General features: G+C 45.6%; 3 protein-coding genes across 5 annotated transcripts; 1 reads left to right on the top strand and 2 right to left on the bottom strand.

The window, feature by feature from the left end:
* Window positions 1-1,632: 1,632 nt before the first annotated feature.
* Window positions 1,633-35,462, bottom strand: LOC108937989 (protein crumbs homolog 2-like). The gene is made up of 14 exons (XM_018758254.2): window positions 35,322-35,462; window positions 32,285-32,625; window positions 21,068-21,523; window positions 16,328-16,523; window positions 15,743-15,882; window positions 13,931-14,101; window positions 13,169-13,282; window positions 9,836-10,753; window positions 9,162-9,748; window positions 8,227-8,392; window positions 7,226-8,084; window positions 5,886-6,002; window positions 4,550-4,676; window positions 1,633-3,157 (listed from the first exon to the last, which is right to left on the bottom strand). Exons 2-14 carry the CDS (start codon window positions 32,394-32,396, stop codon window positions 2,936-2,938), a joined length of 4,185 nt encoding a protein of 1,394 aa, XP_018613770.2. The 5' UTR covers window positions 32,397-32,625; window positions 35,322-35,462; the 3' UTR covers window positions 1,633-2,935.
* A 5,444-nt stretch (window positions 35,463-40,906) lies between these two features.
* On the bottom strand, window positions 40,907-50,858 carry LOC108938037 (folylpolyglutamate synthase, mitochondrial-like). The gene is made up of 15 exons (XM_018758312.2): window positions 50,618-50,858; window positions 49,584-49,712; window positions 48,710-48,763; window positions 48,301-48,365; window positions 47,811-47,925; window positions 46,599-46,676; window positions 45,730-45,791; window positions 45,218-45,320; window positions 45,060-45,137; window positions 44,191-44,338; window positions 43,626-43,715; window positions 43,064-43,214; window positions 42,896-42,971; window positions 42,345-42,411; window positions 40,907-41,398 (listed from the first exon to the last, which is right to left on the bottom strand). Exons 1-15 carry the CDS (start codon window positions 50,747-50,749, stop codon window positions 41,019-41,021), a joined length of 1,728 nt encoding a protein of 575 aa, XP_018613828.1. The 5' UTR covers window positions 50,750-50,858; the 3' UTR covers window positions 40,907-41,018.
* Window positions 50,859-51,980: 1,122 nt separating this feature from the next.
* LOC108937961 (Golgi-associated plant pathogenesis-related protein 1-like) lies at window positions 51,981-64,305 on the top strand. 3 transcript variants are annotated; one of them, XM_018758205.2, is made up of 6 exons: window positions 51,981-52,388; window positions 56,555-56,693; window positions 62,178-62,387; window positions 62,869-62,946; window positions 63,572-63,721; window positions 64,039-64,305. In XM_018758205.2, the coding sequence occupies exons 1-6, from the start codon at window positions 52,287-52,289 to the stop codon at window positions 64,044-64,046; spliced, it is 687 nt and encodes a 228-aa protein (XP_018613721.1). In that variant the 5' UTR covers window positions 51,981-52,286; the 3' UTR covers window positions 64,047-64,305. The 3 variants fall into 3 exon arrangements, with proteins under 3 accessions (XP_018613721.1, XP_018613722.1, XP_018613723.1); XM_018758206.2 differs by having other exon boundaries at window positions 51,982-52,388; window positions 64,042-64,305; XM_018758207.2 differs by lacking the exons at window positions 51,981-52,388; window positions 56,555-56,693 and adding exons at window positions 59,730-60,129; window positions 61,074-61,117.
* Window positions 64,306-71,743: the final 7,438 nt, after the last annotated feature.

Raw genomic sequence — 71,743 nt, 5'->3', positions numbered from 1 at the left:
AAAGGCAGTAGACATGCTTTCCTGGTTGAGATTTACCATCAAACCAGCATCAGATGCCTTACTGAACAGTGCTTTTATCCTGACACGACCCTCGAACCCATAGCTCTGCTGTTTGGTCACAACTGAAGATCTTGGTTATACTGACCTCAGCGAAGGCAATTTTGGACTTTTTTTGTTGTCTCTCAATACCAGAACAACACTTGACTGCAGGGTAATTAAAGTTAGTTTCAAACTGATGATGGGATACAAAGAGGTCAAGGGTCCTGGTCAGGGATTGCGGTCAAGGGGTCGCCATCAAAGGTCAGCTAAGAATGAGCAATAACACGTACGTGTTTCTCAGTGGCTCAGCACGTAACATCACTTTCTGAGGTTCGGCAACTAGAAGAGACTTTCTGCTGTTTTCATTGTGTATTTACCAGTCAGTTCTGCTACTCTGAGACCACTTTTTAACATCTACGTCCTTATTTTTACATTATAGCCATCTTTTTATGACCTCCAGGAGCCCTTTGGCCACCAGGACACCGCTTCACACCTCTTTACCATGTCTAACTGCAGTGCAGAAGATCAAAATTAAACATGAATGCGAGTTTCAGTTTTCAGAATGGGACATTTCCAAAATCACACTGAATAATCGTGTCCCTCTAATGATTGCGTTGTATCCAAACGCGGGAAAATTTGGCCTTATGAAAACACACAGAATGGATTCATTTCTAAGAAAGTACCTTCCTGCCTTTGAGCTCTGACTTCATCCAACAGAGCCATTTCCACACTTAAAAAGAAATTATTTGATACTTTTCTCCAAAGTGACATAATGTAAAGCTAGTTACATCTATATACCTTTATACAGCAAACCAATATGTTGCCAGCTGCCTCATTACCATAGTATCATTAGGCGTCTTTATGAACTATATATCTTTTCATAGTTACTTCTTGCTCTTGTTCTTTTTTTTTTTTTTAATTAAATTTGCTGACACTTCCCTCTACAGTAACTAAAGTGACGCAGCAAAAAGTATGCAGTTATTTAATGAATATATAACTACACAACTTGGTGTATAACCGTAACACTTGAAGTCACCTCAAAAAAAAAGTGTCCGATTAATAATTACAGTATTTATAACGTGAGAACTATCATTATGTGATTCTGCACATGCTGTGCAATGGGTTGAAGGGTGTTTAATGCTGGTCCTGGAGAACCATTCGAACCAGCAGACAACTTGCCAGTTCCAAACTAGATGCATTTGCATGTTTTTCACTGAATGCATCAGTAAAGTTCAGCATAATGGATATTCAATAGCAAGACAGAATAAACAAAAAATCCAACTCTGGACACAAAACTAAACATATCCTTTGCTCAAACTGCAGTATCATTTGAAAGGCACAGACACAGAGTTACAAAATTAATTTTGCCTTTTATTTTTCCTGTTAAAAAAAACAACAATAATAAAAAAGCTACTTTTTAAATTCTATGTTTATTTATAGCTTGCATAGACTTGCTATAAATCGGTTTTAAAAATTTGCCTTTACCTGTATCTAAAAGCATTCTCTCTCTAAATCCAAGTGTGTAAAAACACAGTCTATAGCACAATCAGATATTTTACATTTGTACACAAAACAAAAAAAAAACTGCCCTGTTTGGTGCCTAAACAGTGTTGTCACGACACACACTGGCTGCACACTGTAGCTTTGTTTGCTTTGGAAGCTGCATTACAGAGTCACCAGTATGCATGAATTAACAAGAGGTTTACATGGTTTAATAAAAAACACTCCAGTGTCAGTACCTTCAAAGTTATCGTGTGCAGTAGACAGCTAAAAAATAAGGATAATTCACAACTTTTTATAAAAACTAAGACAAAAACAAGCAATGTTTATGAAACAGTTACAATAAAGCTGACGTGATTGTCTCTCCACAGCGTTCTGATCAACCGTAGCCAGGACTCTCGTGTCCACTGCCCCCGAGCAGCAATGCTAATGAGCTGGGTGGGCATGGCTTGTGATTGGCTGCCTGGCCAGAGCTATGCTCTCAGTCTCCTGAGAGGAGGTTTTTATTTATTTATTCATTTATTTACTCATGAACTGGTCAGAAATGGGTGTGGAGTTAGGTGGTGGCTAGCCAAGACTGGAAGGTGGACCAATTGTGAAAACTGCACAAAGGGATGTTTCGTTAATAACAGCACCCCCAAATGGAGAAATGGGGTGTCCCTGAAAGATGACCACTTTCAACCCTGTCAGATGATTGGACACTGGATGGCAAATCAGATAGGAGCGGCTATACAGTGATATGGTCAACAGCAGACGGAGACCAGGGCGCACATCCTCGACCGGGCGAAGGACGAGTCACAGCCAAACCCAAGCGTTAGAAAATCTGAGGAAATGTCGAGAAGTGATGCAGGCGGTGTTTTTTTTTTTTTTGCTTTTCGACAGCTACGCCGTTCCGTTTCGCTTCACAGATGGAGAGATGAAACAGAGACCCCCACCATGGGAGTCGTGTTCACCAGGCAAAGGGAACGAGCGGCCAATCAGCGAAGCGAGCGCTAAGCTAATGGTTAGCCGGTTAGCGTGTCAACTATAGTTCTGCTGGAGACGGCTGTTTCCTAGAGCCACGGGGTCAAACGGGACGCAGTGCTCGCCTGTGCCAGGGAACCAGGCTGACGCGGACTTCCTGCGAAGATGCCAGTTTGGGGGAGGCCTGGGATTCGCCAGTCACTCGCTTACCCTCCCCCGTGCACCTCTGTTCCCAGCAACTCCGGGGGGGTAGGGGGGGGCCGATGCCACAGCTGACAAGTCTCACGTTTGTGCCTCCCTGTAACTCCTCAGGTGTTTCTCCAGCCATATGAACACCTAGGAGGAAGATCCTGCCAACCACTTCAGTGGAGTCCTTTTAGTTCCTCAGACACTCCTCCCCCCTATGCACCCACCCTCACGGAGGGGGCGGAGCTCAGATGAGCCGCTCCTCTGGGGGGACTTTGAGCACACTGTCCATCTCCAAGCGTGCTCCTGCCACCTCCTGCTGACTCGGACTGTAGGTGCCCTCCGACTGACGCTTCCTCCGTGCCGTCAGCGCCATCACGGCCAGGCCGACGGCAGCCAGCAGTATACAGCAGCAGGCCACCGGGACGGCGACGACCAGCAGGGGGAGCCCTTCTTTCTGCTCTTGTTTCTGTATGGTGGTGCCCCAATAGGAAGCATAGGGGAGATTGGGGGTGGGTTTACATGTCAGCACATCACATTAAATTACACAGAATAAAACTACAGCTCTTTATATCACTGGAATAACCACATAACCGCATTACTTCACATCACACCAGGTTACGTCACGGTCGCTTGGCAGGCTTAGCTTTTTGCTTTCATATAAAACTATTTCCTCAGCGTTGCCCATTTTTATGGATGTATTTCTTGAAGTACCACACAAAAATAAGGTAGAAAACCTGTTGGAATTTGAGCTGGCAGCATCATGGTAACAAGTACAGGTCCCTAACTTTACCGTAGTGTTCGGTTCTGTTAACTTCACTGTAAGCCCAAAATACCTTCATACTGCACTATGTACAAGGTGCTGTATTGTATAACAGGGCTTTGTTGTACCATTTCACTAATTTCACATATTTTTCATGTTAAAATAATGCATAAATAGAAAAATAATACAAAACAGTACAGTATTATAATTATATTTTCCTTCCATTACTGTCATATTGGGGGCGTGGTGGCGCAGCGGGTTGGACCGGGTCCTCCTCTCCGGTGGGTCTGGGGTTCGAGTCCCGCTTGGGGTGCCTTGCGACGGACTGGCGTCCCCTCCTGGGTGTGTCCCCTCCCCCTCCAGCCTTATGCCCTGTGTTGCCGGGTTAGGCTCCGGTTCCCCGCGACCCCGTATGGGACAAGGGGGTCAGAAAGTGTGTGTGTGTACTTTCACATTCTTTATCTGTTTCTTTTGCTTTTAATTTTCCACACAACCAGAACATTAATGTTTTCGCTTGCTGCTCATTGTAAATAAACAGTAACTTGAATGTAATCACAAGGGATACATTCTGTAAATAAACCAGCATTTTTGAAAATAAAGTGCAGTTGCTGCTAGACACACCAGCTGAGTCAATATGGTGCCGTGCAGCAGCGCAGCCAATCAGTATTACTGTACAGCAGATGGAGCGTCGTCCTTAGACGTTATGGCCAAACACACACACACACACACACGCTTTCAGAACCGCTTGTCCCATACGAGGTCGCGGGGAACCGGAGCCAACCCGGTAACACAGGGCGTAAGGCCGGAGGGAGAGGGGACACACCCGGGACGGGACGCCAGTCCGTCGCAAGGCACCTCAAGCGGGACTCGAACCCCAGACCCACCGGAGAGCAGGACTGTGGTCCAACCCACTGCGCCACCGTACCCCCTTATGGCCAAACATCAAGACTCAAATTAATATATCCTGTCAGGGTCATCATAAGAGCCACAAATGTTGTCACTCAAGGAACGCCTGTATTACTTCCACAACGGCCACTGGACCAGTTGTCTTGCTAAGGTGTAGAGATAAGAGGATGAGCGATGGACGGGGTCACTCACGCTGTTCTCACAGTGGCTGCCGGCAAATCCCGGCATGCACACACACTGGAACCCGTCGAGTCGGTCGACGCAGGAGCCGCCATGCTGGCAGGGGTTCGACTCGCACTCGTCCACCTCCACTTCACACCTGGGGGACAGTAGTAAAGGGCCTGTCATTAACCATGATCACCACCATCATTAACATCATCATCATCATCATTCTTACCATGATTGCCACTGGTACCATCATGTACACCATTCTTCTCATCATCAAGACCACTGTGCCCTTACCATGGTCATCATCACCATTGTTACTATCTTTAGTACTGACACCATCATTGTTTTTATTGTGGCCATCATCGCCACATTAAATTTATGCTTTTCACTAGCACAACTTACAATTACTTACCCATTTACACAGTGGGGTAATTTTACTACAGCATTTTAGGTTAAGTATCTTGCTCAAGGGTATTACAGCAGAAAGTGGGATACAAGCCTGCAACCTTTGGCTCTTAAGGCAGCATCTCTAACCACCACACCACCAGCTGTCCTGATTACACACACACACACACACACACACACACACACACACACACACACAGAGTCTGAAACCGCTTGTCCCAAGCAGGGTTGCTGTGAACCAGAGCCTAACCCGGCACCACAGGGCACAAGGCTGGAGGGGGAGGGGACACACCCAGGATGGGACACCAGTCCATCGCAAAGCACCCCAAGCAAGACTCAAACCCCAGACCTGCCAGACAGCACAACCTAACCAAACCCGCTGCACCATTGTCCTGGTTACCCCTGCACTTTTTTGTTACTGTCATCACTATGGTCATCATAATCATCATTACCATGGTTATCATCATTATCCTCAATCCCAACTGAGGACCACAATGCTCTTGCTTCACAAAGTTCACAGTGCTTGAGCATTAACACTTCATGGGTTCCTGGGGAAATAAAAATAACTCGATAATCCATGGGGGGCACAGTGACGCAGTGGGTTGGACTGGGTCCTGCTCTCCGGTGGGTCTGGGGTTTGAATCCCGCTTGGGGTGCCTTGCGACGGACTGGCATCCCATCCTGGGTGTGTCCCCTCCCCCTTTAGCCTTGCACCCTGTGTTGCCGGGTTGGACTCCAGCTCATCACAACCCTGTATGGGACAAGTGGTTCAGACAGTGTGTGTGTGTGTGTGTATATATATTTGATCCACATTTTCAGAAGACATCTGATGAAGATGCTCTGGCCTCTCTTTAAACGTGACCCCAGCAACCCCAGCATAGGAGTGAGCACCACCGAGATGTCCTTCCTTTGTCTTCTGTCTGTGACACGAGGTGTACAGACTAGGGGGTCTCACCTGTCACCCGTGAATCCAGGTGCGCAGGTGCAGTTGGCTCCCCAGATGGCTTCTGTGCAGGTGGCACCATTCTCACACTGCACGTCATGCTCACAGCGCGGTGACGGGAAGATCCACCTGCGGAGAGTCGGAATCTGATACCGTACCAGGTTCTTCTACAAACATTTAAACGCACCTGGCTCGCACATTATATGGTCAACGTGTGCTGTCACACACAGCTACTTGTGAAATACCCGCAAATGTCAAGAATGTTATTCTACTAAATATTCACCGTGCAAAAATAAAATTACCCACTCACCGAAAAAAATGTAAAATTAAAAAACTTAATCATTATTTTTAAAAATTTAAATTGCACACTCACTTTCCTTAACCACTTATCCAAGTCAGGGTCACAGTTAAGGCATACACAAAAAATTTATACTTTTAATATAAAACACCAGCCTTCTACCCACTGCTAATTTAGGAATGTCATACTTCCTTACTGGGGCCGGTTTTATAATTAGGTGAATCTAGAAAATTGTCTGTTGGGAACTTCAAATTTTCCTACTAAAATCTCTAAATAAATTGTAATCTTGGAAAAAGTCATTTAAAAACCGTAATTAATAATAAAGTTGCTGCCTTCTATATCATGTAGTCATCATACGACACATCTCACCCCTTGTATTTGAAATGTTGTAGCTCTGTAGGAAACTATTTCGATGACATAAACTATCAGTCTGTGCAGGGAATATTATAAATTTATGTATCTATTTGTTCCCTTAAAAATTTCAGCCTTGATAAGAAGTTTTTGGTCTGTTTTCAGTTCTTAAATAATGAATTTCTGTCCTCTGCACATCTAATATTCACATTAAGTAATTGCTTAAAATATAACTTATTTATAAAGTCAAATTTTATTATTTCACCATGATTTGTATGTATCTGTATCAATAACACAAGTAATTTTTGTCACGTATATGTATGTCCAGATGGAAGAAATAGGAGATAGAAGTCTAAGGGGTGCCTGATTTATTCTTGCCCTGGGGAGTACTGACCCCATTCCCTACTGCTGTACTTGTGACCAAGGTATTTACCTTGAATTGTGCTACTAAAACTATTTGACTTCATAAATGGGTCAGACACTGCAGGTCTGAAATTAATAATAATAATAAAACTGATGTCACTCATCTGCAATGCACTAGTATCCAACACTGGGTGTCCTTTGCCTAGCTGAGTGCCCTTTGTTTTCGGGATAGGCTCTGGACCTCCAGAACCCAGCGCTGGGCAGGTGGTTGCAAATAATAAATCGATGAATGAAAAAACGTTACTCGCGAAATGTGGGTCTCTGGGTTCACGGCACTCACTGGCAGAGCAGTCCTGTGAAGTTGGGAGGACAGGCACAGGTGTAGCTGTCCACTCCGTCCACACAGCTTCCCCCGTTCATGCAACTGTGCCCCCGGCAGTCATCCAGGTCATCTTCGCAGGCCTTTCCCCCGTAACCACGGGGACACTTGCACTCAAAGTCCGCCAAGAGGTCTGTGCAGGTCCCACGGACGCAGGGTGCGGAGGCACATTCGTCCACGTCATCCTGGCATCGCGGACCCTCCCAGCCGGGGGCGCAGACGCAGCCAAAGAGGTCGAAGAGGTCCTCACACGTGCCGTTGTTGAGGCATGGGTTCGGGCGGCACACAGGGGAACCCGTGCATCCCAGACGGACCTCCTCCGCGCCCTGCCGGACGAACCGGGCCGACTGCGGGGCGCCGTCGCTCAAGAAGGGCAGGTAGACCTCACCCACCCTCACCTCTCCCAGGCAGCCCGTGAAGTTCTCCGCCAGGTACACCGTTGACTCGTTGAGGAAGCTGAGGTCCCCGGCGGCGGCCAGGCTAATGCCGCTCCGCTCCCCGTCCACCGCCATCATCCAGCGGGAGGAGCCCTGCTGCGGGTCGGCCATGGCGACCCGTACTTGATGCCAGTCACCGTCCGACAGCGGCTGCATGCTGGTGAAGGCCAGGGCCTCCACGTTGTTCCCAGTGCGGATCTTCACCAACAAGGAAGAGTTGAGGAGGCCCACGCAGAAGAATTCCGCCCCGCTGAAGGCACGCAGTATCACTCCGTTCTCCTCCCGGGTTCGAAGCTCCATGCTGATCCTGGTCACTGGGTCAACCAGGGAGCCGTTGGCTTTGTACTGTAGGCCATCATTCTCGAAAGTTGCGTTGCTGAGGCCTGCGAAATGTATGCAGAGCGTGACTAGTACCATGGTACTCCAAAAACACCAGTAAAATTTAAACTGTTCTTGAGCTGAGTATCAGCGTCCAATGAAATTGCGAGTAATCGCAGCTGCCAGCAGTCAAACCCATGAACTTACACTCGTATCCATCAGGGAGGTCCTTGCAGCGGCTTCCTGCAGCACAAGGGTCGCTCGCGCACCACACGCGTCTCTCGCACCTGCGGCCCGTGAAGTTGGAGGGACAGTCGCAGGTGAAGTCGTTCCAGGTCACTCGGCACCTGCCTCCATTCTTGCACAGCTCCACCTTGAGGGAAACAGTCACTTCGGGTCACGTGATCCCACCATCCACCAATCAGGGATTGAATTTAAGGCGCATCACTGAAGACGGCGTAAGCAAAATCATGATCAGCTGATCAATTTAACCCTTAACAAACCCTTTAGTCTTGAGTTTTTTAATTCCATTGCCACAGATTGTCTTTACTCGTCCTTCTGTTACCCACCGTAAACTGTTTGGTGCATTGTGTTACCGTTATTCCTCTTATACCATAATTTCACTTATTTTTTGGGATGATACTACTATTTTTTTGCTACGCTTTACCATCAGTGGGGGTTCCTGCAGAAGCCTCTGGAATCAAGGAGGTCATAAAGGGAAAATTTGCTCAAATTAGGTGACAGAGGGGTGCGGCTCTTTGTCCTAAGTGTGATCAAGGTGTAGAAAATATCAGCTGGTAGTGCTGTGGATAGAGCACTCCTGGGCTCCCAAGGTTGCTGGTTTGAACCCCACCTACTGCTACAGCACCATTAAAGAAGGTACTTAACATAAATTGCTCCAGTAAAATTACCCAGCTGTATAAATAGGCAAATAATTGTAAAGTAGCTTAACATCGCAAGTTGCTTTGGAGAACGGTGTCAGCTAAATGAAGTGAAGTTGAAATAATGTGTTTTTTGGACTTGATGATTCAGAGCAAAAGTTTGATATCAGGAACCAGGAGTCGGGTATTGAACAAATTCTCCATCCAACTAGTATAAAGTAAGATACACTACTAAACCAAGGTAAAGGAAGGATTAAGTACCCCATTGGTCTGTGGCCGGCAGGAGTCGTCGCTGTTGCAGCCCAACTGCACGTTGCGCGCTTCTTTGAGAGAGCAGACCTGGTCCGCACTTTCGAGGTCACGCGCTCCCGCTGTGATGTTCAGCACCTTCAGATGTTCGCCGAACAGACGCAAGTCCTGCAGGCAGCCCTTGAAGTGACCCCCCCAGGGCTCCGTGTCCTCTCCCTCCGGCAGGCCGCCAACAAACGCCACATCTCCTGCCTCCGCCGCCACTCCCAGGAACGTGAACGACCTTTCCGACCTCTCCCCTTCCCGGAATGCTATGGAGCCATTGCGAGCTTCCATGATCAGCAGACACCACTCTCCGGTTGCGACTAATATTGAGGCCAGGGTTTGATCATGAGAGGGGCCCCGAATGTGCACCTCACTGGCCTGCAGGTAGATGGTGAAGTACGGCGCCCCCTTTCGCCTCAGCTGAAGCAGCAAGCCGTCCCTCTTCCGCGAGCGCAGGAGGAACGAGACCGCGAAGCGCGCTCCCGGAATCCCGCCAATGTCGTAGGACGCGTAGCTCACCGTGTCCTCGTGACCAAACGTCCAGGATGGGTGCTCTGCCAGGAAGGAAGAGGGAGTCGTGAAAAATCCCGAAGACTTCACCGGGACCAGTTTCTGAGCTGAAGAATGAGCGGTGGTTTTACCTTTCTCACAGCGGTCACCGTAGAAGGGCCTCCGGCAGTCGCAGTAGAAGCTGGTCCACCGGTCGACGCAGCGACCACGGTTGGAGCACGGCTCCGAATGGCACCAGTCGGTCTTGCTGCAGCCCATTTGAACCCCGGACCCCTCAGGGAAGTACTGCGGGAGTACCGGCACGGAGTCGATAGCCAGGTCCTGCACGCAGCCCACAAACCCCACCTGACTCGCCGTGTTGCCCAGGTATCCCAGCTCTGTGCCCCCCACGAAGGCTTCTGAGAAGGAGGCGGGAACACGGAGGTGGTGGAGCGTGGCACTACCGTTCTCCGCCCAGCAGCTGGTGACACCGCAGCCTGGTGATCTCAGTTCCAGCCGGAGGCTTCCGTTCAGCACCAGGTGAACGTCACGCCACCCGCTGTCGTGCACCAGGCCAGGGAGCGACAGGTAAATCTCTGCGTTACCAATGGCAACCGCAGCACGGAGACGCCCCCCTGTGACCTCCAGGGTCAGGTAGCTGTCCCCGTCTCCTCTGTAGAACAGGACCCCGTCGGGCAGCGTGGTGCGAAAGCGCAGATGGACCTCTGGCAGCCTGTCGGGTCTGAGTGCCGGAAGGGGGACGAAGCTCTGGCGGGAGAATGAGAACGTTGTGGCATGGCTGCAGTGGCTGCCGTGGAAACCCGGCGAACAGTGGCAGATGTAACTGTGTTGGCCCTCCACCAGCAAGGGCGCACAGGTGGCGCCGTTCTCACACAGGTGGTCACGGCAGCCTATCAGGGGAACTTCACAGTGGTCGCCGCCCCATGGCACCTCCCCGGGTCCAGCCTCAGGGCAGCGGCACTTGTACCCAGAGACGGAATCCTCGCACCGGGCGCCGTTTTGGCAAGGCTCGCTCTGGCATTCGTCGATATTCACCTCGCAGTCCACACCTGCAAATGCACACGCCATCAGATACAGTCGTCGCCTTGGAGATTTACTCAGTTTACATTTACATATTTACGAAGCTTTATTCTTAACGGTGTCTCCAGCGTAACTGTGGAAAACAGAAATGTACAAAATTATGGTAAAACAAAAAGCAAAAACACCAGTTTAGAGTGAAAAGGGGTACATGAGAGCACAGACATGACAAGACAGGGGGACATGCCCCCCCTCCAGGGTTCAAGGAAGCATAATGAGTCGTCCAGAATTTGTGCACAACTCCTTCAAATGTTCACCAAGTCAACTTCATTAACAGCTTGTCCTTGTCAGGGTTGCGGTGGTCCGGAGCCTATCCCAGGATCACTGAGCATTAGGCTACCAGCGATACACATTGGACAGGATGCCAGTCCACTGCAGGGTAGCTACACACACATGCATTCAATAACACACTGTGGATAATTTACAGTCAGCAACTAAGCAGAAAACACACCTGTGGACTGTGGGAGGAAACCAGAGAACCCTGAGGAAAGCTACACAAACATGCAAATCCACACAGGCTGAGCTGGATTCATACCTTTGTCCAAAAAGCCCAGGTGCTGAGAGTCCTGTACACACGATACATGTCCTCCCAAACCAGCACGCTGTTCCACTAAGAATCAACGTGTGCACACACACACACACACACACACACACACACACACACACACACACACACACACACACAGAACCAGACAGACTCCGGGGTGTGCATTATGTCACCAGATGGACGCATTCAAGTCCTGAAGCTAATAAACCATCCAGTTAACAGGCTTTGGAGGATTTCACACAGTGCGTTAGTGAACGCATGTGTACGTCCATCACTGCTCCACATCAGGACACAGGTTACAGTTATTCAGTATTATAGGAACATAATTATTATTCAAAAAGCAGCAAAACCTCAGGCTTGCAGCAAAATAATTGGATTTCCAAAAGTGTGTATCGTAATCTGTGTAATCCAAGGAGAAGATATGTTATCATAACCAGTAACACACACACACACACACACACACACACACACACACACACACACGCTGGGTATGTTCATACCTCCTACTTGCTTTTCTCCGGGGCTTTTTAAGCGGTGCCGTTGCCTGCATATTTCAGTTGGGCAGTTGGAATGCCCCTCCCCACCCCCACCCCCACCCCCACCTCCCACCTTGGGCCTCAGCCCCTGATCGCCACTCCTGGGGGGTAGGAAAGGGGTGCAGTTACCTGTCAGTGCTGTGAGTCCCAGCAAGACGAGCTCCAGAACCAGAATCCCCATGGCCCTTCGGCTCCGAGTCGTGCGGTCAGGGTACAAGGGGAAGTGTGGGGGGCTCTCTCTGGAGCACGCCCCACCCCTCTTCCTCGGTGCCAGTCGCATTAGAGAGGAGTCCGGCCCACCCTGCGCTGCTGCCCCCCCCCACACCCCTGACTGAGCTGTAATCCTCCCACACCCCCCCACACCCCCACCTCCCAGCTGGCCTCCGTCAGCGCTGACAGCAGGAATGTTCACCCGTGGTCCCACACAACGGACGGCTAGCGGTGCCAGCCTCCCGCAGGCCACTCCGTGTTTACTTCAGACACGGTTCGTGGGGATTCAGTGGGATGGGGTGGGGTGGGGTGAGGGGGGTGTGAAGGGTGGGGCCTCTAAAATGGGGGGGTGGGTTTCATCTGCTTGTAAGCCCAAGAGTGCCAATGATATTGCGCTTCTGCTTCACATCACCCACGCATGTACACACACACACACACACACACACACACACACACGTGTGCAGAAGAAACGCAGATATCGCCCACCGTTTTTCTTCCACGAAATGCCCACGCGCAGCCCTTCCAGCGAACGACACGGCAGCAAGCCAGGATGACCGGTTAATTAAAAAAAAGCCCTGACTCTGTGTTTACTCTAGTTAAACGCGGTAAGGAGCTTGTTGCCTAATCTGCGACTCCACAGGCAAACCTGATCGCGGCCCCTGACTGCAGCTCGCCGAGACAGGCAGCATATGGCAGGTGAAGGAGCTTAGCTGTTCCTCTGACTGCGTCTCCTCCTCCCTGTGCCTTCGCCCGGGGGCCCCCAACGCCCCCCCCCACCGAATGGTCCAGCCAAACCGCTTGGATCGTCACACAGGCGAAAGAAACACACTCATTTCATCTTTAATTTCCATTGGCAGTTTTTTTATTAACCAAAGAAACCCGCCCCCACCATTTTCCCCCTGACTTCCCCTGTGAGATTAATTTCCCATAATGAGATGTTTACTATATTTACACACGTTTTACCCAGTGGGCAAGGAAGGACACCTGAACGATTAGGATCAGGTGTTAATTCATTGCTTTTGAACACTGAGGAAACAGACTAATCTGTGTCAAGCAGTTTCCTTCCACACGCACAGATACACACTAGCTCTCACCTGTGAAGCCAGGTAGGCACAGGCACTGGTACGCATTGGTCTGGTCCTTGCAGGTGCCCCCATTCCGACAGGGCAGGTACTTGCAGTCGTCCACATCCTCCGAACACGTTTCCCCTGGCAACAGGTAACCATTACTTTTACACCGCTATTTTAATCTCTTATTTTCTACTCTATCCATACATCCATCAATCATCAATAACTGCTTGTCCAGTGTCTGTCTTGGAAACACAGGGTGTGAGGCAGGGTGTATCCTGGATGGGGCACCAGTTCACCAGCGGGCGTTCTCACACATATATACACACACCCGGCAGTTTAGAGTCATCAGTTCACCTTTGGACTGTGGGAAGAAACCAGAGCACCTGGCAGAAACACCCAGAAACGCTGGTAGAACGTGCAAACTACAAACAGACTGAGCGGGGTTCAAACCCACAGTCCAGGAGGTGGTAGGCAGATGCACTACCTGCCGTGCTGTCCGGCAACACAGCCAGTTTCACGTGACCTGCTGTTTACCCAGTTCGCACAGCAAAACATAAGTGCCACTTTCAAGGGTACAACAGCAGGCTTCCTCCAGGGATTCAAAACAGCAACCTTCAGGTCGCAGCTCAATGTCTCAGCAACGTTACCTGATGTCCTGCTCCCACAAAAGCTCATATAACTGGAGCTCAATATCATGCAGATGATGTTCGGCGTACAATGAGAGGTTCGGGGGAACAGGGAATCGTGGGATAGATGTATGAGAAGAGAGCGGCTCTCGGGTCTCACCTGTGAATCCAGGTGGGCAGACGCACAGGTAACCGGCCGCGTTCGCATAGTTGAAATCCGTGGGGTCTCCGTAGGCGGAGACGTCCGACTTCTGCAGGCACCTGCCGCCGTTCCTGCAGGGCCGCGCCGCGCACTCGTCCACGTCGACCTCGCAGTGCTCGCCCTCGAACCCTGAGGCACACGCAGAGTTGTCAGAACCCCCGGAGCAACAACACCTACTTGTCTCTCTGGAAAAGAGCACCTGGGCCACAGCAAATGATAAAACCTCCCACACACACACATATACAGACACACACTCTCCCAACCTGCGAAACACATTGGTACCACGTAGGACAGTACAGCATGGTTTGCCTGGAGATGTTTTCGAATTATTTCAAATTATTTCAAACTATTTCATTACCATTAGTGGACCACATGTTGTCATGGGAACAGAATTAACGGTCTATACTGGTCAATATTCTGGTCTCATGTGAACATTTCTAGTACAATGTTTCTTGTTGCTAAAGTTATTAAAGTTTATTTGCCAAGGGGAAGAGTCCAGAGTATCTGCTCCTACCCTCATAACAATCCGCCCCCCACCCCAGTCAAACGTACCAGTCTGAACCAAAAACAATGTGCAGGATGCATGTGACGTTGTTAAAGGGTTGAAAGGCATCTAGACCTGCTCTTTTTTTTCTTATTTCTGCAGGGGAATCTCATCTTTGGTCCATTTTTAAAAATTTTTTAGATGAACGAATGGAGGAAATATAAAAGGAATAGAGTTGTGTCCTATAAATCCACAGTGACACGAGTAACAAGGTGAAGCGATGCCCTGCGGACGTGGACAGCATGGGTGAACCGCTTCATCAAGTACATTTTATATTTCTCTACTATCTAATAATTGCTATGTTTATTTAATTTAGCCCATTCTTTTTTGTTAGTTATATTACTGATGTAACAGTAAGTGTCATTTACTGTATTTGTGTGTTTCTTCTACCTGGAGGAAAAAACACAAAACACAGAGTACTGCACTGTAGAAAACATTGTATGAACTTGTAATCGCCATCAAGTGTTCCTAAAAACTGAGTGCTCTACAGTATTTTAAGGAGTTCCTTTTTTTTCTAATTATAATTCAAATTAAGGGTTTACTGTCACTTTAAGAGGATCAGTCTATCTCACTTATTGGGCTGGAACCTCGGCTACTAGACTGTACAAGAGCACAGTATTTTCTTCCAAGACACCTTTTACAAACATAAATGCAAAAAATGTAAAGAAAAATATGCAAGAGTAAGTGGACAGGTATCCACAATAAATATATATTTATAAAAAATACTGTACATTTTTGTGGATACTTTTTGACGTACCCTAGTGAAAATAGCTTTTTTTACAGGAACTGCTTTTTTTGTAACGTTCAGTTTAAGATTGAAATGCATGCCCCTGCAGCTCGACCAGTGTGTCTGTGGGGTAAAAATGTCTTACAGTGCAGCCTGGCCTAATAAGCGGCTCAACGGTATGTGAAGCACGTATATCATATTGTGGCTACATGTTCTTCCCTCCCTCTGCCACTAGAAGGCAGCACTAACACTCCGAGTTCTGACCTTCATTGCCCAGCTCAGAGTTCCAGTTTTAATTCATGCAATGTCTATAAAAACACATTATCCTAAAAATGCGATCCTCAGCAGGAACGAAATAAACTTCCAAGCTCCACTTTTTTATTTCACGCAGGCGTGGGAAAGGTCGGTACCCATGCTGTCCACGAGACGATCCCTCGCCATCAGAACTGCAACGAAAAATGACAAAAAACTGTGCAATGCGAGGAAGGGTCGGGAGTACCGTTCCAGCAAATGCAGGTGTAGCGGTTGATCTCCTCCTGACAGGTGGCGTTATTCTGGCAGGGGTTCGAATTGCACTCCAGGATTTCCTCCCCGCAGGTCAGGCCGGTGAATCCAGTGTCCCTGCAGTTGCAGTCGTAGCTGCACAACATCCAGGATGTGTTAGTCCTCCCTCATTATCCTTGTTAACACTACATGTATTTTCTTCTTCAGTTGGTTTTTTCACTCGACCTTGTTTTCCCTCTGGGAGGGAAACATATTTCCTGGTAATTCGTGAATAAGTATTAGTATAATTTAAATGTAAGTATTAACACAGTAAATCGAGCTAAGCATCACTAAATGCTATTATCTGGTGACATTTAGCAGTTGATTACAAACAAAGAAATCCTTAAGCACTTCCAGCACAACTGAAATCCCGGTTGCATATTACAGTAAAGACGGATTTTATGTTGGATTTGACCTTTGACCTGCGTTGGCTTAGCACACGCCCTCCGTGACGCCTTCAGCCTTTGCTAAGGGCCACCAGCCGCTCAGGCTCCTATGGTGAACTCATTCTCCTGTTCGACGTCAGCCCTGGAGCTCCCACCTGTCCACCAAGTCGTTGCAGGTGCCCCCGTTGAGGCAGGGCTGGCTGGCGCACTCGTCAATGTTCACCTCGCAGCCGAGACCCTCGAACCCCGGGAGGCAGTCGCAGGTGTGCCGGCCCACCAGGTCGTGGCAGGTGGCCCCGTTCTGGCAGGGCTGGGATTCGCACTCATCTATTTCCACCTCGCAGTTTTCCCCTTAAACAAGCGTAAAAACATCTTTCAGTCCTGATGGGTTCCAACTGAAATTTACCTCTTTTACTGACATTTTACTCCAAAGAGACTTACAATTATGAATCCAGCAGGAAAATTTCACTAGAGTAAATTTACTTTTATTCATTTAGCTGATGCTTTATTCCAAAAGCAACTGATAATGTTAAGCTACTTACAATTATAATTATTTACACATACACAGAAGTGGCTAAATTGTAATGGAGTAACTGAAGATAACGTCCCTGCGCCAGGGTACTACAGGGAAGGGTGGGATTGGAACCTATAACCTCTCGAGTCAAATGCAGCAGCCCTAACCACTACCCTTTCATCTGCTGCCAGTGACCTTTATAATAAATAAGGGTAAGTCCTTAAATCAAACAGGTACTGGCACAAGAGGTGGGATGTGACACTAATGCTATGACACTAATGCGTTATACTGGTCACAGTCGTATATATCTATGTGACACAGTGAAATGCAGAGAAGCAGAATAAAGGGGTGTCAGACCAAAGAAACCGAGGAGCTGTAACAAAACTGCTGAGCCCAAAAGACCAAAGGAGACTCATGTTCCACATTTTGGGGAATGTCGCACATCGATTTGGGGCCCTTGTGTCCCGCAGACCCCTTCAGGACCCCGACCCCCCCGGGACCACTGGAGCGCTGTGATTTATTAAGCTGAAAAGTGGAGCAAGAGCAGATCCGCATATCAGTCGGTCTTTCCTTCAAGGGAACGTTTCTGAACCGCATGTTTGGAATCTGTGATGAAGGGCGGTGAGGACTGTCAGCGTGTGTGTTCCTCGCAGAGATGACTCAACGTGGGCCTCATCGCTCATCACGCACTATATAAAGGTCTCCTTCAGCAGCAGAGGGCTGAATCCCAGATAACACTGCGCTTGAGTCATCAGAAAAGGGGTCATTCAAGTTTTTACACTGAAACCTCCCCTGGGAGTGAACTTCATGTTTATACCTCCCTTCCTTCCCCAAACTGACCAGTGAACCCATTGCAACACCTCGCCTGTATCCCCCAAAACAAAACTACTAACAGTATTAATGCTTCTTCATCTAACAAAAAAACCACATCACACATCATCTGAAACCGCTTGTCCCAGACGGAGTTGCGGGGAGCCGGAGCCTAACCCGGCAACACAGGGCGTAAGGCCGAGGGGAAGGGGACACACCCGGGACGGGACTCCAGTCCGTCACAAGGCACCCCAAGCGGGACTCGAACCCCAGACCCACCGGAGAGCAGGACTCGGTCAAACCCACTGTGCCATCACGCCCCCCAACACAAAAAAACTATTCTTAATTTAAAAAAAAAAATTAAAACGCTATATAAATATATACACATACATATATGTACCAAACCAAAGAATATGCCCTGTGTATGTGTGTGAGTTTGGATGTTCTCCCTGTGTCTGCGTGGGTTTCCTCCGGGTGCTCTGGTTTCCTCTCACAGTCTAAAGACATGCTGTTTGGGTTCCCCATAGTGTGTAAGTGACAGAGGGAGTGTGTTCCACTAATGTGGATGAGTGACCCAGTGTCAGTAGTGTATCTAGCAGTGTAAGTCACCTTGGTGAATAAGGTGTGTGGGCTGATAACACCACATAGAGTTCATTGGAAGTTGCTTTGGAGAAGGGTGTCTGCTAAATAAGTAAATATAATGTAATATATTCTTTAGTTTCTCCAAATGGGCGGTGTGGTGATTAAAGGTATGTTGCTCCTGCTGTAATGCCATTGATCAAGGTACTTACTCTGAACTGCCACAGTAAAAATTACCCTGCTGTAGAAATGAGTAAATCATCTTAAGTAACTTAGTAAACCAATCCCCCTCGACTTGGGAAAAGGTCAATGCAGTAAATGTGACATCATGCATCTCAGAACCACATGTTGTCTCTTGTCTCTGGACCCCACACAGATGTGCACAGCTGGGCAGTGATATTAACCTTTATAAGCAGTAGTGCAGTCACTGTGATCATTGAAAGGGGGGGTAAACATTTTTTTTTACACCTCCTCCCACTGGCCGCCAATAGCCCAATGAAAACAATGACTTTAAACTACTTATCACTGGTTTAAATACAATGGATGGTGTTGCATTATGGGAAGAAGGACTGCAGCAGTAACCTCGGCTGGGGGGGTAAAGAGTCACCTGCAAACAGAGGCGTAGCAAGAAATTCCGGGACCTTTAACAGAATAGTTTGAACCCCCAATATTAAATAAATCTGCGTGGTCGATGAATAAAAGCATATAAGGGTCCCCGATGAATGAAATCGATGGGAGATACAGTGATGACTGACAGTGTGTGACCCCTGTAGGGATGACCATTATTACTGAATGAAATATTAAAATAAACTCATAAAATGAATGAAAAATCATGGTTTACACACCTGACTCAACCTGCTTGGTTTCAGCTCGGGGTTCACTTTTTTTGCACCTGATGAACGCTACATGAATAAATGATTTTCACAATTTTCTCAACTTGATTTGACATTTTGGACAAAATTTGAAAAGAAAAGAAAAGAAAATCACTGACATGTAAATAGTAATTTGCTTGGGGGCCCCATGTGAAATACACTTACAATAAGTACACTGACCTTACACTTATGTGAGGCTTTTATCCAAAAAGACTTACAATTTACTCACTCAGGTAATTTCGGGATAAGTACCTTGTTCAAGTGCACAAGCAACACAGGTGAGAATAGAACCTACAACCTTTGGGCTGAAAGGAAGCAGCTTGAATCACTTCACGACCAGCTGGCCCAGTACAGCACTGAACAGGTGGCCACACACTCTTTGGGGTTTGTTATAGATTCATCCAGCTGACAGCTTTCCCCCAGTAAAAACAAGTTTGTATAGTAAAATAAAAACACTAAAGCTTCCAGACAGCAGGGTAATTTTTACCAGGCCAAGTATACTGCTTAATGAGGAACACCATGGAGGAGAAAGGACTTGAACCTATAACAGTCAGTCTGAAAACAACAGCTTTAACCACAACACTACCTACATGTATCAAGCAAAGAATGAAACTACAGTGACATTATTACAAGTTATGATTTATTTACAGTCCCCACATGTTTATTCCAATTACTCAACTGTTTCACACTGATTCCTTTCACACACATTAAATCACAGTAGCTGCACACACACATTGCAGCTGTAATCACTGTAATTGTACTCACTAACTACTGCACGACTTTTGAGAGTATAGATGTGGGATATGCGGTAAAAATAACCCACAGCTGTATGGGAAATCATTGTAAGTCGCTTTGGAGAAGTGTCAGGTTGATTAATAAATGTAAAAGCGCACGTAATGTAGGCGACTTGATGAGCCGAGTCGATGGATGAAACTTCTGATTAGCGAAAACAGCAGACAGATAATCCTGATCGGAAATTAATAAATAGGAGCATACGGGACCCACAAAGAGCTTAATATTGTTTGCTTGGCAATGAAGACGTGCTACAAGGCTGTACTATGGTATGTCTGACCGAGGCGCCTATGGAGTGTAAAACACCTTGCACTGAAGTGCCCTTAATCCCCTGAGTAGAATCTCTCAGGGCTCAGTGGTCATTACTGGGCTCTCGAGATACACTGATCCAGGAATGTTTCCCTGGCGAATTCCTCCGCTCTACAGATAAGAACCGAAGCGCTTGAGATACCGCAGACATCGTAAGTGACAGGAAAAAACACTGGAGCTCAAGTGTTACGTTCCTCATCGTTCCATTTTTTATCACCTGGAGGTTTTACTGTGTTAAGACAACGGGAATTGGTCTAGTGCCAGTAAGGGTGCTGCTTGGTGGTCCAACTCACCAGTAGTCCATAATCAAAAGTTCTCAGTTTTGGCCCCGATGTTGCAGAATGAGCTCCCTCTGTTCCTCGGAGCTGCTGAATCCCTTTCAAGAAGGGTCTCTAACCCATCTCTTTTAGACCCGTTTCTCTCCTGATCTCCCAACAGCTACATACATGAGTCGAACATCATCTGCTATGATTATCTATGTATCTGATGTTTGAACCTCTATAGGCAGCTTCTTGAGGGATGTGAACCAGCAACATGGTGGCATCAGACACACAAAAATCCTTTGTCTGTGTTTAAGGTTCCTCATCTGTTGTTGATGCACTTATGCTTACTTTGAAATATACATCTTTTTGGTAAAATGTGTCAATGTAAATTAAATGGAAAAATTTTTGGATGCACATTCATCATTGGGGTGATGGATGGATGGATGGATGGATGGATGGACAGATGGATGGATGGATGGATCATCGATCAATCAATTGAACAATCAATGACTAAATAAATGGATGGGTGGATGAATTGATCAATTGATCAATCAATTGATGGCTTGATGGATGAATTAATGGATCAATCAATAGACTGATCAATGAATTAATAGACTGATGAATCAATGAATAAATAGATGGATGGATGGATGGATGGATGGATGGATGGATCAATCAATCAATTAATCAATGGATCAATAAATGAATGGATGTGACTTGGTTATGACAGTTCAGGGGGGAGCGGCAGCCACTCACCGGTATATCCCAGCATGCATTCGCACACATAGCGGTCCTTCCCGTTGACGCAGGTGCCGTTGTTCTCACAGGGCCGCGACGCACACTCGTCAATATCGATTTCGCAGTTGTAGCCCTGGAAGCCCGGCACGCAGAAGCAGCGGTAGGCGCCCGCGTCATCCACACAGATGGCACCGTTGCGACACGGCTGTGACACACACTCGTCCAGGTCCTCCTCGCACCGGGGCCCCTGGAAGCCCGGGAGGCACGCACAGGAGTAGCCGCCTCCGTTGGCGTAGCAGGTGCCGTTATTGAGGCAGGGCTCGTCCACGCAGTAGGGGTTCGGGGTCCCGCAGTCCCTCCCCTGGTAACCAGAGGGACAGTGGCAGACATAGTCCAACCCCTGGCTCTCGCACGTTCCTCCGTTCCGGCACGGGGAAGAATGGCACTTTCCCTGCATCTCCGCGAAAGCAGTTCCTAAAGACAAACATAGGCAGGAATGAGTGGAAAAGAAGACTCGTCACCTGAAGGTTGCCGGTTCAAGGTACATGTTACATTTACTTATTTAGCTGACACTTTTCCCCAAAGCAACTTAGAATTATTTACCCATTTATGCAGGTGGGTAATTTTACTACAGTAACTGAGGGTAAGCCCCTCACTTAAGGGTACCACAGGTGGGATTTGAACCTGCAACCTTTGGGTTGAAAACTAGCAACTCTAATCAATATGCAACCAGGTGCCCCTATAGCACACACTTTGAGAAACAGCATGGCCACAACTTGAGCTGCAAAGCACATCTTGAAGACCAACAGCAATAATCAGATTCAAAATTTTACACACGCACGCACGCACACACACACAATCTGAACCTCTTGTCCCATATGGGGTCACGGCAAGCCAGAGCTGAACCCAGCAACACAGGGCACAAGGCTGGAGGGGGAGGGGACACACCCAGGACAGAACACCAGTCCATTGCAAGGCACCTTAAGCGGGACTCAAACCTGAGACCTGCCAGAGAGCAGGCCCTGGCCAAACCTGCTGCACCACCACATCCCCTTAATTACATACTTTTCGCCATCAATTTTCTGTATTCATGTAATTATAATAATGCCATATTCCTTTTAGAATCAGAATCAGAACGAGCTTCATTGCCAAGTATGTTCACACATACAAGGAATTTGTCTTGATGACAGAAACTTCCAGAGCGCACAGACAGAATGACAGTGACAAGACACAGATGAGAAGATAGAATATGTGAATAAAGGATAAAAAAAAATATAAAAACATAAGGTACACAATATACAAAAAATAGTCACTAGACATTATATGTATGTACAGGTATGTTCTATATGTGCTAAAAGCATTCTCACACTGCTTGAAAATTACCAACAAAATCGAGATCATGTTCGGGCTGCACGTTCGGGCATGGGCTCGAATCAGGTTCCGTCTGTGTGAGGTTTGTACGCAAGGGTTTTCTCTGGGTGCTCTGGTTTCCTCCCACAGTCTAAAAATGTGTGTTTCGGGTCACTCTAAATTGGCTCAAAATAAACTCAGAGCGTTCATCAGTGAACGAGCCTGCGTGTGTGCGTGAGCGAATGAGTGTGAGTGTCACTGCCTTGCACCCTGTGTTTCCAGGCTAGACTCTGAGCCACTGTGACCACCGGACAAGCAGTTGCTACAATGGATGGGTGGATGAATGATCACATGAATTCTATATATTTAATTTACACAACACAAAAAAGGGGGGCGTTGGCATCACGGGTTTGGCTGGGGCCTGCTCTGTGGTGGGTCCGGGTTCGAGTCCTGACTGGGGCGTCTTGTGGCAGACTGGCCTCCCATCCAGGGTGTGTCCCCTTCAGCCTTGCACTCTGTGTTGCTGGGTTAGGCTCCAGCTTGCTGCAACTGCTCTTGGGACAAGCAGTTGTAGACTGTGTGTGTGTGTGTATAATATGAAACATCTAGTTTCTGAGATTAAATCAATAAAGAATAGGAAACTACCGCAGTATCTGTGGACTTTTTACTTACATTTTCCCAAAGGGAGGGAAAAAGAGAGCAGAAACAACCGTGACGCAGGGTGTGTAATTCTGCAGCGACTCTCGGTAATGAGGGGCCATTCGGGGGCAAGCGGTGACGTCCCGCCTGGCAGCTCTTTGTGTCGCTCAGACAATGTGGTCTTTGGACAATGGGGATTACGGTCCATCAGACTGCTTGGACACAAACCCTGGTGTCGCTGAAGACTTAAATACGCATCACCCCTCAGGAGGTGTTTACCATCCCGCGGGGGGTCCATCTCCCCTCCGTGGTGATAAACGTTTATTGGGGGGTTCAGCGGACCCTCCACAGCACCTGATACAGCGAGGTCGTTCCCGCTGCGGACCACTGGGACAGCAGCAATTGGCAGTCGTTTGCTCGCTCAGCCCTGCTTCCCCAGCGGAGTCGCCGCGGTTCGAGAGCACTGAGCATGCTCGGTGGAGGTTCGTGTCACACTGGACTTGCCCGCGACACGGTCGCGAACCCAGCCTGATTCGGTATCCACTTCCCTAGCTAGAAACACAAGCCGCAGCTGTGCATGCACCCGGAGCAGGTGAGCACCGCCGGCACACGCTGGTGGTTGGGTTCCAACCTTCCTGCCCGTGACCTCCGCTGAAACCCAAAACCACCCGAACAGCTGACAAAGCTCATGGATCGCCAGCATAAATCAGCTTTACAGGACACGGCGGGGTATGGACACCATCACAGGACCTCCTGCGGGCAAGTGGAGGACACAGGTTTCTGGAAGCACTTCATTGCACCTCATACCAATAACCTCAAGTAGGGTGTTACCTCCAACCCCCTCACATTCAACCGGAGATGAGTCAGCCGACCATATCGTTCCTTCCTTTTTTATCTGCGCCGCTTGTGTATGGAAACGCACTCTGGAAAGGGGAGGAAAATTGGTCCATTGTGACGCAGCCCTCAGCCCTTCAGCCCTTGACCGCGTCCACCCAAGCAGAGACAAATAGGATTCGTGGGACGGAGGGGGGTCCTTCCACCGCTTGACCGTGGTTGTACTTTGTTTTCAGCTGACGCTCTAATCGCAGGCAGTGATTTCACTGTGAGGGAGTATTATTATAACTCAGCATTTTGCCAGTTTGACACGTGTGTGACTACTGAGACAAACGGTCCTTGAAGATGGTAACGATCCGCTCCAGCGGTCAGTGTCGGTTCTGCCCCAGCTCTGCAGTTTAATTGAGGTCATCATTTGGGCAGCGCTTCACCTCATCTGACCTTCTAGGAGTAAATCGAGCAGCAATTTCGAAGTAACCCGAGGACCTTCGACGGGGAGGACCACGGTAACCGTGGAATACGGCGGATGTTTCACTCCAGCCCAGTTCACATCGTCTGTCATGAATACCTGTGGCTGGCATCTCGAGCTCTCTTCCCTTCCCAGTGCATTCTGGGAAAAAAAGGTTTTAGAAATCATCAACTACACCATGTTCTAGTCCAAAACTCTTATTATTTTAGGGGATACTTTACTCCAAAGCGACTTACAATGTTAAGGTATCTACAACCTTTTGTGAATTTATAAAGCTTGGAAATTTTACATGAGTAATTTACCTTGTTAATGGGTGGAACAGCAGTAGAGGGACTTGAACCTGCAACCTTCTGCTCCAAAGTGAGCAGCACTATCCAACACACTTCCAGTTGCTGAGGAACTGCTTGGAAACACACACACACACTTTCTGAACCGCTTGTCCCATCCGGAGTTGCGGGGAACCGGAGCCTACCCGGCAACACAGGGCGTAAGGCCGGAGGGGGAGGGGACACACCCAGGACAGGACGCCACTCCGTTGCAAGGCACCCCAAGCGGGACTCGAACTCCAGACCCACCCAAGAGCAAGGCCGTGGTCTAACCCACTGCGCCACCGCACCCCCCTGCTTGGAAACAGTTTATTTATTTTTATTTATCAGAATTTACAAAATAAGTCCCATCATTTATAAAATGTCAGCATTTACTGGCAAGAAAATTTTAAAGCAAGAACCAAGAAAGCCAGCAAAAAATTAATACAATAACAAAACATAATACTCTGATATACATATCTCTATAATTTTATACACATATATATATATAAACACTGTATGTAAACAAATGGCCCTGCAGCATAAACATATATATACACAGCAAGGCCATTTTTACCATGTCATTTTAAGGTAAGTACCTTGATCAAGCATGCTGCTTGCCCACAGATCTAACCACTGTGCCACCTGCTGGCCAACTTGTACCAATTATCCAAAGTCATTAACAAAGAGCAGCACCAGGTGTTCTGGAACATTCTTTGAGGTCTGGGACGTGACTGACGTGTTGATCGTTTCCCGGCAGCCGAGCGACTCTTGTGAGGAAGGGGGTTTTTGGCCCTCTGTTGTGTGCTGCTGTTCCAGCCAATCGGGTGGCAGCATGTGGAGTGGCCGCATTCCACCGTCCTGCAGTCTGATCACGGTATTGTTCCAAAATTTCCTACTCAGGCAGAACATATTAATGACCCATGAGGGACTGGGGAGAGGGGAGCAAGGAACGGGGGGCCCAATAATTCTGTGACACGGGGGTGAGGCGTCCCATGGACCACGGTCACATTAACCCTGCTGCTTTTGCTCGCTGCTCATGGCTCCAGCAGTTCGAGCTTCTGACTTACGGCACCTCTGACCTCAACTGCTATCACCTGACCGGGCTTAGCGCAGCCAATGGAGGCCGTGTTCCTGGCAACCTTAGCCTATGTGGTGTATTTACCTCCTTAGCGGTACTGTGAGCTCTGCCCCTACTGGAGGTGGCGCACACATGGTCCTTCTGTTCTCAGTTCTGGTCCCGATTTGGTGAGATGAGTTCCCTCAGCCCCTCAGAGCTGCTGAATCCTTTCAACATTCAACAAGTATCTCAAAAGGAATCTCTTCCAGACCTGTTTCTCACCAGATCTCCGAAGAGCTACGTAAATTGTGGAGTTGGTCACCACTGCCTTTGTATTTCTTATCCGTTCTGTACAGCGACTGGTGTCAACAATGGTGCTACTGGGCAAACTGAGAGTCACATGTCTGTGTCTAAAGCGCTTTGTCTGTTGGTGAAAAGCACTTTTGGTTATTATGAGTGGTGCATCGCTTTGGAGAAACGGATTAATAGTACACAGGAACAGTGGTCCTGTAAGGGTGACCCAATGCAGGCCCAACTGACCCGCCGCATCCTGAGTCGGTACCACATGCCCTCGCCTAGGGACCCCCTCGCAGACGGTGATCTCTCTCGGGAAACATGAGCAGGTCTCCATCGTCAGTCCTCGGTGGTTTGTTCAGCTGCTCCAGTGGTGGAGTTTTACACCGCTCGTTACGGTAAATCAGCCTTTGAGGAGCGAGAGCTGGGCACCGGGTGCGACTCCCTCAATTTTCACAGCAAAGCTTGCGTGCCGCCACACGGCCCTTTCGAGTCACGTGAAGGAAGTCCGGTCTGATTTTCAACTGCCCGGTCAATTATGTGATTTTTTTCCTTTTTTCCGTGGTCATCCACCCAAGAGGTCACGGGGCCAAGACAGCGGGCTAATGTGGAACGGGGGGTGGGGTTGGACAAAATCCGCCCTCTGCTCTGCTCTGTTCTCCTGCTCCGATGCTCCTTTCTGTGTCTGACAGGCAACACTGGCACCCTCCCCCATCGCGGCACATTCGCCCCCGCCACCTCCTGAGGGAGGAGCGCAGGCAGGAGAGTTGGTTCCATTCCCGGAGCACGTGGCCCTGGCAACAGCTCGACCCCGTGCCAGGCGGCCCTTGGTTTCCATGGCAGCCCGATAAGGTATGCGTGGGGATTAGCAAAAACCCCTGACTAACTCTTTCACTAACCCCTGACCTCTGACCCGTGACTCCTCTGCCTGTCAGCGGGAGGCAGGGGGCGACGACAGCGGTGCGTGGAATCACTTCCCAGGATCCTGGAAACTACCTAAAAGTCTACCAGAGCTCACAATTCGGGCTTTGAACAATTCATCATGAGTGCGCATGTAATACCTACAAACATGTGGGAACACACAAGGGCTCCAAAATCAAAAGCCCAAAGCTTCTTGGTTTTGGCTCTAATGTGGTTGAATGAGAACCCTCTGTCCCTCAGAGCTACTGAATCCCTCTCAACATTCAGAGTCTCAGAATGCCTCTTTTTTGGACCCACTTCTCTCCTGATTGCCATCCATTCCATATACAGCTATGTTTAATGTAATAATAATAATAATAATAATAATAATAATAATAAAATTAAACCTCTGAAATGTAGATTTCTGTGCACTGTCCAGAATAAAATAAAATACACTGCATTGCAATGGCTGATGAAAATTTATCCAACAGGCTTTTTACTCTCTTTTACAATGGCATTCAAACCCACAAGGTTATTGCCCCTCACAGGTGTCAGTATGGTCAAATCTAGGGTATTACACTCTGTACTGGTAGGGTCAGCAGGTGTCCTGGTGGCTAGAGCTGTTAATGGACACAGGTTCAGCTCCCTTTCAGGATACTGATACTGAACTGATACAGTAGAAACTTCCCAGCTGTATAACTGGGTAAATCAGTGTAAGTAGTGCAATGCTGTGAGTCACCTTGAAGAAAAGTTTTAGATAAATTAATAAATAATTAAATTGTCCTCAAAAAATTCCTCAGTGAAAAACAGAGCTTTTATGTCATGATGAAATGTAGATCATAAAACATTTATTAATAATGCCATGTGGAGCCTCTAACGGTGTAATATTTGTTTTGTAAAGTGAAAGGAGTATGGAGTGATTTTACTACCCTAATATCATAAATATTTACAGTAATTAATTCATCTGACACCTTTCTCCAAAACACACTACAATGTTGAGGTACTTGCAGTTATTTACCCAAACTGGAGTAATTTAGGGTAAGTACTTTGCTCAATGGTACTGCAGATGGTATTTAAACCTACAACCTTCAGGTCGACAGAAAGCAACTCTAACCACTACACTATCAGCTGTCCCACAAACATCCTTAAACATAGAAGAGCTTAGTGATTAGAATGTCTCCTAAAAAAGTTGAAAAGAAAGTACGAAAGGCTGCAAAGGAAGAGCAAGATGAATCGGAACCAAAAAAATATGGCAGTAAAATGTAAATTAGGAATCATACTTTTCCTGGGAACCAATTTTTTTTTTCCAATCGGAAAGAATGGTAATTCGGCTCCCAGACTACAGGAAATTGCCGAAGGTGGTGATTTCATGGACTGAACGAACCGCGTTACGTGTGGGACGGGTTCAGGAAAGAGAAGGACACTTGCGTCCAGATGAAAATGGGACGGACGGCCCAGGTACAGTCGCTGTCTCTCAAACACGTCTTACACCGATTAGCATTTCAATGGCAAAATTAACGGGTGGGCGACGACCCCACAAACAGAAGGCGGTTAAAGCCCGTTCCTGGTGTCTTTGTTTGGCAGCTCTTCACTGTCCAAAAAGGGTGTGATGTCACCTCATTGACCACTGCGTGGACGCAAACAGCTTCCAGGCCAAGCGGCCCTCCCTCACTCCCCCCACAGACAGGCTGTATTGTGTCTCCAAAGAACAGTGGTAGTGTGTGTCATCGCAGCTCTGCCATGCCAGTGTCAGTCCAACACTGTCCCCTCGCTGTCCTTTTCCACTACATCCCAACACTGTCTTCTTGCTGTCTATGGAAGCCCAACTCTGTCCAGTACTCCCTAACACTGTCCTCTCTCCATCCATTTCATTCCAACCCAATCCTCTCACCGTCCAGTCCACCAGAACTGTATTCTCTTTGTCCACTGCGCCCCATCTCTGTCCTTTCACTACTATCTACCCCAAAATTCTGTCAACTTGCTGTCCAGCACATCCCAGTTGCATCCCAACTGAATCTTTTTTTCTGTCCACCGCATCCCAACACTGTCCTCTCGCTGTCCATAAACCCCCAACTCTGTCCACTACATGCCAACCCTAACCCTTTTTCTACTACACTTCAACATTGTCCTCTCTGTCCACTACACCACAATTCTGCTGACTTGCTGTCCCCTACATCTGCACTGCATCTTGTTTCTGTCCATTACATCCCAACACTGTCCTCTCACTGTCTACAAAACCCCAACTCTGTCCACTGCATCGCATTCCTGCCCTTTTTCTACTACATTTCAACATTGTCCTCACTTTCCACTACACCCCGACTTTATTGACTTGCTGTCCACTTCATCTCAACCCTGTCTTTTCTCTGCCAACAACTTCTGTCCCAAATTCTGTCGACCTGCTGTCCACTACATCCCAACCGCATCTTTTTTCTGTCAGCCACATCCCAACAGTGTCCTCTTGCAGTCCACTACACCCTAATCATGTCCTTTCACTGCCCAGTCCACCAGAACTGTCTTCTCTTTGTCCAGTACATCCCATCTCTGTTCTTCCTTAATCCATCACACCCCCACAATGTCCATTACTTTTTTGTCCACCACATCCCAACTTGGTCTTCTTTCGGTAAATCACACCTCAACTCCACCAGCCCTGTCAATCTGTCCACTTTCTGTCCACGGCAACTTTCAAAGGGTTTGTCCTCCGTGTAGGATGAGGTGTGGGGGGAGTGTTCTGAGGCAGTGCTGCAGACCCCCACACCTGTCTTATCTGTCCATAATGGCATGACCCTCAGCAGAACCTGCCAAGGGGACCCCTGTTGCCCCTAAGACATTCCCGATGTCTGATGTCATCAACTCCCTTGTCAGAAAACCCATTACCAGATAAAGGTTATCTCAGAGTGCTCTCGAGCTCCAGGCACAGAAATCAAGAGACAGAATGCTTCAAAAGTATTTTAAAAATTCATAGAAAATAAATAATAATAATAATTATTATTATTATTATAGTATAGAACAACCAGTCAGTGACATTGTGTAGGAACCGTCTTCTGCCCTCTGGACCCTGTTGGTCCTCTTTGGTCTCAGATCAACTCTTTTATCAGGATCATCACAGGTGTCAATCAGAGGCCAGTTATAATATTTCATAGTGTCATGAGTTGACACACATCTGTGTCTGCACCCGACTGTGTGTGTGTGTTTGCATAACAGCCGAGACGACTCTGCTCTCTGCTTTCCAGCCACACTTCAAAGATGCCGCTGGGGTGGGGGTCCAGGGGGGTGTTCAGTGTCGAGCAGTGACTCCAGCTGTAAATCTTGCCTTCCACAGCCTGACGTAAACACCTCGCAGAGTCCCGCATAACTCTCACCGGCACCTTTACTACGGTAAAAACACTCCTGGACCAGCCTGCTCAGAACATCCATCATCACACCACTCTGGAGTCTCAGACACCTTCCTCCATGGAGATCCTTCAGCATCCAATCCAAAAGGAAGGGATCATGTTGGGGGGGGGGGGGGGGCATGTGCATGTTTATTTAAAGGCTGTTTGTTTTTGTTTACAACGCAGCCCCTTCTTCCAGCGTCTCCCCAACCCTGCGTGTCAAACCCCTGGGGAGGACAAGCCGAGGGTGTAAACAAGTGAAAGGCTGATCGGAAGCCCCCACAGGATGTCCTCTGGTGCACAAGTCCCCCACTCCAACGGAACACCTAGTCATGACGCCTGGGAGAGATGACACTGTGGAATGAATGATGTATGATGTTGCTGTTGGCCACGGCGGGAGGCTAGCTGTAGCGCCCCCTGCTGGAGGAACTCGAGAACCAATCCCTGCTGGGGGCTGGAGGTGGTGCTGCGTAACCGCTGGATTTGACAAAAGTGTCAACGCTGGATCTTGGGAGGAACCCACAGCACAAACCAGGACCACAATATATTTAAATATTATGTTTATGTGAGAGGACAGGGGTTCGGTCCCCAGTCAGTCTGTGTGGAGTTTGCATGTTCTCTCGTGTCTGCAGGGATTTCCTCCGGGTGCTCTGGTTTCCTCCCACACTCCAAAGACATGCTGTTTAGGTTCCCCCATAGTGTGTGAGTGACAGAGAGAGTGTGTTCCACTGATGTATGGATGAGTGACCCAGTGTAAGTAGCGTATCTAGCAGTGTAAGTTACCATGGCGAATAAGGTGTGTGGACTGATAACACTACACAGAGTTCGTTGGAGGATGCTTTGGAGAAAGTGTCTGCGAAATAAATAAATGTAAATATGTAGAGGAGAACGATCGTTAATATAGGATCAGAACTTTCATAAACAGTCCGGTGGGGGCTTATCCCCTCACCTCCAATACCTCCTCTTTTTCACTTTTCTTACCACTTCACTGAGATTAAACAAGGAGCTGCAACGTTCTTAAATGAGCTTGTAATGCCAGCTTTTTCACCAATGCTTGATGAACTGTTTCAAACAGCAACGGTCAAACCCTTTGCGGTCAAACCTCTGACCATTTGAATGAGGCGTCAGTTTTCATCTTAGCTGCTTGACTTCTTTAAACCTCTGTTTTGCTTCGGAGTTTGAACACAGCAGAGCACAGGCCCATCGCCATGGTGACAGCCAACAATGCCCCCCCACCCCCAAATGGCAGTTTGCCACCCCTAACGAATCTCCTAACAATCAGGGTGGCGGGGATTTAGAATAGGCCAGTTTTGCATTGGAAGAGGAAGGGGGGGGGGGGCAGGGTCCCGCAGCACCGCCCACCCCTGAGCATCACCGGCGAGTGCAATGGGACCCCGAATATGGACCGCAACCGTCAACGGAAAAACTAACTGGGAAATGCACCACGTTTCCTTTTTCCCCGAGAGCGGCTCCTCGCGATTCTGTAACATTCAGCAGCAAAAAAAGCATCACCGGCAAGTTAAGATGTGAATATTAATGTGAATATGAAACAATAATTAAGAGACCCTTCTAGGTCCATAACTGTTGATGTAAATAATTTATTTAAAGAACTTTTCAGTTAAAATATTTCCTGTCGACAGGTTTCTCACATTGTTTGTTGAGCTCTCAGTCTGAGTTTTGGCGGAACACCCCCCCCCCCACCCCCAGTGCAACCTGTCGCTCCTGCTCGAGACCTCCCCCCCACCCCCAGAAGGGGATCTGTAATTATGATCTGGTTAGGACTAGATTTACTGAGACCTGGTCGCAGACAGACAACCGGGCTGCCAACTGGTGGCACTTGAGCTCAGTCCCATCAGCTAAAATCCTCAATGGGAGCACCTTACCCACACTCACATACACTGAGTTCCACAGGGGGAGGATGCCACCGAGCAGCTCAGCCGGAACGAATCCGTCGAGTGCAACCGTGGGGAAGAGCAACAGAAAGGGGAGGCGAAAGTCAGCGGTTCGACGTACCCCAGCAGATGACCGTCAGGCTCAGCAGGGCTGTCCCACAGAAAGTTGAGCGCACCGTCCAGCGCCCCATGTCCGGCAGGCTCTCTGGACTAGTCCAGCGCGGAGAAAACATCCTCAGTCCATGAAGCGCCCCTCTTGCGTGTCCCGGGTTCGAAGGGCCGCCTTGTGCTGGTCAGCGGCGGGTACTGGAGAGCGTCTCCATGCCTCCTGTGTGACGGGAGAGCTCTTTGGACAGAGATCTCAGTCCAGAGGAGGCTGAGTGGTCCCCCCCCCCCTCCTGGGGGAGGTGGCTGCCACGCTGGGGCTGGAAAAACCGGCCTGGACTCCACGAGAGAGGCCTTCTGAAATGAGGTGATGCGATTCAACAACAGAGAGAAACATTATTGCCCTTCACCGAAAATGAAATTGATAAAAATTAAATTAATGAAATAAAAAAATAATATAAATTTAATTAATGTCAGTTAATAGAATGTATCAATATATGTCAATGTCAATATTGAATTTATAAGCCACTGAAACAAATGGGTGGTTGTGTCACTGCTCCATATTAATTTATATATTAAGAACTTATTATTCTAAGTTATTATTATAACCCAGAAATGAATTAGCAGTTTTTAGCAATTTAACTTTTTTTTTTTTTTTTACCACTTTTTACCCCTCTTCATCAAACACTTGTTCAGTGCAGGGTTGCAGTGGTCTGGAGTCTATCCTGGAAGCATAGGCCGTGGCCCAGGGTACACCCTTAACTGGACATCAGCCCATTGCAGGCCAGCCACACACACACACACACTCACTCACGCAGTCACACACACTGAGCATTTTAGAGTCACCAGTTCACCTAAAACACATGTCTGTGGATTGTGGGAAGAAACCAGAGCACCTGGAGGAAACTTACATGAGCAACTGGAGAACATAAACCGATTCAAACCCACATCCAAACCCACTGACCATTTTTGAATACACACATGTGATTATGTAAACATACGGCAGAGCTGCATTTCCAAAGTGTGTGTCAGGAACTTGAGTGGATCCTGAGACCCCGCTGAGGGAAAAGGCCCATTAGACGGCGGGGGAATCCGTACGCGCTCCGCTCCGAGTTTTCGGTGTTTCCCGCTAGGCTGGGGGCCATCAATGGCTGGACGGGCCCCTTTGTGAGCGTAGGGATTATCCTCAGCCACTACAACACCTCGGCGGGTCGAGGAGTCCCATGGCAGCCGGGCTTAACCACAGCTCTCCCGGATTAGGGCGACAGAGTTTAATTAAAACACTTGGTCCAGGCTGGCACAGGACAAAGATAGACTACCTGTCTGAGCACAGTCAGATGATACACTATATAACACTGACACAGATAGATAGATAGATAGATAGATAGATAGATAGATAGATAGATAGATAGATAAAAGCATTTGTTCATTTAGCTGGCAATTTTCTTTACAACTTATAATTATTCACCCATTTATGTAGGTGGGTAATTTTACTGGAGCAATTGAGGGTAAGTACCTTGCTCAAGGGAAGATGAGACTTGAACCGGTAACCTTTAGGTCCAAATGCTATACCTTTAATTACTACGCTACCAGCTGCCCCTTACAGTATGACATTATATACCCAAAAATGTAAAGAAATAAATATATAAAATTAAATTGAAAAAAATCATAAGAGGATGCTTTGGATATGGATCCTTCATCACTGATACTTCATCACCTTCCAATTATTACTATGATCTGGCCTGCATGCAAATTTAAAGAGAAAAAGAGACTTTTGTAAAGGCGGCGCGCTAACGGTAATTAAAAAAAAATAATTTAATGGCAAACAAAGCACATAATTGTACGGCGGTTTCATATGACAGGAGCAGGTAGTCCAGCGCCACTGGCAGTTGCCTTCAAATCTGAAAGTTTGGCATTAAAATCTCGCCCCTTGTTGAATGCCCTTGAACAAGGTATTTACCCTGAACTGATACAGTAAAAATAACCCTGCTGTATAAATGAGTACATAAATGAAATTTCCATTATCTAACATTTTAAGTTGCTTTGGACAAAAGCATCAGTTGAAGGACAGTTAAAAGTACTAAAAGTAATATTACATCGTACATGTGTTGTGTAACATTTGCCTGGGGACAGTAATAATGATTCTGCTTCATTTAATCGACCCTCCTCTGTTCTCTTCTTAAAGTGAAGCGCTTAGTTTCTCGCCATACAAATTGGCCTTTACACTCATGCAGCACTTGGGATTTAGTATCGCTTAAACAGTGTATTTAGCCTATTATAGGGCGGCTAAACAAATGGACTTATTGAGGGAAATCCAATGAGGAGTGTGTTCAGGGACCAGTCCTGCCCACTGCCCAGGCTTGCTGGGAAGCTGGGAACCATGGTACAAGATAGGTAAACTCCAGCAGAATGACCATTCCCCACTAAAATGTATTATTTGGACATATTCGTCTAGCTTACGCTGCCCTCTGAACAACCGATGAAGAGTTTTAGACACAGACACGTGATTATGGAAGTGCAGCTGGTTCGTCTGATACCGTTATTTTGCTGGCAAATGTTACTGGAGTAAGCATTCAGTTTTACCATCTGTTTGCCCTGCTGGGTCGAGCTTCCTCACTGAGCTCATCCTGTTCTGGCAAAAAGCCCTTTCATGGTATGCTTTTAGTGGCCAGTAGGTGGCGTAGTAGTTGGAGCGGCTGCCTTGGCGTAGTACCCTTGACCAAGGTACTTACTCCAAACTGTTACAGTAAAATGTACGGAAATGTTTGTGTACCTTTAAAAGAAAATTCTAGGAGGGTGATCAGGAATCGTCTATTCTGAGTTTTATGCGCCAACTCAAGTGATGAACATCGGTGCATAAAGGGGAAAGAAGCGAACAAAGTTTACTTAAGAATCACATGTCTGCAACCATGTCTCTCTCTTTCTCCTAATGTAATGCACACATTGTATTTCTCTGAGATTATGCAGCTTCAAAAATGTGTAAATCGCTGTAAAAATACTATCATTGTAAGTCGCTTTGGGAGAAAGCGCTGACTAAATAGATAAAGAACTACCTGTTCCTCGACCGTTCTCCTTAGCATTGTATGTTAATGAACTGGGGTGCTCAGACCTGTCCTGTTCGCTTCCTCCACATCAGCAGGGTTGCCTGGGTCCTGCTGAGTCATGTGCAAACACTCGCTCGGAGGTGTGGTCACCGGCACCCGACAGGAAGTGGCACATGAGGCTGAAGGCGCCGAAAACCCCAATGCTTTAAAGGTTAATTGGTAGTTAATACTAATTAAGCTGAAGGGCGGAAGAGCGGATTTATGACCTACACTGACAATCATAGGGTGACAGCAGCGGTGGGCCCTTTGCAGGCGCCGCAAAACCCTGAAATCCCAATGCAAACGGCAGCAGCGGTCTGTGGAGGGTAGATGGACTAAATCAATTACCGGAACCAATCAATGTTCCACATCGATCAATCAGTGTTCCTAGTACCAGCCTTGAGATGGAAAGACATGGACCACACACTGTGAAGTGGCATGGAGAGACCACACACACATCTTCCCCGTGTGCTTCTTTAGAACATACTAACTACAGGGCAGCATGGTGACCTGCTGTATTCATTTATTGCCCTTAGTGTGTGTGTGTGGGGGTGTGGCCTTGCTCTGTTGTGTGAATCTGTAGATTCTTGCAATTCACTCTAGTGTATCTAACGTTATATGTTTCTTCGGACAATAGGCATCAACTAATTTCTTATTATTTTTAATTAATATATTTTCTAATCACACGCATACACATGTGTGTGTGTGTATTTTCTAATCCATCTTTAATAACCACTTGTCCTAAGCAGGGTCGTGGTGATCCGGAGCCCATCCCTAAAGCAGGGTAGCAACATATTCACACACAACAGGCAGCTTAGTGTGACCAGTCTATCGCTACTGCATATCTTTGGACAGTGGGAGGAAACCAGAGTGCCTAGCGGAAACCCACACTGACACGGACAGACGATGCAAACTACACGCAGAGCGAGCGGGAATCGAACCCATGTTCTCTCCCAATGCACAGGTGCTGCGAGACAGGAGCACCACTGTGCCACCCACAAAGCCTGCAATAATTAATGGATAATAATCACTCCTTGGGGACGTGTGAGAGGGGTCACATTGTGATTTGTCCTCTAGCCTGTTGTCCCCCAGGCTCCATCATATCACCTCAGCAAGGGGGTGAGAGGGTCTCGACCTTCATCCCCTCCATCCTTTGCCCCATCTTATCAATACAGCTCTGTGTTGTCGACTGATTTTCTCCAGTAACTCCAGCAAGCAGAGGACAAGAGAACCAAAACCTCTTTCCCCACCATCACACCTTTAGGAGCCAAACCTCAAAAAAGCATCAGATTCATGCCGTCACAATGTGAGCAAAATTGTTCATCACTGTGCATCACATCACGACTCCATCCGTCACTTCTCAGGGTCGTGTCCATCGCTTTGAACCCTACAGGAAGAGGTCTGCCACACACACACACACACACACACACACATACACACACACACGGTAGTGGTGGTATGGAGCCAATCCTGGTAGCATAGTGCTTGAGGGATGCCCTGGATGGGACGCTAATCCATCACAGTGTATCACTTTTAATGTTTTTATTTAGTTCACAGTAGAGTTACCAATATTCTTCTGGTCACTTTCAGCTTCATTATTGGCACGACCAAAATAACATAACGATATAGGTATCCCTTAATATTATTATTTAAGCGTAAGGTTCTGTATAAACCTTGGATATAGCTGTAGTAAAGAAAAAAATACTTTGCATTCCTTTAACATTTATTCACTTAGCAGATGCTTTTCTCCAAAGCAACTTCCAATGAACTCTATGCAGTGTTAACAGCCCACACACCATATTCACCAAGGTGACTTACACTGCTACATACATTACTTACACTGGGTCACTCATCCATACATCACCGGAACACACTCTCTCTGTGTCACCCACACACTATGGGGAACCTGAACAGCATGTCTTTGGAGTGTGGGAGGAAACCAGAGCACCCACAGGAAACCCATGCAGACATGGGGAGAACATGCAAACTCCACACAGACTGAGCGGGAATCAAACCAATGTTCTCTGGGACCATCCAGGTGCGATGGACTGGTATCCCATCCAGGGCATGTCCCCTCCAGCCTTGTGTCCTGTGTTGCCGCGTTGGGCTTGGGACAAGCGGTTTCAGCCAGTGTGTATATTTGTAAGAAAGTTATTACTTCTACTTAGTATTTTAATGTTATATTTCCATTCATTTATTCATCCTCTTATAAATAGCAGCTTTTCCTAAAACAGGGTCATGGAGGGCCACTCTGGAAATACAGGACTTGAGGAAGAGTAGAGAGTACTTGAGAGTACTTGAAGCAGGGTACCTTATAGGATAGTGGTTAGTACTGCTGCCTTTAGCTGCAGACATAATAGGTTTGAATCCCCCCTCTCTACCCTGAGTACAGTACCAACCCTAAAATGTTTCAGTAGAAACTGCCCAGTTGTATAACTAAGCCGCTGTGGAGAAAAGCACCAGATAAAGACAGAGACATTTTAATATAATAATGTTTAAAAAATAAATCTCCAAAGATCACTGCCTGTGTCTTTCACCATTGAAAGCACATGGACAGCACACTGTTAGACATGCATGTTTGATGACAGATGTTTCTTCGCACGTACCCAGGAGTCCATGTAATGAGGCGGCCTTCCTGCCCTGTGTGAGATCACCGAGGACGAGCAAGGGGCGGGAGGGGCTTTAATGAGATTAATTTGATTAACCCAAATAAGGGTTGGAGATGGAGGGCCACAGCCCTACACCACCGCAGTGCAGCACCCTGACCGGACAAGGACGTGGGATTACTGGGGAGGCGGTGAGTTTGGGCAGATGGGTTCGATGCGGGGGGGGGGGGGTATAGTCAATGGGCCCGAGTTCCACACCAGGGCTTGACCGCACCGCACCGCTCTGTCTGAGGGACACTATCTTGGCCTAAAGAGCCTGCAGTGGAGCTGAGCGTCTCTCTAATCGGATCCACAGGAGTGAAATCTTCTTAGGTCAAAGCCGCAGATACACCTCGAGGCACCCTGCCACTTCTCACCGGGGAGGGAGGTGGAGCATCCATGGGGACTTATATATTCCACAGGAAGTCCTTGAGTTTATCATACCCACCCTTTCCTTCTCCAGGTTAACAACGCTTTGGAGAACGTGGCTATTTGATTTACCGTCAGGTATGTGACAAGGTTTTCTGTTTGAAACAAGAGACGGGTCCACGGTTCGGTGCTTAGCCCCTAATGGCGCATCATCCATGGGTATATAATACCTGCTCCTAGCTTATCGCCGCTGCCTGAAGATCTCAAAATAAAGCATAGACTGAGCCTAGCTTAAGGAGATCTGAACATGCACTTGATCATCGTTCACCAGAACATCTCCCGTCTCAGCAGGCACCTCACCATAGACACCTACCACGACACTGCATAGCGTTTATGCACACCAAAAAAAGACAACATTACTGAACCACACAAAAAACTGTGGAGGAAAAACAACTCTTGGAAAAAGGCGGGAAAAAATACAACTGAAAAAACAGCAAATTCGGTCTAACGATAGTCTCTTTTCATCGATTTAATCTATTTAACTCCTGATCAAACTATTACAAATTTAAAATATTTAAAAAAAACGTACAATTTCTTTAATCATTTGCACATGTATTTCAGCAGGTAAGCAACAGTTAAATCCATTGTCAATAAAGAAAATACAAAATGCACCACACTGCCACCTTGTGGTTAAAAATTTGCATAAATTTGCATAATTATTTTAACATTAGTTAAAAGCAAAACTCACAGATTACATTTTCAAATCCCAATTCCAGCTGTTGTATCCTTGAGCAAGGTGCTTACCCTGAATTGCTTCTGTAAAATAACCCATAAACGAGAAAATAATTGTAAGTTGCTTTGGAGGAAAGCAATAAGTACACATATCAATGTCTTCAGGCACAAATTCTTTATACTCATTCAACATTTTATTGTTCACTACACTTCACTGGGCCAGACCTAAAAAGTAGTTGCAACTCTTGCATAAATCCATAATGAACTGAATTATTAAATATTGGGAAAACACACAAATGGATGCACAAAACCTCTGTCCCTTTTAGGCAATTGCTTAGCTTTGAGATGTAGCAGGAAAAATACCAAAAGTGCAATAAAACTATGTTTAAAAATTTTTCACAAAGTAGCAATATTTCTAGGGACCAAGTACATTAATACTATGTGCATATTATATTTACATAACATTTATTTCTTCAGCTGATACTTTTATCCAAAGTGACTTACAATGTTAAGCTACATACAGTTATTCATGCATTTACACAGCAGGGTAATTTTCACTGGAGCAATTCAGGGTAAGTATGTTGTTAAAGGGTACTGCAGCTAAAAGTGGGAATTAAACCTGCAACCTTTGGGTCCAAAAGCAGTAGCAGCTCTAACCACTACACTACCAGCTCACCTGATATTTACATGTATTCATGATGCTGATGCATTTTTCCAAAGCAGCATACACTGCAAACTTACTTACAATGTTTTACCTTTTTGTACAGCTGAATGTCTATTACTGGAGCAATTCAGGGTCATTACCTTAATCTACAATAGTACTACAGCAGAAGGTGGGGTTCAAGCCCAGAACCTCTAAGTACAGATGCAGTAGCTGTAAATCTTGCACCAGCAAGAGTAATTAAATATCCATGTTTAAGTATTAGTTAAAAATCAGACTGAGTGAACGTACCTGCTGCTACCATGTGTGGGGCACAGAGGTTAATAAGATTAATTTGATTAACCTAAATAAGGGTGAGAAGGAGAAGCACGGTTCTACACCACAGTGGCACACGGAGCCAAAGCAAATACTGATGCTTTATGAACAGTATGTCATAGTATTATAAACAGTACAACGTGCTGAGAATGTAATTAATTGTAATTTTGAATTGTGCCGTATGTTCAATTTCCCAGGGACGGTGGCTGTTATGTATATTTTAGATGGAAAAATCAATGCACAGACAGAACGGAAAACAGCCTGCAAAGCAGGGCGCATTAAAGACATAGTACAGACATGAACAGCTAAAAAGGAAGTAAAGGTTAAGACCTAATGTTCTGGAAAAAAACACGGCTCATTGAGGAAAAAATGAAAAAGAAGAGCAGTGTTAACTGAAATGTATCCATTTCCCTGATGCTTTTCTCCAACGTGATTTATAATGTTAATGCACCTACAATTATTTACCCATTTAAACCACTGAGCGATTTTACTGCAGCAATTTAGGGTGCTATAGCTGGACGCAGGATTCGAACCTTTTGACCACTGGTTCTAAAAGCCACACTTTTAATCAGTATGCTACCCGCTTGCCCACAAACTTTCCATGTAACCTGAGGATGTACCCAAGACACTTTACACCGTTTACTGCTTCAGTGAACTAAAATGTTTTTTTTTTTTTTGAAAATTAGTTTAACAGAAAAGGGCTCCGATCCAGCACAGAAAACTTTATCGCAGATCAGGAACAGCTGAATGTCGATGCGGAGCAACGAGGAGAAAAAGAAAATCATCAAGAGCGGGAAAAAGACCCCACAGGGAATAAATCCCATAAGGCACAGTGATGTTTTTATTGATCATCAAGTGGAGACAGTAATCTGAAAAGGTCATGTTTCAGTGTAAATAGTACCAGGGTATAGCTCCTATGAGAGGGACATCAGGGTGAGTGTCCTGCTAAGAAGCCAAGGACGGTACCAAATGTGTCAATGCCCCGCCCACTAAGTACAGGCTGCCAGTAATGAGAACCTGGATGCTGGCCGCCTCCTGTAGTGCCTGGGCCCTGGCTGCCACCCCAGGCTGCACCGCGGCCACTCGCTGATCCGGCACACCCAGGACCGGGTCTCTTCCTTGGCTGATCCACTGGAGGGCGCTCAGGATGCAGGGGAACACCAGGGAGTCAGTCCTCTGCTCCGCCACCAGGGGAAGCTGGTTCTGGAAGACCAGCTGGTCGTCGGCCAGCCGTCCGCCACGACCACTCAGGGTCCGCCAGCTGCTCTGGCTGTCCAAACAGCGGGTCAGCATGTTCTCCAAGGTCACATTGAAGTTCTGCTGATCTGCAGGAAAAGGCAAGATGAGGCAGCTCTGTCTGAATATCTGATTTATAGAAGGGGGCCATACGGTGCGATTTGTTAATGAACAGTCAAATGATTTCATTGTTGGTGTAAAATATACCGCATTTATTACAAAACAAAATTTAAACACAAACGCATTTCAGCCTCACGCCTTCCTCGGTGTGTACAGACGTTAACAAAATATGCAAACGGGGAACCGACAGTATGAAGTGACTTATAATTTCATGTAACAAGCAAAATCACTGGGCAGAGAGCAGTATAGATTAGAACACCTGATTGGACAAAGGCTGACCAATGAAAAACCAGGTCATGATTTTCCTTTTTACAAGAAATTGTGGGTCAGAGGACATTGATACCTATTTATTTACATTCCATTAATGTCTGTTCCCGTTGAGGAAGGACTGAGGTCGAAACACATTCCTGTTTAAATTACAGTTAAATTGTAATAAATACGGGTACAGGTGCAATCGCTATCCTAAATATACTTTATTTCAGCAATTTGTCAGGATCTAGGAGCCGTTCTTTTCGTAGTCGCTGTGGTGAGCTCATATTGTTTTCCTAATTTCATTGTTGTTTGAAATTTGTTTTATTTTGATTATTTGGTATCAGTGTCTTGCGCACGTTGAACCGACTTGCTGAGAACAAAGTAGAATTGGTTTCATAGCAAACTTATCCTTTGTTATCAACCTGCAGTGAAACATTTCGGACCATGTACCCCCCCCCTTAGCCTTGCACCCCATGATTCCGGGATAGGCTCCAGACCACCGCAACCCTGACCAGGACAAGTGGTCATTTAAAATGGATGGATGGATGGACTTTATTTAATAATGTAATGGAAAGAAGTATGACAACATGGTGAGCACTGCATTGAGACCTCACATGCTCACGCAAGCTGTGAGTAGAACCAGTGACAAAATGCTTCTCCTACCGATGCTGCATGAAGCGACACTTTCTGTGAGGTTGGGGCAGAACACAGCAAAGTCAAAGTGGCACGGCTAGGAGAGGGAATCATAGAGAGAGATTAATATTTGCAGACATGTCATACATCCAGGCCTTTGATGGTCATGGGTAATACATGCCAGTTCCTCTGGACCTCTTTTACATTTATTCATTTATCTGACACATTTGTTCAGATTTATCCATATATACTCTCACACACACACACACACACACACACACACACACACACACACACACACACTTATATAGCACAATTTCTTTATTAATAATATTATTTATTGATTTCGCTAATGCTTTTATCCATAGGGACATGAAATTGTAGGTTTGAACACTACAGTACTTACCTTTTAAGCTACTTATAATATTTACCCATTTACACAGCTGGGTAATTTTTACTCTATCAGTGAAGTGTAAGAGCCTTGATCAAGGGCACTACTCAAGAACAGGGATCCACACCCAGGTCCTTTGATTGCATGGTGACGGTTTCAACCACTACGCCACCTGCTGCTCATTGCTCACCCACAGCAGCTTCAGCAGCGCGCCAGAGTCGCGCTCCCCCGTGGCATTAAACAGCAGCACCCGCACCACTGGACCCCTGAGGATCAGAGGGAGGGTAGACTGTGAACGGGGGGACAGCGGGGTAAGGGATGACACTCCCACCCCTCCACCCCTCGCGACCCCACCAACCCCACTGTCCTCTCCAATGTGGCAGCCTCCTTGCGGAACCAGCGCACGCAGGCCAACACGCTGCCCGTGGTGTGAGCTCCGTCCAGGAAGTAGGTGAGCGGGCCGTGCCTGATGGTGTGGCTACGTCCGGGCCATTCCGTCTCCGCCAGCCCTGGATGGCGTGCCGAGCGACAGTGAAACCCCGGTGTTACTCACTGATGCAGAAAGTCACACATTCATTTATTCATTCATTTCTAATTAAAAAACAAAACACACACACACACACACACACACACACACACACACACACACACACACACACACACACACACAACACTTACGCTGTCATATCTTTTTCCATGACACAATGCTACTTGTCAGGGCAATTAAACTCTGCAGTGTAAATAGTGCCAACTTTTGCTGTGTAAATCAAGTCCATTAATAGACTTTGTTAATAAGAGAAGTACAGAAAACTGCTTGAAAAATATTCAGGATCCTGACTGACAGCTGGCAGGAACTTGTAATCACAAAGTTGCACCCTAACACTAAGAGACGTTCAGTAATCATTTCAGTGTTAACTAACCTTTCATCATCTTGGCGCTGGGATGGAACACGGTTGCCATGGAGACCACAGCACTATCAGCTGAGGGCAAAGGCCACTGGTTATCTCGGACTGCAAATAAACAAATACCAGATAGCAAAGCAAATACTGTACCGTGACTCCCAGAGCCAAAAACTACCCCATGATGTTTATAAAGATTTTTTTTTTCATCACACATAAATAGAACAGTTACTGTATGCAAAACGAACTAAATGCAAATTATATGCAAATCCCTAATTTTTAATATGGAGGGCAAAGAAACACACAGCTAAAGAAAAAAATAAATAAATAAATAAAAAAGCAAAGACACCAACATCTAACATCTCTCAGCACTCAACACATCCAAACCTCATAATTAGAGAGAGGTGTGTCCCCTCCCCCTCCGGCCTTACGCCCTGTGTTACCGGGTAGGCTCCGGTTCCCCGTGACCCCGTATGGGACAAGCGGTTCTGAAAATGTGTGTGTGTGTGTGTGATACACAGGGAACACTTCCACTGCAGCTACCATGAGCCCCACCCACAAAGAGGCCCCTCCCCCAAGTACATACCCAGAATGCCGCGGCGCTGCAGCCAGTTACGACACAGCTGGAGGGCAAGGGTGGCGTTGGAGCGCTGGTGGTGTCCGGCCAGGCCCAGACGCAGCGGCGGCCCTGGAGACTCGTACTCGTCCAGCTCGGGACACACGAGGAGGGGACACTGTGGGGTGCGGGAGGAGCTATGAGCGGGGGCAGACGCAACTCAGGGTCACGGCCGCCCACTCCTTCTACTGAAACATACCTAAGAGGTGGTGACGACAGAACCAGAGCCACGACCCAGCAGTCTCACCCATTAATGACCTTCACATTTCTCATAACAAACTGTATCAATAATTAATAATAGTAACGTTCCGATGCAGGAAAAGTTAGATTTAAACAAACAAAACAGCAAAAAATAAACAAATAAATTGTCTATTTCCATGGTGCTGAGATTGATATATCTGATTTTAAAAAAGCACCAACAGGTATTCAAGTATAATTTGCATGAAAGAACTCAAAATCCCACATTTTCACATTTATAGGCATTTCTTGAAAAACACCAAAGATAACGCAAAGCGTGGGACGGCAGGTGGCACAGCGGTTAGTGCTATTGCCTAGCACTCAAAGCAGCTGTGTCTGAATCCCTGCTCCTGCTGTAAAGCCCTTGATTAAGGTACTTACCCTAAATTCATACAGTGAAAATTAGCCACTCATTTAAATGGGTAAATCACTGTGAGTAGATTAGTATACAAACCTGGTATGGTAAGCTGCTTTGAAGAAAGCTGTTATAAATAATAAATAATACGGCTTCCTCTATAAAACCAGTAAAATGGCAGAGCCAATTATATAATTACTCACACACACACAAACACACACACACACACACACACAGACACTCTTACCCCGATTTCCCGAGCTCTTTCCCGCAGTACCACCATGGGCCCGGGGGGCTGCGCCACTGTGAAGGCTGGGACTCCAGGCTGGGGGATGGGTGGACAAGACTCACAAGTCATCCTTCCAGGTCTATCGCTCTCTCTGTCTCACACTCACACACACTCACCTTAAGAATGCCAGCTTTCTGCCAGGCTATTTTCTCAATGGTATCTCCTAGGATACTAGTGTGGTCGATGCCCAGAGATGAGATTCCACAAACCCACGGCTTCCTAGGAGGAACAAGTCACCCCTTGCATCAGCCCTTGTCACTGTCACACGCCACGGTGATTTTTTTCATGGTATTTTTCAGATGACTGAAACCTGACTATGTACAATATACACGCATGATTACTGACAACTGCCCCTTATTCATACTGAAATGAACCAGTAAAAATTACCTGGTTGTATTACTGGGTGAATCATCCTAAGTACCTTAATACTGTAAGTTGCTTTGGAGAAAAGTATCAGCTAAACAAATGAATGTGAATGTGTTGACTGCCACAAACATAAAGGAGGCTCGAGAGCGTGATGTATTTACAGCTTAGGTGGCGATGCCGAGTTCTTTCAACCCCACTTTTGTGCCCAATTACCGTGGACACGGACCATCCAGGACGAGCATTTCTGTGGGATATTGCTCACCTGATTATATTTGTGCAGTCATAAGCACCGCCGATCCCAACTTCAATCACCGCCACATCAACCTGCCATAGTCACAGGAAAACTCAGAATAAATTAATGTACAATAAACTCCTGAGACTCAGGTTTTCTATTATTGTTCACTGAGGAAAACATGCTTTTAAAAACTTAAAAAAAGAAAGTAAATAATTTTTATTGGATCTCAAGAGGATAGACAAAGTCACCTTTATTGTCAGGCATGAAAATCTGAAGAAAAAAATACACACACACACACACACACACACACACACACACACACACACACACACACACACACACAAAAAGCAGCCACACTGGGCATCTGCCATTTGTTAGCCAACCATGACAAAATCCAGAATCATGGTCAACACTGGGGCATTCATTCAAAAAAGAAAATCACCCTTTTACGGAGCATGACCAGACTGTTTAATAACATCACACCACATACAAGCTTCTCTCACACAGCCAGTTCCTGACAATCAGCTACTAAAAGAAAATCTCCTAAAACAAATTCTATTATCATAACCATTAACTAATTACAGTAAATGAAATGATGAAAAAAATTTGTTCCTAAAAGACAAAAATTTCACCCAATTTATAACTAAGGATGCAAAATCTCTGCCTTAACACTTAAAGGCAGAAAAAAAATCTCATTCAGAACCAGAACTGTACAGACCTTTAAATCCAGGTTTAAGACTTACATGTTCAAAATTGCTCATGCATAGCACATTTGTGTGATTACTTCTCCCCGCACCTAATTTCTCCCTCAACACTTATTACAATTATTATTGACGCTATATTTTTTGGCACAGTGCTTCACCATTCTTGGGCTGTGGGTTCACCACACCATTCACCTTCTCTTGAAGGAAGACATGGAAGGCCAGCAGGGTGAGGAAGCGGAAGTAGGAAGGCATGCTGCCACCATAGGCATCCTAGAGTCCAAAACACACACACACACACACACACACACACACACACACAGTTCAGTGGACCATGAATCACATTGTCCTTAAAGTGAGGCCAAATGCTGATCCCTAATGCAAAACCTCACGGATGCCATCAGTGGCTGAGACACTGGGTGCAAAGAAGCCACATGGCCAGTTAGTCGAGCGTGCCATCACATGACACACAAAAGGTCTTCTCGTTAGCGTGACCTTTCATGTGAAAAGTGAACTACAAAATTGTGCAAAACAGAATTAATTTTACTCCTAACAATGCATTTGAAACTTAGGATGTGTGTTATCTGTATTTCCTTTAGCTTTATTAACTAAATAGCAATACTTTATTCTTGTAGTTTATACCCAAACACTCCCTCTGAAAAAACAGTATACAGATGGCCCAAGGTATCTTTTTTGCTGCTAAACACAATGAATGAAATTCATATTATACTTGCTTGATTCCTCTTCAGATAGTAGACAGTAAGTGTTTCAGGACATAGGTAAACAACGGTACAGGATCATGTATATTTTTAGGTTGCTATTTTGTTGCTGTGACCCAGTGTTGCAAAAAAAAAATATATATATACACATTTTTAATTTTGTATTACCACCATTACAACACCAATATAAAGTCAGTAAAATGTAGAGTAAGAAACAGAATTAATAGCTGTTCCCCACCTCAATTTTAAACATATGTGTTTAAAAGGGGCAGCAGATGGCATAGTGGTTATAGCTGTCACCTTGCTGTCAAAGTTCCAGGTTCAAATCCCTCCTCCTGCTATACAACCCTTGATCAAGTTACTTACCCTGAATTGATACAGTAAAAATTACCAGGTGAGTAAATAATATAAGAAACTTAGTGTCCCAGCCTAAAATTTCAAGCTGCTTTGGAGAAAAGCATTATCTAAACAACATAATAACAACAACAGCATGACACATATTAATAATGGTACCGGAATCCGTTGTGTGACTTCAAATGTATGTATACATTACAGTGTCCATCCAGGATGTTCTATACGTGCATTAGGCGCTTCCTCTAATTTGCATATTGGAAATGCAACTGTACACAATAGACACTTACTGCCATGAGAACAAAGGTTCCTCCCGGCCCCACCATAACAAACCGACCTTGGACTCGTCCAGTTGGCCGTAAACACTCCAGAAATATTTGGTGAAGAGCTCCTTGCCGATTGGCTGCCCGTCAATTCGAACCCGCTCCCTCACTTGTACGAGATGGGGGGAACTGCATGGAAACAAAAGAAATGGAACCCAACACCAACTGTGAACTGCGTAATCCGAGGACAGCAGTCATACACACCTACAGACGATAAATAAATAAACTTGCAGAAGTTTAATCTCAGAAGTTGGAGCGCAAGGAATAACGATGCATTACTCATTAATTATCCGCCATCCACACATAACTGTTAATTATTAGCTCGACGAGAGGACGGCGATCCAAAGTCCACCACGCAGCAGTGATGTCCCAACACACTCAGCGCTACCAGCAGATGACTGTTTTAATATCTTCATAACTGAAAGGAACTGTGAGTGAGATCAGTGAACTACAGTAATAAACACCTGTGACACCTGACTCACTGCCCCGTCACACCACGTTTACCTGTAAAATCCAGTGCGGAACCCATAATTCCTGAGGATCCTCTCAGTAAAAGCACACGTGGAACCCTGGAGAATCACACTGGCATGAGAATCACAGTCTGAGGTCACACAGCAGCACTCATGCTGAAGATATAGACACAGCAGGTGGCGTAGCGGTTAGAGCTCTCACAGCTCTCTCATAGATCAAGGTACTTACCCTAAAATGATACAGTAAAAATTACCCAGCTGTATAAATGGGTAAATCACTGTAAATAGAGTAGTACAAACCTCACACTTTATTATTATTGTTGTTAATAATAATAATAATAATAATAATGAGCCACAGGCAGAGCATTTAAAGGAAGGATCTTCTACTTGTCATATAAATTAGTGACATATTAATAATACATTTTCAGACTAACGACACTAACCTTTCCCTTTGTTCCTGCCACGTGAATGATGTTGAGGCTGTCAAGGTCCTCCACCTGCAGAACAGACCCAAGACCATCATCACAGACACTGTGACTATATATTAACTATTATTATTACTTTGCAGCTTTTTAGCTAGTATTAAAATTATACCCACTCAAGAAACCTCTTAAGAGAGAGTATAGCTAAAAGTCTATGGTTTATTATTATATATAACATTTATAATAATGAACTGTTACAAATTATAATCGTTAAATAATTCAGTGTTATAACTGACAATACTTAATGAATCCCTTAGTCTAGAGTGTAATGCCAGGGTCCTTCAAGGGACTCAAACCAGCAACCTTCAGGTTATGGAAGGGTTGTTAGACTCAGTGGCATTTGCTGTACTGCTGCGATGTCAGAGTGAGTGTTGCCTGTGTGATGTTCAGTGTTGACGCTCAAAAAGGCCACACCCCTCGCTTCTCGGGCCGAGAACACGTGCCTGAAGCAGACCATGTCAACGTCCGTCGGGACGGAGTACACCGCCCGTGAAACACCCTTGTTGCGTTATTTGGATTGCGGTACGACTGCAGATAGGTGCGATGTGGCCTGGTGTGCAGTCGGAAGGTTGTTAGTTCAAATCCCTCTTGTGCACGTAGTGCCCTCGATAGTTCAAAACTTCCCAGTTGTATAAATGAGTAAATCGTGGTAAAGCTGATGAGGAAATACGAGACAGTACAGAATGTTTGAGGCCACGACCACAGCCACACCCCCACAGTGACAGGTGAAGGAGCACCAGGTACAGCCAGCAATCCTGACGTCACACAGGTCAGCCTCAGGACCACACACACTGCTGAGTCACCCAGTGGTCAGGACCAAAGGCAGGGGTCGTACCGTGAGTCCGGATCGCCGCAGGAAGTCCCGCATGGCCTGCAGCTGGACCTGCGGCTGGCTCCGCCCCTCACACGTGTGCTCAAGCGCGCTCGCGTTGGTCTGCAGCGAATTGAGCGCGCGCACGGCATCCTGCGCGCGCGCGCACACACACACACACACACACACACATATAAGTGTCACTGCACGTTCAGAATAAATCTAAGACGTTTTTTTTTTTAGCTCCTTACAGAGTCACTTGTACCAGTTTAGAGTAAATGCTTAATTTGCATATATATTATTCAGAGCAGAGACATCGATACCAATCCAATGTTGAACTGAATATTGTGCAACACAAAAAAAAAAAGTGTTTTAAGGAGGGTTTTCTGCGGTTACATGATGAAGAAACGTTTAAAGAATGCCAGCAGATTTCCAAACGTCAAAAACGTAATAAAAGGTATTGTCATTTACCCTAATTTTACTGTACTTTTACTGTGAGAGATAGTGTTATCACAGTCTCGTCATCAGTATCTGCCAGTGTTTCGTCGCCGCAAAAACAAATCAAACGTAAATAACGGGAATGACAAGAAACCTGCGCTCGAAATCAATCAGTCGATCAGTCATAGTCATTGATTAATCATTCAGTCAATTTTTCTTCTTTTTTTTTTTTTTTCCCAAAGGATCAGAATGGATTACCAGCCCATCAGCCTGGTGTCTGGTTCCACACACTACTATCCAACTCTACAGGCAAAAATTTCTCCGTTCACCATTTCCAACAATTAAAATCTTTCTTCAATAAATAAATCCTATAAAACGATCTAAATCTAAAATAAAACAAGAAATATCAGTAAAATCACCTAAAAACTGCGTGACAGGACCTCAAAGGTCATCATTCAGTCAATACGATCAATGATCAGTCAGTCAGCAGGGCGAACTCAGCTATTATGTCGAGGCCCCCCCAGCGGACAGACTCCCAGGGCGCGTGAAAGAGCAGTTAGCGCGTGCGTCAATCATGCGCCACTCAATCGTTTGTCAGTAACAGGTCCCACCGCACGCACCTGGTACTCCATCCTGTGCGCTCGCGCGGCTTTCGTGCTCAGGCTCAGGATCCTCGCGGCTAAAAACACGCGTCGGACACTGGCGCGAGGACGAGCTGCGTGGACACGGAGCGAGCGCAGCGGGTGCGCCATCGCGCGAGCCGACGGGCGCCGGAGTATTGGCGAGATGCCTGAGAGGAAGTTGAGCCTTTAGCCTAGGGAATTAAATAAGTTTTTGCGGTGAACGTGGAGCTATTTTGGATGTACAGATTCGGGCGCGTTCGTCTTTTCAGTATTTTTACGGTGGTGCTGGAAACGACACAACGGTCGGTCTTAATCGTTTACTTGGGCGGCAGAAATGTATGTTGCATATATTATGTATTACATGGAGAAATAGTGAATAACTCCCATCTACACGTGACAACTGGTGCTTATTATTATGACACTATTTACGCGCTGGGAATGTCGAGAGGAAGGGCGTCTCGTGCGATCGCATTCCGCTCTGGGATTGGCGCGAAGCCTCGCCCCCTAAAAAAAAAAAAATGAAACCACTTCCGCTCAGGTGAACACCTCGCCTTCCCCTTTTACGTGCACGTGCGAGTTACAGGGCAGGGTGGAGATTTCTGATTGGCCCCCTTTACCGCAGTAATTAATCACTGAGTCTTAGGTCTCGTGGGTCTCATCACGTTTAACTGGTTAAACAACTGGTCCGTATTTTTTTGTAACTCCACTTTTAATCTCAGACAGGGCTTAGTGATTAGTCGCCGGAAATCAGTGATCGATGACCGTTGTGTAGTGCTGTTCGGCGCTGTGGCCGCTAGAGGGCGACAGAAGCAGTCCCGGGGGGGCAGTGTCCAGTTTGTATTGTAACGCCAACATGAACACAGATAATCCAGAAACTTAAAAAAAAAAAAAAAAATCGAAGGCAAACACTACAAGAAAGAATTATTTCTGGAAATATTTTTCGATCAAACAACTTTATCTGAAATTTTGATGTAATGGCCCTTGGCTTTTGACAGCCAGTTTTTGAGTTGGAGAAGAAAAAATATCTGAAATTTATCCAAAGCCTGTTAAAAAAAAAAAAAATTAAATGTGCATGTTCAATGGTTGGCTCACCCAATGAACTGTGAAGGAAAAGTTAAAAAATATGCATTGTCTGATTTTCCATGTGCAGGTAGCAGGTGCAGGGTGTTGCTACTAAATACGTTGCTAACGGTAACCAGATGCAAAGTAGAAAAAAGTTATAGTCTAGTTAATATTGTTCAGTTGGTAAGGAACGTTCTGTTCCAAAAAGTTTTGTAGCACTTAGCAAAGAACCTATAGAAAGCAAGTAAACAACCCTGTAGCCAATGAAACGTGTACCATGAACTGGTGACTCATTGAACTTGCATGAAGTTTGTTATAATTGTAAGAGCTTTTGTTGTTCGAGGAGACTTCATGATCTCTGTTGCAAGTGAGGGAGTTTCCCTTTGGCCGAAGTAAAGGATACCACTAGTGAACCCTTCTGCTGTCATTTAGTGATGGCCCAAGGGGCAACCCAAGGAAGATGCCCTAAGCCACAATAGATGGGGAACTTGGAAAAGGCATTCCCTTGCCTTGATACTTAATACTATTCTGGTCTGTTGCATGCCGCCAGTTGCTCTTGGTACGTGCCTTAATCTGCCCTCTTCATGACGCCGAGAAACTGTCCATGAAAAGATTCTCCGGACCTGTCAAATTCCTAAAAGCAATTTATTCCAAAGCAGCAAAGAAAATGCATTGTAGACCACAACTTGCATTGGTTAAACCAAAGGTAAGTAGAATCAGGTGTGTAAATCATAGTCATTTACTCATTTCATACATTTAAAATTTAGATACAAGAACAATGGCCACATCCTAATAGGATTCAAATACTTTAAAGCACCGCTTGAATTTGATCAAACATGGTTTTTGTGTGTACAGATACATTCCTCAAATAATGTTGCACTTGGGATATCCAACCACAAGGAAAACATTTACAGGATATGAATGGACAAGAACAGGTGATTTAAGATTAAATAAGGGGTTAACCCTCAAGTAGCTGCTTATGGAAGTGACATTCAAATAGCAAATACATAGATGGTCATAGCAGATCATGCTAGAACTCATTTATGTCGGTGTCAGGAGATCAGGGAGGAATGGGTCTAAAAGAGATGGGTTGGAGACCTTCCTCAAATGCTGGAAGGGATTCAGCAGCTCTGAAGGACAGAGGGAGCTTGTTTCATTCTGGTAAAAAAAAAAAAAAAATTGAAATAAATTGTTATATAGGATAGAACACTCAACTACGTAATTAGCAATGTGTCTAGATCTCAATACTAACATTGTCAGCATAATTAAGATTTTTTTCCTGCATCACTCAAGGCACTTTAGCACCATAAACCCACTGAAAATCACAAATCCAGTGACACGTCCAAAAGGTGGTGCAATTTTTGCTCTATGAAGGCTGCTGACCAGGTTGTTGCAAAAGATAATGCTCTGCTAATAAAATGTGTAAATGACCACCACATTACTGTCAGTTGGGGGGTGCGGTGGCACAGTGGGTTGGACCAGGTCCTGCTTTCCGGGGGGTCTGGGGTTCAAGTCCCGCTTGGGGTGCCGTCTGACAGGCTGGCGTCCTGTCATGGGTGTGTCCCCTCCCCCTCCAGCCTTACGCCCTGTGTTGCCGGGTTAGGCTCCGGCTCCCCGTATGGGACAAGCAGTTCAAACAACGTGTGTGTGCATTGCTGTCAGTCTCCTTTGCGGTACTTTCTAGACCTTTTTGTGTAAAAATGAGGGAAATTCATGGAAAGAGAGAGACGTCTTTGCCACTAACATCTAAGCCCTTTTTTTTCTGAATGACTGGAAAAAGGCATGAACTCATAAAGTAAGATAAGGACTCGTGTGCTCATCTTGAATAAGACAAAAAATACATTCTATTCACCTGAGACCTACTGTAAGATGTTAATTTTTGTCTACTCTGGAGGATATATGTTTTAAAGTGCATCTCGCAAACCGTACGTGTTAGTGTTGAGTTCTCCTGTAAATGTTAGAGGACAAATAACGTCTTTAAACTGATACCTTATTTATAGTATCATTTAAAACTTTAGAAAGCCCTGGAAATTAATCCAAAAACCTTCTTTGCTGGGTCTCATGAGACTGTATGGCCTCAGTATCAGTCGGATTCAAAAATTTGATACGGGTACTTTTTATTTATTATGGTTTTTTAATTATAGTGAAAGTAATTAAAATATAAAGTTAGATGTTGTGTTCAGTTTTGCACGTGATGAAGGAGCTGAAGGACGCTTTGAAACCGAAGCACTTCAAGGCTTGACAGGGTTTCGCTCCAAACCCTTGGGATTCATGTGAACCCCTCCCTGTTCGTGGAAATCCAGCTTGTTCTCCACATCAACACTTATGTCCTCAATACTGTCCTGTCAACGCACCCCTTCAGAAGCAGATCTTATAACAAGCTGTTTATTTCATATTTTCAAGTCTGGTTCATTATTTCAGTGTTTTTGTGATGGCTTTTCATATGTAACGTCGCAATTTCCAATTTCAGAAATATTTCTCAAATAAAATGTCCCACATTTAAATTTATAACTTCCAATAATGAATTTTATTTTTGTATTGAAGGTCATGTTTCTTTTTATAACATGGTTTATGGGCTTGATGTGCATTTTGCAATAACGGGCTTATTACTGAAGAAATATTATTTAAGAAATGAAGTGGAAATTTTTGTGACATTTTAATGACTTTATTCGCAGGCTGAAAAACATGGTTTAAGCTATGGAAGTTTTTCTTAACTGGAGTTATTTAATATCAGGAATTTTTTGGGGTTTTGCTTCATAGTCATCTTGTGTTACTTTGCACACTTTTTTATTCTTTTGTTTGTTTTGCTCCATTTTCATTGTTTACCTTCCATCTGCATCCCCCACTGTTCATGGGTTTTGTGGTGAATCCTGTAGAAGACTGTAGTAAAAAGACTGTCAAAAAATTTACTCATGTACAGCTTTATTACATCACTGTGATAAAAAAAATTCATTGTTTCATTAATAAAAAAACACATATCGTGGAAAAATGTAAAACACAAATACTCTCAAAGTGTTATATGTAATTCAAGCAGCTACAACCTATGTAAAAAATTTTCACTAAAAATAAGATAGTTTTACTGATGTGACCATAATAATTACAGGAATACACAGAATCATGCAACATTTATATATGTATGAGTTTGTGTGTTTATAATAAATATACAGTAGATATGATTGTTTAATATGCATATTTATATATACAACATGGACTCACTAGACATGTATATGTCAGTATTTATTTTCTTTATAGTCTTTTACCTTAATAGTAAAGCCAGCAGAAAAGGATGAAATTACAAATCTTTAGATCACATTTAGAAAGGTTTAAATCAATACTTAAAAATACTTACTTAAAAAGCAACCCCTTCTTTCTGACAGCTCGTTCTGTGCTGCGAGTCAGTGCTGTTCCAGAACTTTCCCTCCGGACCTGACTGTCCATTGTTCTACAGGCCTGTCACATGTCGCCTGACTGCAACCAAAGTGTAATTAAATGGCTGTTGATTCGCACTCCAGTAGGTGGGGACCTGTGGTTGGACCTCTGATTGTATTTGTACCCTGGACAGTTCCATTAGAACAACAGCCTGAATAGCTCCAGAACCTGTATCTAGAATCTTATATGCATAAGTCACATGCAAGAAGTGAATTTGGAAACAATATTCATTTAAAATTATCTCTTCAAGTAAAGCGGAGTATATTACATTTATCCAATGATTTTCTCTAAATCAGCTTCTGATGTTAAGGCAACAGGGTGGCACAGCAAGTAGTGCTGCTGTCTCACAGCACCTGGGTGGTATGAGAGGACATGAGTTCAATCCCCACTTGGTCTGTGTGGAGTTTGCGTGTTCTCCCTGTGTCTGTGTGGGTTTCCTCTGGGTGCTCTGGTTTCCTCCCACAGTCCAAAGACATCCGGTTCAGGTTCCCCTATAGTGCGTGAGTGAGAGAGAGAGTGTGTGTGCGTTCCACTGATGTATGGATGAGTGACCCAGTGTAAGTAGTGTATCTAGCAGTGTAAGTCACCATGGTGAATAAGGTGTGTGGGCTGATAACACTACATAGAGTTCATTGGAAGTCGCTTTGAAGAAAAGCATCTTCTAGATAAATAAATGTAAGTTACTTCCAGTTATCTACCCATTCATGCAGTGGGGTAATTTCTACTGGAGCAATTTAGGGTCGATACCTTAGTCAAGGGTACTACAGCTGGATTTGAACTTTCAATCATTAGATCCCAACGGAGTAGTATTAACCATTATGCTACCAGCTGCCCCTTACTGTATCATAGCAAGATTATTTTTCCATAGCGTTCTTTGGTACTAAAGCTCATTATCGACACTAAATCCATTGTAACATTAAACCTCATTTCTAAATACTCCCCAATTTACATAATGAAGTGAATTTTCAAGTTTGTTGGGTCCTAACTGTCCTTTGTTTTGGGACATCTCATTAAATTACCGCACTTTCCAACGTTCACTGTGTTTGACGGGTGTAAAATACACCGCCAGTAGAATATGAACAAGAAATGGTGTTGACCTTAGGGGCTTTGATGATGTCACCAAGTCCATGTTTTCTTCTGGACTTTTCATTATTTTTCTCTAGAAACTACTGTGTGAGCTGAATGTATATAGTTCAAATTATATCAAGCGTATTGTGGGTTTTCTGGTTGACCCACCCAGATTTATGATTTCAACCCACATACGTTCACAAGAATGAAATATTAGGTGTTGTCCTCAGTTAGTGTTAAATGTTCAACTTATATAATTTTATAGCTGTGAAGTAAGAGTAATAATAGTATTAGTTTAACATGTATGTCTTTTAAGAGGCTGTTCTAGTAAAGCTTGGTTTTTGCTTCCTATGTTTGGGCCTCTATGGTCTCCAGCCTAGACCGTTGTCTGGACCACCACCTGGTTTCCACCTTCTCACTGATTTGTGGCTGGCCTATCAAGACAGGAACTGTCGAGATCTCCATCTCCATCTCCATCTCGTCAGGACAATACCACAGTACACAGCTCGTTGTGGTCAGTATTTCCCAGTACAAATACCATGCTGCTTGAAAGTATGTGAAGCCCCTGTGTCCTTTAGTTTTACCACAAAATGGTTATTTATTATAGTCATAATAAAAATATATATACCATCCTACTGTATATACAATACTGTATTTTACACGAGTGAGCATTTTTAACTTCATATTTAACTGATACATATCTGAATTAACAAAAAAAAATCTTTATATCCAATGGCATTGGAAATTTGTGAAATATTATATTTTTAGTCCTTTTTTTGATTTTAAAAAATCCTGATTTTGGACTTCTTTTTCAAGTTCAAGCGGGGCGCAGTGGCGGAACGGGTTTGACCGGGTCCTGCTTTCTGGCAGGTCTGGGGTTTGAGTCCCGCTTGGGGTGCCTTATGCTGACCTGGCGTCCCATGCTGGGTGTGTCCCCCATCCTCCGGCCCCGTGTTGCCGGGTTAGGCTCCAGCTTGCCGCGGCCCCGCTCGGGACCAGCAGCTTTAGCCAATGTGTGTGATTTTCAAATTCAGTACGTGCAATTTAGTTTTTTAAAAAAAATTATTCTGTATCAAAATAAAAAGTTTAAATCAGTTGAGTGTAATTAAACATGTCTAAAAAAATTTTTGTTCCACCTGAAAACAAACTTGCGGATCACCTTTTGAGCAAGTGAAAACGGAAAAGAAAACATTACCAGCTGAGCAGCACATAAATGTATACAAACGTTGGACATATATTTTTTAAAAATGTTGCTCTTTGATTTGAGCTATGTCACTTCTGCCTCAAAACGTCACGTAAGGCTGAACACTTTTAGCAGTATAACATGCGTGTAATTAGCTGAATGCTTGTAGTTGCCTAGCAACAAACTCATACTCGTCTCCTCCTAACCTCCAAGCGATCAGGATTCAACATGCCACACAGCAAAATCCAGTGGTGGCAAAATTATTTTTAAAACATAAAAAAGGCATTTATTAATTTGTCTTTCCTCCAAAGCAACATACAATGTCAGGCTACTTAAAATGATTTACCCATTTAGGCAGCTGGGTAATTTTTGTACTTTTGACTGGTGCAAATAAGGGTCAGTACCTGCTCTAGGCTACCACTGCTGGAGGTGGGATTTGAACTTGCAACCTGAGGGGGCAGATACAGCTCTGAACTACAATATACCACCTGCTTCCCTGAATAACATTGAAATTTATATAATAATTGTATACATACTGTACATATATGTATGTATGTATGTATTTAAGTGGCATCTCTGTTATCAGCAGCAGATTCTCCTCTTCATGTTAAATTTCCCAAATGTCCCCAATTTTACAAAATATGCGACAGACCCGTGGTACATAATTCGTACAGTACAATTTCACATTAATTGTGGAAAATGACCTCTGTTTTTAATTTGGGTTAAGTTTAAAGATTGTTATGGTGGCTCAGCCCTGTAATTACTTAAATTTAATTAAACGGCGCTCTGCGGCTACGGCAGTTATGGTAACAAACAGCGCAGCCCAGGTCTGAAAACCGTTTTGGGCATCTTTAATAGGGGCCACATGCTTTTCAACTCTTGGCTTCTGTTTTTATATTCGACTCAGGCAGCAGCTCATTAAATTGGCTACGTGTCGAAATGAGAGCGCGTTCCTGGAGCCGCCGCCGCGTGAACTGGCGAGCGGCACGCCCCTCGAACAACCGCGGCAGGAACGCGAGTCAGGCACATCAGACCAAGCGTGTTTACAAGCGCAGGAGGCCATCAAAACATGGTGTTGAAAACATGACAATAGGGCCTTAGTGAGAACAGAGCACCGATACAATCCGGCCAGCAGGTGGCGCAGTGGCTACAGCTGTGTCCTTGCAATGGCAAGAACTGGGCTTGAGTCCCTGATGCTGCTGTAGTACCATTCATCAAGGTACTTACCCAATAGTGATACAGTAAAAATTACCCAGCTGTGTAAATACGTAAATAACTTCAAGTGGCTTCATATGCAAACCTAAACCTATACGAACACTGTAAGTCGCTTTTGTGAAAACCATCAGCTAAATGTATTATTATTGCATTTATTTATTTAGGAGACACTTTTCTCCAAAGTGACTTCCAACGAATTCTATGTAGTGTTATGAGCCCACACACCTTATTCACCGAGGTGACGTACACTGCAAGATACACTACTTTCACTGGGTCACTCATCCATACATCAGCGAAACACACTCTCTCCGTCACTCACACACTATGGGGGAACTTGAACAGGATGTCTTTGGAGTGTGGGAGGAAACCAGAGCACCTGTGGGAAATCCACATAGACACAGGGAGAACATGCAAACTCCACACAGACGTGGGGATCGAACTCATGTCTTCTCATACCAGCCAGGTGCTGTGAGACAGCTGTGCTACTCGCTGTGCCACCGTGCTGCCCCATTATTATTATTATTATTATTATTATTATTATTATCAACAACAACAACAACAACAACAACAACAACAACAACAACAACAACAACAACAACCCTGTGATGGACTGCCATCCCGTATAGAATGTACTCCCCTCAGCCTTGCTCCTTGTGATTCTGGGATATGCTGAGGACCACTGCAACCCTGATGAGGGTATGTGATGGATAGATGGATGGATGGATGGATGGATTAGTCTTGGCTGTCTTCACAGCTGACACCAGTCATGCTGTAATATGAGTAACTATATTTTTCAGAATTTGTTGTTTCAGATATGGATATAGGAGAACCTCGAAAAATTCTGGAAACAAGATACAAATTCCATTTATTTATTGTAACAAGGCGAACCCCTGTGCTCTGAAGTGATTCAGAGATGTTTCTATTGATGAAAGAAATCTGATCCACTTCTCTCCGAAAGCATTTGCTCCTTCAGGTGTCAAAGTGGGAATGTCCAACTCGTCCATCAGTTGTTTTACACCATGGTTTGTTTCAGAATATTTGCATTTATTCAGTTTTTCTCCAAAGTGACTTACAACGTTAAGCTCCTTACAGATATCTACCCATTTACACAGCTGGGTAATATTACTGCAGAAATTTAGGGTACCTTCCTCAAAGGTGCTACAACACTAGGTGGGATTCAAACCTGCAACCTTGGGTTTGGGTCCAAAGGCGGCAGCACTAACCACCGCGCGACCAGCTAGAACACTGCGACAGCGTCCAGATCGCACCCTCGGCCCAGGTGGGTTCTGAGCGCTGCTGCCCATCAGGGGCGGGTGGTCTAATCCTGCGGCGAACCGCTCCCCTCGCACTCAAACTGCGAGCATCTGGAAAAGGATGCGGTGACAGTCCAGAGAAACTCTACGTGTGTGAGGGAAGGGCCGCCCCCGCACCTCCTCTCGCTGGGGAGCCTCCGCTCGGCAGGGATAAATAGGAGGCCGGAATCACAGAGACAGAGAAGAGCGAGAGGAGGACCTGGAGACACAGCAAACGGAGCACCAGATCGCTCAGGAAGGTGTGTACAGAATGTGTATGGAGGGGGGGGGGATCTTCACCAGAGCCTCACATGCTCATTACTGTCATATAATTACATGGTGGAGAGCATGGTGCAAACAGCAGGGAACTGCAGAAGGGCATTGTGGGTAAAATGTGCATTTATTTTTAAGGAGAATCGGTATCCTTGGTAACATTGGCTAAAATTGTAAGAAACGTAAACATAACATTGTGAACACTATAGTGTAACATTATTTTGCTATATATTTGTTACATTCTTTAATTTACATATATTTAGCATTTTTTAGAAATATGTTATTATAAATGTTTATATTGCATTACATATTAGAAAAACTTATATGTAAATATAATTTTCTTATTTTGTTAAATATATAAAGTATACAATTATATATTTCTTATGTAAATACATAAATTGTATATTCTATATAAAAATTAGATATATAATGAATGACAACTTAAAGTTGTGTGTTTCTCAGTTGTTTGTGGGCCAGTATATTTATACTAAATCATAATAATATTTATTATTTCTGGACGTGCAAATCAATTCACAGGTGTTAAAGACTATAATATTTATGTTGACTGACCACACTTCTTACATTTTCTGTGTGTGTAAGATGTTTTGTAGCTGATATGATTTTATGCTGCCTCTTCCCTCCTGGTCCTGTTGGGTTTCAGTGATGCACATTTTCTCTCCATCTGAGTACTTAAACACCTGTAAATTTTATCACTGACACATGTAGTGGTTGCAGATTTCTTCTCTGAGTAAAACCACCTGTATTCCAGAACAAAAACTTATCCCTATTTATAACCCTAATCCTGATCCTAACCCAAACCCCTATTCCTAACACTAACCCTAACCTTAACCCTAACCCTATTCCTAACCTTAACCCTAAACCCACTTAACAATTTAGAGTCATTAATATTTCCAACTTGTCTCTCTTTCAGTTCTTGCCATTCTAAGGAAATAAGGAAACTGAAAAACATGGCAGGTTTGTTCATGCCTTCTTTTAGCATTTGCACCCTGCGGTCCGAAAGGAGTAATGTATTCATTTTTATTCAGATTGATTCCCATTTACCTAACTAAACTCAAGAAACTTTATGAGCAATTAATTTCACTAATTCAGCACTCACTTCAGGGATGCAACCAGGTGGTACAGGGTACCTCTGCAGTTATTATTTACATTTAATCATATATCCGACACTTTTCTTCAGACTGACTTACAACGTTGAACTACCAACATCTCTTTACCCATTTATACAGCTGAGTAAATTTATTGGAGCAGGTCAGGGAAAGTACCTTGCTCAGGGTATTACAGTTGGATATGGGATTCGAACCTGTCCTCCATCTCCAGGAGCTCTGAGGGGCAGCGGGAGCTCATTGCTCCTTGTTTGAGGCAAAACCTGAGAACTTCAGGGCTTTTGATTTCGGATCCCTTGTACAATTTATAGTTTATGTTTTTTTGATAGATTTTACACCATAGGTAAAAGTAGACGTTGGTCTGAGACCCTTCCTGAAGACTTGCCCAAAACATCACCCAAGTACTTAATAGGAAAATGTAATTCATATGTAGGGTGGATGGGACATTTTGCACTAATAGTAATTTTTGGAAATTTGTGATTTACACCTTGTGTTTTTCTTTCCTTGTGTTTTTCCTTCCTTATGTCCTTACAATTTATGTCATTTATGTTATAGGCTGCTGAGAAGACTCACAGAGTAAGAATTTCATTGTATGGTGTTAACAAACTGTTTACTGTACACATGACAATAAACTCTTGAATCTTGAATCTTGAATCTCTCTGTTTAAACAGCACCACCACACCTGGCCTTCCTCAGCCAGGTGCGGCTAATAATAGTGGGTGTGGCCTCACTTCTGTACGCCCCTCTATTTTCTAGAGCAATTCACCAAAAGCACCTTACTCTAGAGTACAATAGCAGCAGCAGAAAGGGGATTTGAACAAGCAACCTTCTTGTTATAAGCCCATATCCCTCAAACTACACTGCCCACTATTAACAAATCAAGTGGTTCTCATTTTGCTTTGGTGCCACAGATGCCAGCTTCAAGAAGGAGTTCCTGGATGCCCACAATGCGTATCGCCGGAAGCACAGCGCTCCGGGCTTGACCTTGAGCAGGGAGCTCTGCTCCTCCGCCCAGGAGTGGGCCGACCAGCTCCTCGCAATGAAGACCATGCAGCACAGCAGCACCAAGCACGGCGAGAACCTCTACTACGCCTGGAGCTCCACCCCCAAGAAGCTGACGGGTAGGTCGTCCTGAGCACCACGAAGTGCAGTTCTGGTCCATCCATCCATCCATCCATCCATCCATCCATCCATCCATCCATCCATCCCTCAATAACCACTACTCCACTGTAGGGTCACGGTGGTGCACAGTCTATTCCAGTAGCACAGGGTGTGAAGCAGGGTATACCCTGAATGGAGCATCAGTCCGTCACTGGGCAATCACACACACTCTTTCACTCACACACTATGAGCACTTTAGAATCCCTAGTTCACCTGAAACACATCTTTGAACTGTGGGAAACCAGAGCATCCAGAGGAAACCTGCTCAGACACATAGAGAACATCCGAACTTCACGCAGATTTGGACTCGCATCCAAACGCACATCTAGGGTACTGCAAGGCACGAGCAGTACCCGCTGTGTCGCCCCGGATGAATTCCAGTCATGTGGGATGAAATAACAGAAACAATAACAAACCGTTGCTGCCTTGCTGTCGTTCCAGGGAAGGAGGCAGTGGACAACTGGTACAACGAGATCAAGGACTACGACTTCAGCAACCCTGGGTTCCACTCCAACACAGGTAAGTTCTGTAGCCATCTTCATATATTCCTTTATATTTACACTCATTCATTAGCAGGCACTTTTCTGCAAATGGACCTTCAACTAAACGTAAACAAAAGTATATGGACAACAGACGAAGAGCTTTAGATACGGACACACAATTTTCAATTTACAATCAGTCCATCCAGTACCACCATTTTTCCTGGCACACCAACAGCTGCATATTCACACACACACACATTTTCAGAACCGCTTGTCCCATACGGGGTCACGGGGAACCGGAGCCTAACCCGGCAACACAGGGCGTAAGGCCGGAGGGGGAGGGGACACACCCAGGACGGGACGCCAGTCCATCACAAGGCACCCCAAGCGGGACTCGAACCCCAGACCCACCGGAGAGCAGGACTGTGGTCCAACCCACTGCGCCACCGCACCCCCCACCCCTTGTACAATTTATACTTTATATTTTTTGATAGATTTTACGCTATAGGTAAAAGTAGATGTTGGTCTGAGACCCTTCCTGAAGATTTGCCCAAAGCATCACCCAAGTACTTAATAGGAAAATGTAACTCATATGTAGGGTGGATGGGGCATTTCTCCTTAAAGGTAAGATGTGCTAATACTGCCCCTGGTGGCCTACACAGGGCACTTCACCCAGGTCGTGTGGAAGGACACGAAGGAAGTTGGAGTTGGGGTCGCCACTGATGGCCAGACTGTTTTCGTGGTGGGCCAGTATAGCCCTGCGGGGAACATCTCCAACGACGGCTTCTTCGAGAAGAACGTGCTGCCAGCAGGTGACCCCTTCAAATCAGTCAAAAGCTGATGGTAGCTTTGCTGTCTTTCCTGCCAGTAGCATCTCCTCCCATAATTACGTGCCATTTTTAGCAGCTAAAATTATCTTTGTGTTTTGCTGTAGCCATGACGTAAAATCTGTGTCGGCTAATGTTCCGCTAACCCAGGCAACTGGAAAATTTAGGAGAGGTGGAGCTTGCTCAATTTGGTGGCCTCTCTCTCCATTAACCCCGCCTCCTCTTTCTGATTTCCTATCCACCTTTTTTAAAATCACTCTGTCCCCACCCACTGATGCTCTCTGCTTTCTCTTTTTCCCCAGCAGAATAAACAGCTGGAAGGGATGACTATGGAGGTGCCCCCTACCACACCGAGTCAGCCTGCAGCCTTTTCTAGTGCTCTCGCCTATCCAAGCTGGGGGAGGGTCAGGCGTCCACACTCCAACATGGGTGGAGGGGGCTCACCTCTGCTTTTATAACCAGTTGCCAAAATGTTTAATTTTATGCAGTATTAAGCTTTGCATTATAAGTCTTAACATAGAGCACACATATATATGCAAGCAAAAATGTTGTATATGTAATATACAGCAATAAAGCTCTTCTGTACTTTAACAAAAGGTTTGTTTTCTGAAAACTACACCACTTCCAGCAGGGAAAAGACACAGCCAAAAACCATCATTGGCATCAGCAACCTCCGTGTTTACACTTACAGTTGTCTCGTGGGCACCGCAATATGCGAATGAGTCACCGTTGTGGTCAAAGTGGCCTATTCTTCTGCTGCATTTTACCATTGCTCCCCAACCTCAGTTTAACAAACAACTGGAAACATGGCGTGGGAACTCTTCCTCTGCTCTTTTATTCTCCGTGTAAAATTTCGAGCTCAGAGTAGTCGGCTGAGTAGCATCGGAATTCCGATCGCCGCTACCGTTACTCTTACACTCTGATATTTTTGTGGAAATCAATCTGTAGCTGAGAAAGTGTTCCATATTGACCCAAACGTCCCTCATTAAATACATGACATCCACTCATCCATCAGTTGTCAGCGACTGCTCATCCAGTCCAGTGGTCCAAAGTCTATCCCAGAGTCTATAGGACGTGAGGGTATGCATGATATACATTTTTATTTATTTTATTTTTTGGAAATAAATAAAATAATGTAAAATGTAACAAGTGTAAAAAAAATATTTGCACAGAAAATGAATACATACGGATATAATTACAGAAGTACAAACAGAATGTACCAGGGAGGCCAAAAAACAGGGTAATAAGTAATTTCTTGAGTAATGCAACACCTCCAGGGCCTGTAACTCTCTACACCCCAGCTACAGCACCGTGCTCATTCTCATAATGACTCCACTCACAAGAGGTCAAAAGTAAAAAAAATCCACAAGTTCTCAACTTTGGTTTGGATGTAGTGGAATTAGCTCCCTCTGTCCCTCAGCTGCTGAATCCCTCCTAGCATTTATGCTTTCAAAACCCATCTCCTTCAGAGCCATTCCTCTCCTGATCTCTTGACAACTACATAAATGAGTCCAAATCCATCTGCTATGATTATATATGAATTTAATATTTCACTTCTATAGGAAGCTGCTTGAGTGATTTGAACCAGAAACATGCTGGGATCAGACAAACAAGCTGGGTTTTGATAATCCAGTGTCTGTGTCTAAAGCTCTTCATCTATTGCCGATGCACATTTATTTACACTGAATTGCATGCCATGCTGGAGAAAAGCCACAGTGTGGTGTTCCAACCTTAGCTCTCACACCCCAAGCACCAGAAGGATTGCTGTATCAGCACCCATCCTGGCTTTGCAGGCACTGTGGCAACAGCTTGGTTTGAGTAGGATGGTAACAGGGTGGTGATGTACATAGATTAGCGGTCTAGTTTTAAAAATGCTCTGCCAGTCTCGCAGTCTGAGGTTACTATCATACGATCAACACTGGTTAAGAAGGGGGAGTTCTGAGCTTTGCAATGAAGAATACACACACACACACATTTTCAGAACCGCTTGTCCCATACGGGGTCACGGGGAACCGGAGCCTAACCCGGCAACTCAGGGCGTAAGGCTGGAGGGGGAGGGGACACACCCAGGACGGGACACCAGTCCGCCGCAAGGCACCCCAAGCGGGACTCGAACCGCAGACCCACCGGAGAGCAGGACTACGGTCCAACCCACTGCGCCACCGCGCCCCCCTCAATGAAGAATAATTAAGTTTAATTAAATGAAATTATAGGAATATGTATTCTTATGGAGGGGGGGCGCGGTGACGCAGTGGGTTGGACCACAGTCCTGCTCTCCGGTGGGTTTGGGGTTCCAGTCCCGCTTGGGGTGCCTTGGGACGGACTGGCGTCCCGTCCTGGGTGTGTCCCCTCCCCCTCCGGCCTTACGCCCTGTGTTGCCGGGTAGGCTCCGGTTCCCCCGCAACCCCATATGGGACAAGCGGTTCTGAAAATGTGTGTGTGTGTAAATGAAATTATAGGAATATGTATTCTTATGGAGGGGGGGCGCGGTGACGCAGTGGGTTGGACCACAGTCCTGCTCTCCGGTGGGTCTGGGGTTCCAGTCCCGCTTGGGGTGCCTTGGGACGGACTGGCGTCCCTTCCTGGGTGTGTCCCCTCCCCCTCCGGCCTTACGCCCTGTGTTGCCGGGTAGGCTCCGGTTCCCCCGCAACCCCATATGGGACAAGCGGTTCTGAAAATGTGTGTGTGTGTGTGTATTCTTATGACAATACAGCTCAGCGACGAGTTAAAAACCTTTTCTTTAACAGAAACTTGTGTTCTGGATGAGAGAAACTATAGACTTTGGGGAAAGTATTGTAATACTTTCGGTGTCTCTGATGTTTGCCATCCAGGCCTCTACAGTGAGTCAGATGGAAAACAACTGAAAAAAAACCTGCTGGGTGGAAACAACTGAACCGCAGCTTTGGGGTCGGCTTGTGACAAATCATGCATTTGGTGGAAAAAACATGGGAAAATATGGTGAAAACAAGGCAAAAACACAGTAAAACACTGAGCAAGGATCAAGACCCCAGGATGGAGTTCAAATATAATGTGCATGTTGAATACTTTTGAATCCCACCTTTTGCTGTCGTGCCCTGTCCAAAAAAACTTACCCAGGTAAATACAGCAAAAGTCACTCACTTGTATAAATGGATAAGGCATCATAAAATTAGTGTACAAACCCGTTTCCACTAAATATTGTATAAAAGATTGTTGCTCTGTGATACTGTAGGCTGGTGTCCTGTTTAGGGTGTACCCCCCCAGCCTTGTGCCCAGTGATTCTGGGATAGACTCCTGACTTGTACAACCCTGACCAGATCAAGCAGTTAGGGATAAGTTCTAGCTTAAGCGTATTTACTAATATATCTCTCATTCACACACAGAGTCTGAAATCGCTTGCCCCAAGCGGGGTCACGGCAAACGAGAGCCTAACCTGGCAACACAGGACGTAAGGCTGGAGGGGGAAGGGACATAGCCAGGACAGGACACCAGTCCACCACAAGGCACTCCAAGCAAGACTTGAACCCCAGACCTGCCAGACAGCAGGACCCAGCCAAGCCTGCTGCGCCACCACACCCTCTCTAGTAATATATTACTATAGCGAAAGTCCTGACTGAGCGCCTGAGGAAGGTAATGGCCGACCTGGTCCACCGGGACCAGACGTGTGGAGTACCCGGGCGTTCCGTGTTCTGGAATTTGCACCTGGACGCGATCGCCTGGGCGAAGGACCGAAGGGTCCCCCTCGCGCTCTTCGGTTTGGACCAGGAAAAGGAGAATTTCCTGAGATGGGTGCGTGTGCGCTACACCGAGGTAGGTAGCCGAATCACTATCAATGGCTGCCTCGGGGGGTGGGTGCCGTAGCGGAGCGGAGTGAGGCAGGGTTGCCCGCTCTCCTCGCTCCTTTGAGCCGCTGGCGGTTGCCATACGCGCCCATCCGGGGATTGACGGTCTGCTTCTGCCGGGTGGTGGTGGTGGTGGGGCGGTGAAGCTGGCCCAGTACGCGGACGACACCACGTTGTTCCCGTGCTCGGACCGGTCGCTCGGTCGGGCCCTCGGCCTGGTTCAGGCATTTGGGCGTGCCTCAGACTCAGCGCTAAACCTCGACAAGTCTCTTGTCAAGTGCTTCGGCAGCTGGAACCAGAGAGAGGACTGCATCGGTGGTTTTTCCCGATGCGAGGGTCCTCTGAAGGTGCTGGGGGTTAACTTTCCTTCAGAAGGTGCCGCCAGGGCCAATTGGGAAGAACGTTTGACCAAAGCCAGAGGGAAAATGGGTTTGTGGAGGACAAGGTCCCTCTCCTTAATAGGGAAAAACATTGGCGCTGAAGGTGGACATCCTCCCCACGTTGCTCTACCTTGCGCAGGTGTACCCCTTGCCCCGCACGATGCGGAGAGGCCTCACGAAGGACGTTTTCGATCTCGTCTGGGGGGCAAGTATGAGTACGTGAGGAGGGAGGTCACGTACCTTCCAAAGGAGGAGGGAGGGAGGGATGTGCCTGACATTCCTCTTAAACTGGATTGTCTCTTCCTCTCCCAGTTACGTAACCGACTGGCAGCTCCGATCGAACATCCCCACTAGTACTTTGTGCGTCTTTGGTTGGCCCTTCCGATGCGCCAGTTGGTGAAGTCTTGGTCCAACACCGGGCCAAATGCCGAGACACGGCCTGCCCATTACAGCCACGCTGTAAAGTGGAGTAAGACCACGGCGGCCGGGGCCGAGGCAGAGACCCTCCTTAAGCACAGGGCCTTGTATAAGGCCTTGGTCGAGAGGAGAGGAACTCGAGTTCTTCTGGGGCTCGAGGAGGGCACCTGGGCCAGGATTCAGCCAAAGGGGCTCGACCACCATCTGCAAGATTTGAACTGGCGTTGTTTACACAGCAAGTTGCTGGTCGAAGTAATCCGTGGCCAAGCAAATGCTTTGGAATGCAAGAACCCAACTGGTTCAGACAGGGGTAGACTTGGGCGTCCAGGGTGTGTACCATAAAATCCGGGCCGACCTAACGTTTAGGATGGAGAAAGATGTCACTCAATGGGGTTACTCAGAAGCCAAAGAGAGGTGGAAGGGCCTCTTTTGGCTGTGACCCCCCCAGGTTTGTGGCAGAGCCTCCATCCTGGGGTAAGTAACACACATCCTTTCGCACTTACAGAACACCGAAACCCCTATTTTTTGGTGAACGTTAAGTGTTGTGTTTTTGCGGTGTGTTATGTGTTTTATGTTAAGTGTAGGTTTTTAATTTTTATGGCACATTTATTTATTTTTGCATTATTTTAAAAAAACCTATAGCACTTATTACACTTTTAATGTAGTCACCTCTAAACTACGTGTGTGGTGTGTTTGTATTAATCATTTATTTATTGTTATTTATTTACTTATTACATTTTAGTTTAATGTAGTGCGGATTTGTTTTTTGTTTGTGTGGGTACATGTCACATTTCAACTTTGTGCATGTAATTCATCATTCACCTATTCCATAAAAATTTTAATAGGGGGAGACGTGTGGCGAAAAGGAGATCACCCAGAAACGGAAGGTAAGGTGTACGGTAACACCCTGGGAACAGGCCAGGGGACCGCTCCTCTTGAGTGGTGAATGTTACCGGGTAAGTTTCCTTTGAATTATTTATTGTCTTGGTTTTAAGTCTTTGGCCGTATGTTTTTTTTTTTTTTTTTTTTTAGTGTGTTAAAGGTTCTGCCATGCGTTTTTTTTTTTCCTTCATATTAGTTGGTCTTATTGATTTTATTGTTTTATTTAATTTTATTTTTGGCGTGGCAGTTTTTAGGATTTATTTATTGAATAAAGATTTTAATTACCGGAAATAATGAATGGAGATATTATTTTCTGTCGATTTGGACAATGTGTGGAGCCAGACACCTTTGAGTAGGCAGGTGATCCATTCTGATCCGTAATACACACACACACACACATTTTCAGAGCCGCTTGTCCCATACGGGGTCACCGGAGCCTACCCGGCAACACAGGGCGTAAGGCCGGAGGGGGAGGGGACACACCCAGGACGGGACGCCAGTCCGTCGCAAGGTACCCCAAGCGGGACTCGAACCCCAGACCCACCAGACAGCAGGACTGTGGTCCAACCCACTGCGCCACCGCACCCCCTATCCTGATCCGTAATATTTAAAAGAAAAAAAATTACTATACTTATTAAGTAAAAGAAGTTCTTATTAAAAAACTAAGAGACTTTATTATTATTTAATGAGAATAAGAGATTATTGTTGTTGTTGTTGCTGTAGCAGGATAAGGAAAATATCAATTTTCACCAAGAAAAATTATAATCCCCACTAGAGGGCAGTATTTTACAACAAAATATGGACCTGCAGTTATAGGGTTCTACCAGCAGGGTGAGTAGTTTATCACTTAACCAATTCAAACAGGTTTTTCGTGTTTTTGTGTCAACGGTTTAGTTCCTGTCTTTCAGTTCCTGCTTGATTCGGAACAGAGAATCCAAAAACCCTAAAGCCATGTTTCCGCTACATCTCGTTGCTTGTAATAATTGGGCAGTAAAACTTCAGCAGATCAATGATGGGCGCACACAGATGCTCCTGTTTTTTCAACATTACTGGAAAGGCTGCTGATGTTTGAGAAAAGCACTGGAAGTGTTGGATAAACCAAGGAAGGAATGTGAAATGCAACAGGCCTCCTGAGCTCATAAAAACCACTTCCTTATTGCAGCTTCTTTCATTACAGCATGTGACCTTTGTCGTTCCTCAGATAACTGGCTCTTTTGCACCATCACAGTCAGAAGAAATGCATTCATCTCACGCAAGCTATTTTTTAAAGACTGCAATGTTAAAATTGTGGTAAAGCTAAATGAAAATAATAGCTAAAAAATATTAATAGCTATATTATTATAATAATAATAAGAAGAAGAATATCAGCTAACATGACCGCTAAGACACATGTAAAAGTGTTTTTTTATTCTTGCCACAGTTGATTTTCCCACTGTGTCTGAAGCTCTGATCAGTGAATGTGAGCTCATTTGCTTACTGTGTATGATAGAGAAAATAACCAGGAGATTAGCGAGTGCTGGTTAGGTCGGTTGTGGCCTGAGAGGATCTTACGTGTTGCTTAGCCTTTGACGCTCAGGAAGTGAGCTGTTGGCAAGAGGAAGTGCTTTTAGCGTGGGCCCTGTGGGCGGAAAGTGGCTGGGGGTGCTGGAGCGAATTAAAAATGCATCGTTTAAAAAAAAAAAAACAGCTCCCAGGTGAAGAGCGCTCATTTTACCCACGCTACCGCTCAGACGGTTTGGCGGGGACCGCACCGATTGGTCTTCGCCACGTATGACTCCCTGCCATTGGTCGGAGGGAGAATTTAAACCGAAGTCGAACGGTTACCTCGCCCCCTCCTCTTGCCAGAGTAAGGAATGATAAAAGAGGCTGGAGCCTGAACCTGTCGAGACCAGGCTGAGAGAGATCTAGAGAAGGGCTGAGTTGCATGATGGGATGTAGGTCAAAGGCTGAGTGAACTCTCTCTTCGGTCCAAAGTACATTTTACACATTTAAATTACCTCCCTTTGAGGTAAGTCTGTTTTAAGTGCAGTTACCTTCCATACACACCACTCAGAGTGCCCAGCTCATGTCACGCTCTCGAATGAGATTCTTTTCAAGGGCCGGTAGGTGGCATAGTGATCAGATCCCTTTCTCTACAATGAATAGACATAGGCTCAAATCCAGTTTCTTACTGTAGTGCAATTGATCACGGCATATAGAGTGAATTACTCCAGTAAAAATCACCCTGCTGTATGAATGGGTGAGTGTACAATTAAAACACTGAAACCTGCTATTTAGAAAAGCATCAGATAAATGATATTTAAATTTCTTCCACTAGAAACATTGAGATGCCTTAGTGAGTTTTATGCTACATGGCCACCCCAAGGGGGCGCGGTGACGCGGGTCCTGCTCTCCGGTGGGTCTGGGGTTCGAGTCCTGCTTGGGGTGCCTTGCGACGGACTGGTGTCCCGTCCTGGGTGTGTCCCCTCCCCCTCTAGCCTTACGCCCTGAGTTGCCGGGTTAGGCTC

This window comes from Scleropages formosus, chromosome 17, assembly GCF_900964775.1.
Source record: "Scleropages formosus chromosome 17, fSclFor1.1, whole genome shotgun sequence".
Taxonomy (NCBI): domain Eukaryota; kingdom Metazoa; phylum Chordata; class Actinopteri; order Osteoglossiformes; family Osteoglossidae; genus Scleropages; species Scleropages formosus.
Note: the sequence above shows the minus strand (reverse complement) of the source record. Positions and strands in the feature narration are given on the sequence as shown.

What these genes read in the sequence shown, in the direction of transcription:
- LOC108937989 (XM_018758254.2), bottom strand. Translation starts at nt 32,396, where the DNA reads ATGTTTTCTCCGCGCTGGACTAGTCCAGAGAGCCTGCCGGACATGGGG. An exon ending in CTGCCCACCTGGATTCACAG is followed by an intron (nt 13,283 to 13,930) that starts GTGAGACCCGAG and finishes ACCTGTTGCCAG; the next exon opens with GGGAAACGTGTTCGGAGGAT. An exon ending in TTCACAGGACTGCTCTGCCA is followed by an intron (nt 6,003 to 7,225) that starts GTGAGTGCCGTG and finishes GACTCTCCGCAG; the next exon opens with GTGGATCTTCCCGTCACCGC.
- LOC108938037 (XM_018758312.2), bottom strand. Translation starts at nt 50,749, where the DNA reads ATGGCGCACCCGCTGCGCTCGCTCCGTGTCCACGCAGCTCGTCCTCGC. An exon ending in CGCTGCTGAAGCTGCTGTGG is followed by an intron (nt 42,412 to 42,895) that starts GTGAGCAATGAG and finishes TCCCTCTCCTAG; the next exon opens with CCGTGCCACTTTGACTTTGC. An exon ending in TGTCGCTTCATGCAGCATCG is followed by an intron (nt 41,399 to 42,344) that starts GTAGGAGAAGCA and finishes CTTTTCCTGCAG; the next exon opens with ATCAGCAGAACTTCAATGTG.
- LOC108937961 (XM_018758205.2), top strand. Translation starts at nt 52,287, where the DNA reads ATGAAAAGATTCTCCGGACCTGTCAAATTCCTAAAAGCAATTTATTCC. An exon ending in ACAGTACACAGCTCGTTGTG is followed by an intron (nt 56,694 to 62,177) that starts GTCAGTATTTCC and finishes TTGGTGCCACAG; the next exon opens with ATGCCAGCTTCAAGAAGGAG. An exon ending in TGGGTTCCACTCCAACACAG is followed by an intron (nt 62,947 to 63,571) that starts GTAAGTTCTGTA and finishes TGGCCTACACAG; the next exon opens with GGCACTTCACCCAGGTCGTG.